Raw genomic sequence first — 57,925 nt, forward strand, 5'->3', positions numbered from 1 at the left:
ATTGGTTTTCTGTTTCATGTCAGTGAATTTGATTTTATTTACTCTTTTATGAAACATATTTGACTATGAGCTTGACATGCGCGAGCACAAAGGCTTGGAGAAAGAAGTCATTGCATGCATGTACACGGCTGACTACATGAGTTACCAGAGCTGTGGTGGTTTGGGAGTAGCTGAAAGCTAAACGTTCTTAGGTCAACATATGTAGAGTGTTTATGTGGCTACAGGCTATTATTTAAAGGGAGGCAGACCAGCACACTGAATGTTCTATATCCAGCACTCTGTTAAAGCATGTTATTTTGGTCATTCAAATACACACACACACACACATCCACACATTCAAGCGGTGTCTGAAAAAGCAGCATATGAATGTAAAGATGGTGTGTGTTATTGTATGGAGTTTTTTTGTTGTTTTTTTTAAACCAACAACAACAAATCACATTTTGGGTGATGCATAAGATGCACATCAGTAACTGGCAACAATCAAGAGCCTGAGTGATAAATTTGAACTGCACGTCATTCTTGTTGATTGCTGCCAAACCAAAGCAAACCAACTTTCTGCAAGAGATTACTGTGGTTAGAGGCACGAAGACTATTATATATAATTGCGACAAAAAGAAAACAGTGACAAACATATTAGAGCTTAACTGGCAACACATTATAGATTGTTCATTTTGAGTTTCATGATAGTCAAGTCTTAATAAAGGGTGAAAAGATTAAAAAAATCATCACTGCACCTGTGAAATATCCCATGACAATGATAAACTAGTATTCTATAATTATATGTGGGAACTAAAACTGAGATAAATGTTTCTGTTTGGTTAGCCTGTAACCCAATAAGCACTTGTTCCAGGAAAAACATACACCCTGGAACAAGACAGAATGTTTTGCAACACTCATGAGGCCTGAAAACAATTCTCTGCTGCAACAACCACTCCGAGCAGTTTTTCTAATATCGCAACATGTTATATTTAGCAATATGTCAACTCTTTGGATTGATGTTAAAACACAATATGCTAGACCTTTACACCCCGGAAGCAGTTTGTAGCCTACACTCTTGAAATTAAAATCTTGTAAAACTCAAAAAAGTGTTTCCCTTCAAGCCCGCCTCAAGGTGGATTGAAGTAGAGCCATAGATACTGTACTTGACATGTTGCCAGCTGTAACGCTAACATCTGTGTTCTTCTGTGTTGGTACTAAAACATACACTTCTCCTGAAGTCAGCATGTGGTGCTGCTCTGTCATGTACTATGGCAAGTTTCCATGAAGGTCTCTTTCTAAAAAAAAGGTCCTGGGGTGGTTTCCATGGAACTTTCCATTTAAAGAGGCCTTTGAGAAAACTGCTGAGAGTGGAGAGATGCCTCTTGTCCATAAACATGCAACGATAATCATGTAGCACATATACAGCTACAGAAAAGCCATGGTTGATATTATGACCGATTGAACGAAAAATTGTTTCATTTGAGTTGTCTTCTCTCAGCTCAAGTCTATGGAAAGGTTTCTGAATTCATCTGCAGTATATGTTCAGGCTTTCAAGGCTTTCGTTTAAATACAAGGCAAGCAGTGTTTTGGAAAGTGCCATTGAAATAAACTAAAGACATCAAGTCACTGGTGTAACAGAAATTAAGTGATATAACGGAGTATGTACTGTTTATACAGTATTTAGGGGATGATGGCCTTTTAGGTTCCCCTGCTTGAAGTCAGACAGCTGCAGAGGCATCTAACAATATCACTCAAAAAGAATGGTGAGCAAAAGCACAGAGATCATGTTTTATGGTCAGGCAATGTTCAATTTTCTTTGGACAACACTGACACAATAAACAGGCACTGTGTGCAGCTTTGATTTCTGTTCTTTTACAGAGTGCTAAGATATTTCCACCAAGGTTAGAAATCTATGGACACAAGGGGTAGGGGGTTGAGGTTGACCCCATCCAGAGTGCAGGGAAGACGGAACATGGAGAAGAGAAGGTCATCACGGCCCACATACAGTAGGAAGGGATATCCTCGGGGTATCAGTGAATCAGGATCTCTGCTATCTCTGGAGTAACAGCTGGATTATTGTAACAATAGACTGGAGCTGGCAGGGAAGATGGATACTGTACTTTCTTTATGTTTTGAATGCCTGTCTGGGCATAAGCAGACTCAGCTCAATGATGACCTTGGATTCCTGACCTCGAGAGCTGAAACAGGAAAATAGGACTCACCCTGACCTGTTCAAGACACAAGGTCAGTTCTGGTCTTAGTCATAACTCCAGATTTCCAGACTCAGTATTCAAAACAACAGAAACTTTTCTTTAGTGCTGCTTTTCCATAACAAATGGGGCTTCCTTGTTTCATTATTGGTCTAAATCCAAAATACATTCAGTTTAGTGATTTAAAACAGAGAAAAAAAATGAGATATATTTACAAAGGTATATCCAACCATTTTAACCTGAAAAAAGGTGGCACATATTTTGTTAAATAGTGTCCTTAAGAGAAGTGAACCTGATAGTCCTTTAATACAGGCATAGTAGTGCAGGTTATAAACAAATATGAGATTGATCTGAATGGAAAAGAGTGCTCTTAGCTCTTTGACCCACTTCATTAAGTATATCTCCCAAAGGAGAGGGGAAACAGAGCATTTGACTTCCATCAAGTACAAAGTTAATAAAGTAAAAGTAAAATAAACTAAAGGAAATATTTTTCTACAAACTTGGAGAAACTTCACGGCTCTGCTCAGCAGTTCTACATCTGGGACGAATATACTGAAAGAATTTATAACAAGATTTATGGCAACAAAGAGTTTCCATCCTCCGTTCTCTCTTCTTTTTAGGCGGAGGCTTGAGCTGGGTTTCATAACGTTTCTTAAGCTTCTTTAGGTTAATAACCTCAGTGAGACACCTTGTTGTGGATGACAAAACTGATAACTTAAAGCGTTGCTATTTAGACGCTGGGTGTTTTTCTAACTATGCATTAGCCCTGTGACAACATCTGTGAGGGAGGGAGAGTCAATCTGTGCGACTCTACCATCTGGAGAACTGAGAGAAAAGGCAAGTTCAAAGTACAACTCTGTGGAAACTGTGGGGGAATTAAAGAGCCAGTCGTCCAGCATAAGATGAAACAACTCAAATGCCTCAATAATCAACAGCCTGCCACCTCCTGTGTGTGTGTTGTTTGTCTATAGGGCAGGTCTGGTGTTTAAGGATTTGAAAAGCACACTGTCCATTTCTGCTTCCACTGCTAGCTAAAAATAACCGGGTCAAAAGTGCTGAATGTCTGTTTACGTTCAGCACAAGTGATAACAGACAAGTGTTATCGGTAAAGGACGTGACAGCAGGACAGAGGGAGTGTGTGAGTGTTGCAGCACTTACGCAGAACAGCGATGAAGCTCTGATTATCCAAGAGAACCCACAGGCCAAAGCCCATGATCAAGGCTCCAGAGATCTGTGGAGAAGAAATGTACACAGTCAGGCAGGAATCAGGCAACAAATCTCATGTGAAAGTAAAACAAAGAATCTGTGCTGGTATGCCTTAAACGGTGAGCTATATTTTTGCTTCTTTGGTCTATCACATCTGGGATTAATCAGATAATAACTCTTCTCTCTGTCCCGTTGTCTCCCATTCTCTCTCTCTCTCTCACAGCAGATACAGAGAGAAAGTACCTTTATCAAAATGAATATCCACTCATGTTAATTAAGCATTAAATCACTGAAGACTGTCCAAAATCAGAGGAATAGTCATCTCTACACTGGAACATTTTGTCCGAAGCATCCGAGAGCTTCTAAAATTGATCAACTTAATCTTTTGTACCTTAATGGTAAATGGTCCGTATTTATATAGTGAATTTCTAGACTTGATGACCACTTTAAGCTGCCTTACACTACAATGTTACTATTACCCATTCACTCACGCATTCATACACCCATTCACACATTGCCAGGAGCAATATGGGGTTAAGTGTCTTGCTCAGGGACACATGAGCATCAATTGAACCAAATCAAACCCTTGACCTGCCAGTTGACCACAGTCACTCCAGTCAGTTTTGAGAGTGTGGGCCTTTAATGAGGTTATGAGGCTCAGGACTTATAGTGGTGGACCAATATTTATAGATGAGAGGCTTTGTTGATTCATCAACTTCCGTCTTGTTACGTGGCCTCTACACCAGCCCAACAACAGCAATTAGAACCTTGGCTGAATGCTGTTCATTTAGAGAGCCTGTTGAACTCCCGGCAGCCATCATTAGCCCACCACTTCCTGGCTTCCCCTGGCCTCCCCTGGTGCAATGTGTCCACATGGACAAACACTGACACAGACACACATGCTTCCTCTTAGACACCAGTTGAGCATTTAAATCAAAAGGTCTGTCAGGTTTACAGCCACACACTCAGTGGAAAGGTCTGGACATCCTCTCGGTCAGTTTTAGGTGTCTGGGGTTTTATCAACCGGTGGACTTTATGCTGTGGCCAATGTGAAAAAGGAGTAAACAAACCATCTGCTGCTGTAGACCTGAATGTGATGAGTAAAGGCTCTCACCTCATGTAAATTCACAGCAACATTTTCCCATGTATCTCATATAATCTCTGGTACTGTTTAAATAAGGTCTTATTCAAATAAAAACCTGAAAGCCAAGAGTGTCCTGCAGGAGTATATATAGTGGCATTAATATTATTTGCTTGGTGTAAATTAGAATATAGAATAGAATATATGCGTTCACTGCAACAGAGTGTCCTGACTGCATCTCTGCACTGTAGCACATGTACTGCAGACTGGTGTGTTTATATTACATTGTACAATACAATTCTTATACGCATACACTGAATGTTGGTATGTATACATACAGTGGGAAGTACGATTTACACTGGATGTACGCAAAAGAATGGATTTTTTAAAAAAAATGTTCAGTATTAATCAGACTCTACATGTCATACCTACTGTACAGTATGTTGGGCAAAGCAAAACTACTACTGACAAAGTAAATTGATGATGCATGAAATGTATGTTGAAAATGACAAGAATCTGGACAACTTACAAAGAAGAGGAGGTTGAAGAGGAACAGAAAATACTTGATGACCGTAATGCATCCTTTCCCCATGGTTGTGCTTTTGGAGACTGTAAACAACAAATAGAGATATTACAGGCAAGTGAGAGCATTCACAAAACAGAGATACTTGCATGTACATGAGCCACAAAGAGAGAAGATTTAAGTTGTTTAAACACAACTTTAATCTTCAAAGATCACAACAGTCCTCAAAAGACTTACCTAAACTGACTTGTTCTTTACTACCATTATGTTTATAATCTATGCTATTGAAAACAAGTTTGTTTAATTTAGACAAAGAGGAACCACCCAAGTAAGAGTGAAAATGAAGATTTATGTATATAAACACCTGCAGGCCAGACTCATACCACAATACAGTACAATAGGTACATTATATCAATCTCTTCCAATATGTTTCAGACTGGTGTTCACAAGGGCAGAGAAAATATTTACCACATGCAGACTATTTCCTTCAGAGGAGAACTGAAATATAACCAGCCATTGTGGTTATTTGAGAAGACCGAAAACATCTCACAAAGACAACTCCCTGTGCACCAGATGACAAGCTGTTTCTCTCCTCCCCATTTCTTTGAACATCTCGGCTGTAGGCTCATCTTATTCTCTATATTGTTATCAAAGAATGAACATCCTCTGAAATACAAAGAACATAATGACAAAAAAAGGCTGTTGTGTGTGTTGCCGTTGATCAGGAACTGGCTGGTTAGGTGATGACATGTTTTTGGAAAAAAAATGTTTGCGTCAACTTGGAGACGCAATCACATAACCAACGAGTAAAGCATGTGGACTTATCTCAGTCATACTTGAACTGCAAGATATTGATCTTCCTCTTAGTAAGTGTCTGTGAGCATGCATGCACAACTAAAAAAAAAAGTGAAGCAGCAGTATCGCAGGTGCCATCTCCTTTCTACATGTGCATCATCATGACAGGAAATTTCAAACATAGTGTTTAAAAAGAACCACAGCCATGATAAAAATAATGCCATGGTGTTTTTTCCACAACTATATTGCATTTATGATCATGTATTGTTAGAGTTTATTAATAAAAACTCCTCATTCTCTTTGTCTAAACTATAGAGTAGTAAGTAGCAGAGAAAATGCAAAAGCCGATTAAAAAAAGATGTATTTCTCTGCGATCTCTACAGAAAGATAATTAAAGCACAGCTGAGGTTACGACCTATATTTGACTATTATATGAACTAAGCAACCTAAATACTAATAAAATTCATGTTTACACAGCACAAATTCGTGCCACACAGCACAGCACAGATTGATGGTCTGGATGGTGAACAGCAGTGCAGATTAGAAAGGCTTAGTTATGACTACCATTGTTTGTTGACCAAGCCCTGTCCATGTGAAAACAATTCCTAACAATGCTTCACAGGATCTTTTCTGAGCAGCAAATGAAACGGGCTAGCAGGTCCAGGCTTATTTGTTTAAGGCAGTCGGCTGGTTGAGGATAGGGAGGATAGAAGAGAAGTTGAACCAAACCATAAATAGCCTACAGTCAAATCATGAGTCAAATCATTTTTGCAGGATGCACATACAAGCTCATACATGGAGCAGAGAGATGTGTGTCGCTATTTGAAAGTTCTGCTACCTCTGCCTAACTGTAGTGGAGTCCCTGAAGGTGAATGACATCTCTCTTCCAACATGAAAATAAAGACTGAAAAGTGCAATGGAAATTGAAAGCAAAGCCAAACAGCAGCTCCAAGACACAGCACCATTGTTAACTGTGTATATAACTGAGCTACAGTGGTATTCAGACTGCAGCTGAAATCAAGAGACAATGTAGTTTATTTGAATTGGGACAGGAGAAGAAAAAACCAGGGGAGGCTTGAGGTCATGGTAAAAAGAAAAAAAGAAAAAGCAGAAAACCCCCAGCTTGCCCTGAGAAAAGGGGAAATGATGAGTCATCTGAACTTTCCAAACTCTATGACCTCACGCAGCCATTTTTCCCTTCTTACAGCCCACTTCCCTCACCGTGATTAGACAAAGGTGTGATCACTATTACACAATTGAATGTTTGATTACTGTAAAATGAAGGCAGCACTGCGATGATTATGAAGACAGGATTAGTGGCAGATGCCGCCTGTAATGGACTGAGCCGTGCTGTACTGTGGACATCCATGTATAACCTGGCTATTATCACATACAACTGATTTATGTCTTCATGTCTGTGAGGTCATCATGCTGCCATCAACCTGTCTACATCATCCTGATACTAAAGCTCTTGATGTCATGCCAGGATCCTCCTGACATCTGTATTGATGTCATTTATTCGTTTGTGTAACTCATTATCCACACTAAGAAATTGTGAATTTAAGAATGAGGAAATAGTTTCATCACATATATACTCCGACACAGCAACTTACAAAAATTAAACTTGTGAGTAACACGGCAGCTTTCACTTGAGAGAATTTCTGCTGGTATAATTGATCATTTTTATTATCAGATTATTGTTAATTTCAATATTTTCACTTATCTGGGTCACATAAAAACCGTAGTCTAGTCAATGCTTGGAGAGCTGATAAGCTCCAACGAATTCTGGGGGATGAAAGAGATTTTCCCCATCTATGAGACACTTAATACCGTATAACATAAAGTGGTGAAATCCCCCACTGGTTTTAGAGGAAATGATGAAGCATCTGCACATTCTGCAGGAACATGACTAAACATAGCTCAATCAGACCATCTGTGTAATAATTAGTCTTGATGTGAAAAAAAGAATGACACCTCTTTCAAGTTACACACAGATACAAACAGATGTTCCTCTCATAAACCAACAAAGAGCACCAAAGCATTTTTCAAATAATATAAAACATACTGCAGTTTACAAGTTAAGAAAACTCTCTCTGAAACTCTGTTACTGACTAAATGATGAGTCTACTGACATTTTGTTCAAACCTCTGTCTGAAAAACTATAATATTGTTTATGGAAGAAGATAACACATTCACTATGGCAACTGAATGTTGTCTCAAGTAAGTTCTTCAAATCCTAACACTGAAGTCACAGAAATACATCAGTACAGGACACCGCAGTAATATGATGATAATAACAATATATTTAAAAAAAATAATAATAATAATATTTCTGTAATTCATTTAGATGGTATATACATGAATTTCCCATATAGACACCAATTGTTGTAATCGTTCCACCTGTTCATTCTGGCCTATAAAATATTGGGAATGTAATTAATGATTATTTAGATTTTTGATTACTCAATTGTTTTCTTGATGAAAATAAAATAGTTGTTTGATCCAATATTCAAAAATATTGATAGATGTCAGTTTTTCCCATTACATATATTTGTCTTAGAAATAATAAATAAATCATATAATTATGGTGAAATATCACACAAATAATTTTCGTTTTAAAAACATACATCAAAGTTAATATGAGGCGAATATGTAAAGTAAAAGTCTATTCAGTGGAAAACGACATTTTGTTTCCTCTGTGAAAAGACAAAAAGTGTTTTCCACTATTAAAATGCTGCATTTAATAATGTCCAAGTCCAGTGAAAGGAAAAGCAGCAAACGGAGTCACTGTAAAGTGAAGGCAGACATCTCTGAAGTTATTTTACAACTACTGTAACGAAAGTGAGACTAAAAGACTTCGTTCTTTTCGGTATTTAAAGATGTGTAAACAAAGGCTCTTCGGTTAGTGGACCTTTATTTATCCACCGCTAAAAATGTGAGCCCAGTTTACGTCAGCCGCAAACGAAAAAGCTCAGTGAACAGCGAACTTCGCTGTTCACTGAGCTTTTTCGTTGCTTTAAGTTTACACTTTGTGGCGTCGCATTGTTTTCCTCAAAGTTAGTTAGACACATGTGAACATGACATATGGAACATACCTGTACTTGTTAAAGAGGGGGTGACTCACTTCGCCGGGAGTTGGACCGTCGTATCTTCTGTCTGCTCACTGACTGACTACACTGTGTTGTTACGTGAGGACTTGTGTGTTTGTGTGTGTGTGGGAGGGAAAGTGTTGACAGCTCCACCGCGCGGAAGCCATGGTGAACTGCTTAATTAACCCTCTCCTGTCCGGTTAAGATCATAAAATCCATACAAGTCTCATCAGAGTGGTGCTCTTAGATTCACTGTACTCTACTGTCATTTCTTTTAATGTCACTTTACAACCCTAGCTCATATTTCACTTGTCTTTGATCTGTATTTGTTTAGACAATCCCGTTAAGATCAATATCTCCTTTTTAAGTACAAAAACTAAAGAAAACAGAAACAAGCAGACAAAGACAAAAAACAATGTCACAATAATACAGTGATTCACAAAGTCAGAAAAGTAATTAAGGCTTTACATATATAGGACTTTTTAAAACTATCCTATAGTGATGGTTCTCTCCCTTTGGTTTTTGATTGGTGCAGGGAATTGTGAGAAGGCCTAAGGTGGATGACCTGACTGGTCTGGTGGTGCGTTTGGAAGAATTATGAAATATAGGATAGTGCAAAAGATTGTAAGGGCAGTGTATATAATGAATCATAATTATCATTATTAAAAATGAATATTTAATTTAAACGAGACAGAGGAGGGATGTGAGGATGGGAATGATATGGGATCCATGGCATTTATGAGAGGTCTTAGCTGATTCAACAGTTTAGAGGTGGAAGAGGCCAGATTGGCCGGCATTAAAGGTGTAAGGATTAATAGCAATATAAACAGTAGTTAGATTTTGGCCAGGTTTCTTAACATGTGGGGCGCCCAAGTACTTCAGAAGTCATAAAAAATGAATGAAATGATATTATTCTTGTATTTTTAGAATTTAAAATGGGCCACGGCAAGCTGCAAAACAAGAGTCATGAGACACATCAGACAGAATGGTTGTGTCCAATAGGCATGTGACACTTGAGTCTGAGTTCATTTCATTTAAGTACCGAGACCAGTTATACCAAAACTAATTCATACACAAGAGACATCTAATGTCAGGTGGAAAACGCAAATAATACCGCAATACTTACACACTTTTACTTAAGTGAGATTGCAATATAGTATTATGACTTGTACTCGAAGGGCTTAAATACTTCCTCTTCCTCTAAACAGAGGAGTATGTGACAACATAATGACTTCCTCCTCCGTTTCCTTCTCAGGAGACTGTCCATTTTGGCCTTATTGTTGAACCTTTATTTTGATCCAGAAAACACTTGGAGCTCATTTCCTCATTTACGAAGCAGCCAATCTCAAGGATACATGAAACAGAAGATTGAAAGTTAAAAACACACTCAGATTAATGAAACCACAATGAATAAATAAAGGAAATTAAATGGGATATGTGGATACTTTTGAATAATAATAAAAAAAACTTACTCAAACATAGAAACCCCAACATAAAATATTAACAGTCAGGTCTGTTTACCACCATGTCCAAGAAGTGATCCAGGACTCAATATAATAAGAGGAAAGTATGAGGAGAACGCATGCACAGAGACACAGTGGAGCTTTTTGCCTATAAACAACCTCCAGCATACATTCCTGTGCTACACAGTCCTCCTTTTCACTATTTATCCAGTGTGTGTGTGTATATGTGTGTGTGTGTGTGTGTGTGGCGGTGAGCAGGGAAAACAGATGATGAGAAAAGTCGAGCTAGAATTATGTGGGGGGGTACGATAAACCAGTAAGACCTGATGATGATCATGTTATAACAGGTCCATCACATTCACAACAGAAAACACTAAACAAAGGGCGACATTACACAACAGGTAAGGTTAAGTGTTTTTGTTAACATGTTGGAGCATGTCCTGTTGTGAATTGTATTTAATGTAACAGGACATTTAAGGCTAGTGCAGTACACCTTCGATGTGGGCCAGTGTTTTTTTTTAAACCAATATCTCTTGCGATTTTCATGTGCAGTGCTCAACCAAAGCGCTTTGGCTTTGGTTGAGCACTGCACACACCGGTGTCCTTAGGAGGTCACCTGCCAAGTTTGAACCCAGTCAAAGTGAACCGTTGATGGGTGTGCAATTAACATTGCACACGGACGATTCTTGCATTTATAGATAAGTGAATACATTGGAGATACAGTGGATGTTTTGATTGAGTAGAAAGTAATGTACTAAGTAATGAAAATAATGACTTTTATGTAAGAATTGGCAACATCTAACAGTAAGACTCGGATTGTTACAAACTGAGGACTCTTCCCCTTCACCCACTTTCCATCCCCTGTGCTTTAGGGAACAGTGTTGGCTTACATGGTGGAAGAATGTTGCTCTGGCTGGTTTGTTACTTTCGGCTTCTGTAGAAACATGGTAGCACAATAACGATCATCATAAACTGACCATACACTTATATAGGTATTGCTTTTGGGGTAGTACATTCAAATTCTGCCAATAAATGACTACATCCCTACACCACCATTACATGATTTGAATAATGCTGCATGACTTGAAGTTAACTAATAAATCATTTGCAACAGAGTTATCAAAATCACCCGCAGCTCAATATATTTCAGATAAAAAAAACACAAAACGAGGAACAAAGTTGATTTGCACCACAACTGAAGTCTTCAAAAAAAACCAATAACATTCTTTATTCAAACTAAATAGTGGAAATCCATGACAATTCATTTTGAGGTACAAGTATAGTTTATATACATATATAGGCTACATAAAAACACAATGCTACAACTTGAACTGGTATGCTAGTCATAAGGGTACATAGTGGATCTACATCAGAAGGAATGAAAAGCTTAAATTACTATTCCATAAAAATATCTCTAGGACACAATTTACAAATGTAACATCTTCGCTAATTTACGTCAGAGAAGCAGGAGGATGAAAGTCATTTCTTTGCTTCCCTGCTGCTGCCCAGCCCCCTGAAACTGCCTGTCTCTCCTAAAATAACCTTAGAGACTTAAAGACTTTTGAACATTTCACAAGGCTGATGATTTGAGGCCTGCAGTATCGACGGAAAGGGAATGCATTTACTTGAACTCCATAATTACCATGCTAGTCAGGACAGAGCAAAAGGTTGGGGCACACAGTGTCACTCAGGAGAGTTGCATTTAATTAAACACTGGAAAAAGGATAATTACTACATTCAGATGTATACAGTAGTAGACCTCACCCAAGTTTCACGTTCCCCATCTGAGTTGAAAGCTCACCCAAGTAACAGGCACATCTGCAGTCGGCGCTGGACGCACAACTGCAAACCCACAATTACTGCAACCTCAGGATCACTCCCTTCTAGAGCAGAACTCAACATGGTCATTTGCAGTGATATGGACCACCTTTGGAGGAGCCAGGCAGTACTGTACGTTCCCTCTTTAACTCCAAAAAGATGTTTCAAGGTAATTTACCAAACCAGTCTACTATCTTTAGACTGTCGTGATGACTGACCTTAGGTCCCGAAGATAAATGGTTACAGAAATCAGAGTTAGCATTGCTGACACAGCTGGTCACATACTGTACCTGAGGGACAGACAAATATTAGAAAATATTTTTTAGGTGATGGGTTGTGTCCATTTTAAAACCATGGCATGAAAATTATATACATAAACAAATGTCCATTAGATTCAAACTATCGTCGAATGAAGTCACACAAGGCTGATGAAGCCTTTCAGCTTTGCTCAGATCTTATGTCGCCCGGTGACATTGCTGCGCTGCACACAGGAAGTGACTTATTTCACGACAAGAAAGATAGAGGCAACGGCAACATTGCACTGAAAACACAAAGAAGCGCCCACCAAAAGTTTCAGAAGTGAATTCTACTGCTCAAAAAAGAAACCAGTCCAGTTTGATCAAAACTTCTTACGCCCACCTGCCACTGTGCTGCCAGTGTATACACACAAACGCTACCTCAAGTCGGGTCTGTTAGTATTGCTTGACAGAGCTTGCTGTCAGACGCAGCATACAAATTATGTTACCTCATTTCTAAGACTAAACAGAGGCAGTATAATAACATCAACAAATGTTACACACACTGCAGCTTCAAAGCATGGCGTCTCTCTATAAGTTAACATTTCCTTTTTAAGCATTAGATAATTTTTGGCTGATGCATCCATTGAACTCCCTTCACATTTTGCATTCTAGTTGGTGGCAGCTTGCTACAAAGGTTTGACCTATTTCTTTTGGTGGATTACGCTGCATGCACGTCAAAACACAAATGTCACTTTAGAAAAATCAACTAATGAAAACATCAAGTTCCCTGTTCAGTTCACAACACCACCATACTATAGTAAATATTTTTACATATTTACATATAATATATACACAAGAAGTAGGACGCAGTGACGACTGTTATATTAAGTAGATTTAAGGCAAGACTAAAAAAAATGGTACATGTAAAAACTGTGCTACATCACTAAAGAGGAACCAGGTTTGTTTAGCCTGCACATGCTCAGTTTGTGACGCTAGCCTTACAGTTTAGGTCACAAAGTTAAATACTGTCTTGTAAGATCACTTGGGCTTGAGTCCTGTCTAACAGAGCACACATAACAAGGAGAGAACAACCCTTATATGAGTCGGTTCACATAAAGTTCACAACTTTACATATATTCATCTCAGAGGAGTAAATATTCTGTACAAAACAATCCTGCTCACTTTAGAAGAACCTCTTAACAGATGCCGTTCAAGGGTAGACTAAATCTGAATGATTGATGGGTATGATTCAGAAAATAAACCGACTTTAAAGAGCTTCCTCAGTGTGCCGACCAAGAAATCAGCAGTGTAAGAAAACGATTATTGTCACTCATCCGTTGTTATACTTCAATGACTGTGTCTGAATCTTACGCTAATCTCAGCTGATTTCCATTTAGTGTGTTCAGTGGGCAGCTGTCAGAGAAGCAAACAAGAGCGCACATATCTAAGCCTCACTGCAGCCTACATACAGTCTGTGTTCACATAAACAGCATCAACCAGGTAACACAGTAAAGCACAAATCCTTGGTCCTTGAATGTGATTAAGAAGCAGTGTCCAACTACAACTTTTTATCAAATAACGCTAAATAATGAAGTTGGAAGTCATGTAGCTGTACATTAATAACAGACATTTGAACTTACTTTGTACTGTAAATGTTAAATAACAGAACTTGGTAATACCGGAAGGAATTGCACTATATAACGCTAGCTCTTTCTGTACATACGTAATCAGCACACAGCACAAAGGATGAATGTGTGTCAAGAGGGTCTTGACCTCACAGTCCAGTGAAAGAGTGATTCACTTTCACGATGAGGTTTCTCATGAGGGTTGTAGAGTCTGGAATGCAAGACTGTGCTCATCTGTTGAATATTGGAGGCCAAAATAGGTTAGGTGCCATGAAAAGGGGCAGGGGGCATCCACTAGCAAAGCAATGCACCAAGCCCCAGTCAAATTTAAATCCAAACCTCCTGACCCCACGTTAGTAATCTTTGCTCAGCTGACCCTGCCTTGAAGTACCACACAAGTGGCTCAGATTTTCTTCGGCTTACGGCCCAGGTGGTAGTAGTAAGCCATGGTGACCACAAGGAAGAGCACTCGACTGAGGAGCAGCAGTATGGCAGCATTGGGCAGGATTCCAATCTCCATTAAAGTGATGGATGTCACTGAAATCATAAAGCAACAAAGCAGTAGGAAGTCAATTTTAAAGCATGAATAAATGGCAAAATGTAATACAATAATGCAAGAAAAGTCACAAGTATTTTACATTAAAAAACAACAAACGCAATAATGTTTACAAAAGAACTTAGATTAATAATTGTGTAAAAAACAACAACACAGCAATTGTGAAAAAAATGACAACATAAACAAAGTAAATACAACTTTCAGAACACCAAGTGTCAATACAAATAAAGGCAAGGGAGAAATATATCAACAGTAAGTGATCATCAACACCTTAAAACTAATTCTTAGAAGCTCAGGGAGGACAGTCCACAATCAGGGTGATGTGATGTCATCTGTTTACAGAACTATTAAAAGTTCTGTCCAGAGCCAGTGCATACATCAGGACTGGTAGAGTGTTTCAGTGTATGTTCATGAGAATGTGTGCATTGTCCTTGGAGATGAACTCCACTTATTCAACACAGGGGGGCAGTATCAACACATACATGCTTGGGCAAAATCATCTTTACTTTCAACCCCACTCAGGTCACTAGAATAGTGAATCTCTGACGGTGATATTGGAAGAGTCAGGGGGATGAAAGGTACAAACATTACAGTGAGATGATGTGTTGGACATGTGTAATTACCTAGAAACTGGACAGCAAAGTAGCACGCTTCACTAAGCAGAGTCCACTGGATGACAATCTTCTCTGCAGTATACAGCCCATTCCACATAATGAGGGCCAGGCCTGGTAAAAGGATGTGATAAAAGGGAATTAAGACACAGGGACATGGGAATGAAAAGAAATGGCATTTCAGTAAAGAGGACTCCTGCATGTTCAGCTGTGATTGCACCATAAAACTACCAAGACCACCATTTACCTTCAGCTCTTCTCAAACTACAAACTATGAAACACAGGGTAATTGGTCTACTGATTGTGCTAAACGTCATGACTCATTAATTTTGATAAAAGCCTGTGCTAAATCATTTCATTCCATGCCATTCTTTCAGATCAGTGTATTTCACACCACCCACCCACCAACCCAACACACACCAGTGAGGCTACAGGGACATGCAGGAGGGTGAGCAGAAAGGTGGGAGTGCTGATGGACTGTATCCTCTCCCTGCCAGGTTCCATCTGTGTGGCAGATGAGACTGCATCCTTCCCACGTCTACCACCATTTGTCTCATAAGACATTGACCCTTTTTTTTCTCCTAATCTCCACAGCCCTGCTGGCTTTTGTTGGCTTTATGAGATTGAAGACTGGTTCATTCATAATTACCCCAACAGTGCTCTTTCTTTTTATCTAGGTTTATCTCCCTTCCGGTAATGTAGTAATCCAAGAGAGGGCTACTTTTGATTTGTTTAGATTCTATCTTGTTCAGATAAAAACAAAACAAACAAACAATTTCCCCAGCATACTTAGCATACAGATCCCCAAAAACGATTACATTTTTGGGGATCTGTATGCTAAGCCTGTGGATTCAACCCTGGTTCTTTTTTTGCTCCCCCTGCTTTTTAGCCGATCAAGGAATGACTAGTGAGCTACCTGCCCCTCTGTCACAGGAAGTTGTTCTTCTTCACAGCCATTACAAAGCCTGTAATCACCAACTGGGTGACTGACTCACGACTTGCCTGACAGTCTTCTCTCAAGCTAAGGCAATTAAAGCAGTCAGTCACATCTACAATGCAATTGCTCCAAAACAGGGGGGCAGAAAGCACAAATGCCATAATTATCTGGCACTTTCATGACCAGTCTCCTGTTGGCTTGGCATGGACGAGCCAACAACTCAGTTTAATTCGTGACTGAATGATTTAGGTGCACAATATGAATGTAGGCGAAGATGATGCCTCCTCTCAGATGAATCCCTCCATAAGCATACACGTACATAGAGTGCAAACACTGTCATCTCCCACTGAGTTCCCTGTAAATGCGGTCTCAGATGAAGCAGAGGCGACCGGAGCTGCTGCCGTTTTGAGTATTTTCAAGAATTGGTCACTGTTTCCCATCATACCCTCACAGATATCTTTTGATGCCCAGAGTTGAATCAAGTTATTCAGGGTTATGAGGTTTTGGTAGCATGATGTGAGTTTTTCCCAAATTATCTGCATGTGTTTGAGTATAAACTCTTATAAATGCATTACTGTAAATTATCACGCGAGATCAGCAGTACACCAGATTATGTTTAGCCAGTATGTAAATAAAGATGAAAGTGCTGTGTGTCAGCATCATTGCACTGTAGTGAAGCTATGCACGAGGAAGCACAAATAGCTTCAATAATGTATGTATCTTTCCTGCTTTGTAGGAGTGAAGACTTACTGAGCAACGCTCCTCCATAAAGACGAACAGAGATGCTAGTTGTGGAGAGCTCCTCCTCAAAAACAACCTCATATAGTTGGTTGGGAAATACCAAGGCCTGTGAAGGTAAACAAGCTCTGTCATATTATTACAGCAACATTCTGTCATCCTCACACATACCCATAATAGCCCCACAACGTCACAGCATTGACAAAGTCTTCCTGTTTGTGAGTTTATGCCACTGGGCTGTACGTGTCCTGAACACTGAGGATAATGAGCTGACAAAGATGAAACTGTTCATTTAAATGTTGTTCATTACATCGCGTTAAAGGTCCAATGTGTAAAATGTAGGTCACATTATTTTCATTTGGCAGAAATGGAAGATAAAATAATTCTACTTAATTATTTACAAGTATACCATCACCTGATTGTATGAATTCATTTTTCATTTTGCAATTCACTTCATTTCATTTTCAGGCAACGTTTTTTTTTATAGTAGCCCACAATGGACAATCTAAGGCCCCCTTAAGATCTGGCATTAGAAAGAGTTCCCTGTGATCAGATAGTAATCTTGCTTCACCACATGCACGCACCACCTGCTATTAACATGTGTCTCTGGTGTACACATAAAAATCAGATTGCTATCCAATCACAATCACCAGACCCCCCCATGTCACACCCTCCTCTTCTGCAAAGTTTTCCTGTAGCAGACTATAGGATCACATCCTGTGCACTGCCATATCAACAACAGCAGCAACAATGTTAGCCACACGTGAAGTTGTGCTATTGTATCGACTGCTCTTTGCTTTGCAAAGCAGGGAAAGAAGTCAAATGGAAAACCGACAAAAGCTGATGAGACTACACAATTTTGTCGTTAGTTGTGATCTGAGATGCATCTGAGACTTGATGCATTTACACTTCTGTTCAATTTGGTCACAATGTGTCACCGACCCCCTCCCGAGGTGGTTTTCCAGATAACAATCCATTCCCAATGCGTCTCTGGTGTATTTACACCTGTACTTACAAGTGGTCAGGTGCTATCTGATTTCAATCCAATCACAGAAAATGCACTTTAATGCCAGGTGTAAAGGGGCGTCTTTGAGTTTTGATGCTAAGTGAAGGCTACATAGGTTCTCCAGCACACTTGAAAGGGAAGGGTAAGGTGAGGGACAATCAGCTGCAACTTCATCAATAAATGTTACACACTGTACCTTCAAACACACACGTTTTTTTTCAAGAATAAATAAAGACTTTAAAGTTGTGCAGTGAAATAACATCTTTTCTCTGTTGATGATTGAAGCAACACTTACCATCAGGGCCATGACTGTGAAACCCACTGCTGAGAGGAGTATCCACACCCTAATAAGAAAGACATTACATGACCTGCTGTAGTTTTCCTGCTACTGGTATTGATTGCACTCTTACCCAGTTTTCCCAGAATTTACAAGATGTTGAACTGTACCACGCACACAGTCTGCTGTGCTAACTGTGAGATGATCTCAGCAGCTGAAATCTTACCTCAGGCCGATAGGTTCTCGCACTGCAAACTTCATCTCATTTCCAAGCATCTGGCTGATCTGTAAGGTCACAAAGAACCAAAAAAAGAAAAAGGAAATGACTTAGGAGAAGGGAATGGTAATATGAATCATGTCATCTTAACAGAAATCTGCTTTTACACAGACTTTTCTACATATTAGAGAAGGAGTACATGTCTGAACCTAAATGGCAAATTAGCTGAATGGGGAAATGAGGAAAGAGCACAATGTCTGGTTAAGTCGATCTGTGAATAGAGTAGGCAATTGACTTATTGAATTGATTTGAATTGAATTGGCTTATTGAAAACCAGGAAGTGATGATGCCCAATTGCTTATTGTCAGATGTGTATAGAATTCACAGAAAATGAGCATTTACCTCTTGCCATCTGCATGCATGTAACCCTCACCTAAACTAAAATACTATTTACAGTAGGTGTGAATACAGTACATTTCACACATTCCATCTCCATGTGTGTGCTGGATATATAGAGGTGTGTTAATGATGCCAAATCCTATTTAACCAGCTACTGGAAAGCAGCACTTTAAACCACGAGGAGGGGGGAACAAAAGATGAGTGTCAAAGAAGGACCCACGAAGATGGTAATTAGAGACTCTAATAGTCAGCTCTTTAATGAATCCCTGGAGATTAAGAGGATATGCCACATGAACATTTTGCAATTAATTCCGTAAGAATAACCAACTGACTGAACGTAGTGTCAGAACAGAGTTATTTACTACAAATTAACTTAACCTTTTCAACACAAATACAACAAAACATTTTGCAACAGGATTTGCTGCTTGTTCCTGTTTTCTATCATTGTCTGTTGCCTGTTACTCTGACCTGGAGGTCACGTCTGAAGACTTTACCTAAAGCTATTGCAATAATCGAAATATGAATTTGTCCACAGCTCAAAAATCCAAAAGCCAGAAATCACTATATTAGGTAATTTATATGCTGGATTCCAAATGTACTGCTGCAGAAGTTTCAGACTTTGACACAAAGACAGGGAGTTAAACAAACGGTCACAGTCAAACCACACAAAGGACAAATAAAAAAAAAAATAAACCAGTTTTTGTGCATGAATAGACAGCGACCCACAGTGAAATTATAACTGTTGACTGGCTTTGAATAGGGCTGCAGCTGAGACTTTCATGGTATGATAAGAGAAAAGATTATGCTTTTGACACATTATATATCATGTTAACATGGTCTCTCATAATTAGTATTATCAGTAACAATAACCCTGTAGGAAGGAAACCTCAATTTTATCCCGCTGAATATGCTAGTTAACGTGTCACAGTGAAAGACAAGGTATTCATATATTTTAATTAGAGTAATAATACCAAAACACAAAGGCACTCTATTCCAAGTAAAACTCTGCAATGAAAATGCTATAGTATGGTTGTATACAGTATGTATAAAAATGTACTTCAATCAAAGTAATCAAAGTAGATACATGTCTCCTGTGATTGTTCTACTATCATACACTACATCCAAAGATGTACATTTTAATTCTGCTTTTTTTACCATTAAGTTAGTTTGTCAGTACTGGTCATAAATCAAAAACCTTTGGGTGAATTTACAAATGGCATCACTTATGTGTTCATCAGTCTCTTCATTCAAAAACCTTTCCTGTGGCACAGTCAGGCCACCACTTACATAGGATAAAACAAAACAAAACACCTGAAAACCATTAAGGCAGAAAAGATTAATATTTTTGTGGTTGGCAGTGTTTACAGGGAGCTTACTATTATTTAACTGTGAAGTTTTCACCTTGTTAAGCCCAAGAGATGTCAAAAATGATTTTAACAAAACACTAGAAGGAAAGATTTTCAGGAGGTATTGACTTGAGTGTAAGAGTGAGGATGTAAAATGGAAAGATTCCACCAATTACTGTTGACATCAGGTGGTAGCTTTCAAGCTAATTCACCAAGGTGAGCCCTGGGGCCTGCATGGACACAAGAAGCATTTTTAAAAAGAAGAATGATGAAGGCAATGAGGCACAGGTGAGGCTAGGGGAGGTGGATGAGGAGTTATTGCTTGCCACTGTAGCAGCAGATGAGCCACAACATAAGTGTGCCACTGCCTCATCAACAAACTCAGATTACTGTGAAGACGTCTGGCTTAGTGGTTCTCAAACCTCTCTCTCACAACACGTGTTTACATGAAAACCAAAGACGTGTGTGGCATAAGAGATAGACCAATGTTCGTGGATGCACTTGAGAGAAGGACAGAAAGCCAGAGAGAGCAACAAGAGCACAAGAGAGGAAGCCTCGTCCCTTCCTCTGTTAGAGGATGTAAATGAGCATACATGTTATCAGAGCATGACTTCACTGATTGCTCTGCAACAATTTAATAACATATTCAATACTAATTGGTGGACATCTGTGCATGATTGCTGTGGAGCTAAACTGGCAGCCCATATGGAATATTGAACATCGATGAATCTTCAGCCTCTGTGTGATAGAGCAGTGCTTTTGAATAGTTTGATACCAGTTGTGTGTTTAAACTAAGATTGTGCAAATTAAATATATACATAGATAAAAACTAAATAAAATAAAAAGTAGATACACACTCTTGATCTTGTCATCAACAAACTGCAAACCTTTTACACAGAATTCAATCTCGCATATGGCAGCTTGACTATTGTTTTTCTCCTCACAGCTCTACTCCAGCTGCTAAAAATAGATATAATATAACGAAAAATAGATATAATATAACGAAAAGAATGAGAACAAAGATGGCACTAATTTGGTTTATTTTAATTCCATGTTGTAAAAGCCAGCCAATACACCCGAGGGAAAGATTGTGGCGGAAGAGAGAGAATAATTTGTCTTGTGTTTAATATTCATTTTATTTTTAAATATGTGCTAAAAAGCCCAAGATTTCTGGGCTGATTTGAGCTCCCAGTTATTCAATATCTGATCATCACCTCTGCACCAAGCTGTAATCATGTGACAATGTGAATCAGCTGGCCTATGCAACAGTTTTGGTGTTTTATTTTTGACAGGAACACATTCATATGTATGACTGGCATAAGAAATTCTCAACGGCAACTGAGCATCAACTGTTGGCACAGGACTGGCTTAGAGCAGAATAGAGAGGAAGGCAAATGGGGAGAGAATGAGAAACAGGAAAAGGAAGAAATACACAATGCTGTTTGCAGAGAGAGAGATGCCTGATCACAGCTGCTAAGCCAAGGCCAGGATTTGTCACCAATTACTCATTCAGCCACATTCAGTAAACAAAGTAATTTTTTTCAGATAGAGGGAAAATACTCAGGCGAAGTCAAATCTCATTTGTCATTCAATGTCATCCGAGTATGTTGTCACAGAAAGTCACAACAAGAATAAATAATTGTCTGGGAGACAATATAATCACAAGACATTGATGCATGTATATGAATGCTTGAGCTTAAGCTGTCAGAGCCTGAATGTTGCTACATGACCTTCCCACTGAAGTAGTGCTCCAGTGTGTTAAAGAACCAGAATTAGAAATACTTTATTAACTTTATTAACATTTGCTTTCTTTACAGCTACTCCAACAAAGAGATTCACACTGGGGTGTTAAACGTATGGCCTGCGGGCCATCATAATTCAGGTTGATCATAATATGTTAAATTACATTAAATGTAAAACAAAGGGAAGATCTTGTTGTTTATAGGTTATTATGCTACTGGCCCACTCGAGTTCAAATTATGTGTATGTAACCCCTGACTCAAATGAGATCGACACCCCAGGTTATACTAGGACATATATGAGTATCATATGATATTCATATATGTCTTAGTATAAGCCAGTATACATAGATACACATATTAAAGGTACAATATACTAAGAAAATAAAAAAGAACAAAGATTATATACAATAAAATATTTACTAATATATCTACTGTGTCAATATAAGGACTGAATAAATAAGTAGTACCAATATACAGTACATAAATAGTATTAGAAAAGTAATTGAATCTAAATAAGTAGACTCTGTTACTTAATATATACATTTAGATGTTGAAATGTGTGACTAGAGTGGACATCTATATTGCACAGGGATATTATTGCACGGTAGTTATGGCACAGTAGTAGTTGCAGTCATTGTCAGAATAAGGCACAGCTGCACTAACACAGTCATAGCACTGATACAAATCCTCTCTCGCACAAAAGTAGAAAGAACAGCTTTCTTATCTCTAAGCAGTAAAGAAGCAGGAAGAGACCAGTCAGTGGACCACAGCAGCACTTCCCTCGTTTGTTTACAGGCACCACAAGGATAATGTCAAGTGTTTCCCCTGCAATTCAACTCCATGCAGCTTACTTCACTTCTAGATGCCAGCAGTCGCTTCACTAAAAATACTTGCATGTTCGCAATGCTTGAGAACAGGTACAGCTCCATTGTTCAACAGTTTAATTTCTAAAAAAAAAAGGTCCATGTTAAACAGAGGAGCCAAGTTTTCAAAACAACACAAACAATGAGTCCACATAGTGAAATCTCTTTCTCTGTCAGTCTGAGTTTGTATCCGTCTTCCACTGAATGCTCTGAGAGAGATCAAAGTGGCAGATGTCTGGGTGAAGCTCCTTGTTAAAACATTACCCGAGAAAACAAACACTCAGGAGGGCTGAGAGAGGGGGCTGACATCACACCACAGGCTATCAGCCACCACCGTATGCCTGCTCCCTTCTGTTCTGTTCAGTTATCTGCTCCCACTTGCCTGATTAATATTTCAGTGAGGAGTAGTTCAGTGCTTCTATGCTCATTCTCACCCGACCAGATTTAAAAATAAATCTGGAAAATGTTGATATGCGAGCCTTTTTGAAAGAGAACAAAAAAAACAAAAAAAACATCAGTGGCTGTCTACAGCTGTGCTGCTTGGAATGCATGACTATGAAATTAGCATTTGCATACATAAAGCAATTGTGCTTTGGTAAACACATCAATGTATACAGTCTCTGTGAATGTGCAGATGTATTTATACAAGAGATGCAAGAGGCACGGAGCCTTCCCAGAGGAGCCAGGCTGATTTCACTGGAGCTATGATACTATGTGATCTATATTCACTGAAGCATACAGGGCAAATTCACACAATGGGACACAAAGAGTGACGAACCAATTAGCAGCCCATTGTGGCTTTTGAAAGTAACCCATAGCTCTTCTCGGGGTAGAGGACTGCATCTGTGGGCGAGTTCTGATTTGCTTTCACAATGCTGCAATTTTTGTTCCCATCTGAATTGCAATACTTCAACAGGTGCTCACCTTTAAAACTAACACACAATTGCTTTGTTGTCTGTATTTGTTTCGCAAACTGAAATTGAATGGAATACATTCAAGTGCATTAATCTGACCTTTGAGCGGTGCACTTCGCCATCATCGTCCTCACCGCCAACTCCAAGGATCTTCCGACTCTTCAGGCGACTTATCAAGTCTGTCTGACTGTGCTTCTTCATCAGAGGAGGGTGAGGTTTCGACACCATGGTGCACACACCTAAAAAAAGAAGTGGAAAGAGAGTTTAGAGAATCTACACTGGCAAGCACTGTGGCCAAAATGAGATCAGGAAATGGGGAAAGAGGTGGGAAAGAAAATGGGGATATTATTAAAATTCAATGTATTTTAAGTTTTTCATTACTGTTGTGCATAACATGTGTGTTTTTCTTATGTTTTACCCCTCTCACCAAGGTAGACACTACACAGTGTTTGAAAACCTATTGTTTATCCCTTTTGAGGACTTGACTTACGCAACTTAATAACATAAAATGGATCAAATAACTAAAAAAAAACAACCAATGAAACACCAGGTTGGACAAGAAGCTGGAGCCATATGTCCTGCAGGTCAACTGAGAAGCCAACTAGGGCTGGGCAATAAATCAATTTAATGAATGAACTTGAACTAGTGCAGTACCCATTCTGTATGTGCCTGCTATTTTCTTTTCACCGATACCATTTATGATTCTTATCCAAACCACATCAGTCTGCACTGCACAACCTGGAAGTCTTTGTGAGTCACCTGCCAAGTTTGAAGCCTGTCAAGTGAACCGTTGGAACATTGAAATGTCCTTGCATTTATAGATGGATTAATGGTTTATACCGCATGGGCTTCTGCGGTTCATAATGGAGCAGAACTGTAGCATCAGCATTACCTCAGTGAGAGAGACCAACAAGGTGGCAGCAAGCAGTGAAAAGGTTGTTCCTAAAAAAGCCTCAAGCAAACCACCACGCAGTGCTAATGCTTAGGATGCATCTCCCAAGTGTCCATTTGTTGTCCAGATGTTGCCAAAATGCGTCACAGCACCACAACGTGGGCTGTTCTAATTGTCACGAATCATCGGCTTATGGTTGATATTTGCCAGTCCGCAAATTATTCATCTGATGTACACTTCAAATAATTCAACAGTGAATATATAATACACATTCATATCAATTAAGAAAAGACGGCCACCTTAAAGTTTACACAGACAAAAGTGCCAATGTCTCCACAGTGTGGAAGCAAACCTAATCGAGCTTAAGCGAACAGGACTCCTTTCTGAAGGTGTCATCCTACACATGAAACTATAATTTTCCATCATGGCGTAAGAGGTTGGCACATCAACACTTACACACACTGGATTGCGCTACACCATCTTGGCAGCTTAAGAAGCCATCTGATGCCATCATTTTAAGCCATATTAAGTCCCTGGATGTTTGGTTTTCTATAAGAACACCACAAATGTGCAGTTAAAGGAGGGGAACAGACAGAAAACAGTTAGTCTTCCAGTACACACAATTTGATTTATAATTAACAAATTCTTATTTTAGATTTCATTTAAAATTGTAATTATCAGTTCATATGAGTAATTCATTTAGAATATAATATTTATAGTTTGTGCCTTGGTCAGTGGCAAGCAAGAGAAAACCAATGAAAATCCAAATGCAGTAACTTTAATGAGGTTATATGGTTGTATTTATTATATATTGATTGATTTTTTTTTTTTATTATTATTTTTTTTTAATAATTAGTCGATCCACAGTTTACTTGCTCTACCGTGCAATTTCTCCAACAGATAAATGAATGAATGAATTACTGAGTAAACTTGCTGGTTTCCACACTGATTTTATAGTCCTACACCTCTTTCGGGACTTTTAGAGGGACAGCATACATCTTGAAAAATAAAATTGCATAATTTAACCCGATTAAGCATATAGGTTTTATAGTATATCAATACTATCAATAAATGGGCCACAAAAGGATAACAAGTTCTTTCAATTCAACATTCATTTTTACAAACCAAACAACGTTTTGTGCCTACAATTATATGAACAATGTCTTCCGTTTTCTTTAAAAGGCTCAGAGAGGGAACTAATCTCTTTACCTGTCCTGCATTTTCCTTTCCTAAACGGCTCCACCTCAATAACCCTTTCTGTGACAATCACCAACATCCATTACTGAATGCACTGGTAAACTGCACATTTCTGTCATTCCAGAATACTTGCATGTTTCTGCCTTTCCCTACCTTCCCTATCAGTAATTCCGATGCAGTTGCCTAGCAACTGACAATGGACTGCTCGCATCTTCATTATTGAAAGCAAAATACCTTTCATGATTGAAACCACCTTTGATAATGAGGTCTCTGTTGTGAGCTGCTGCTACTTTGTCGATCTTCTAAATGCTCCAATAAGTGGCATTTTAGGATACATTAAGAGACTTTGATCGGTTTCAGTCAACTGGATTAGAGACACATTTCGCAAATGAGTATCATCTTGTTAGAATGTGACTTTAAGACTGGGGTATACTCATCCTCAGGCTGAATTCAGATTCTCTAGGATCAGTCAATTTTGAGCATATCAGAGTAAAACGCGGAAGGTTTTACTGAACATAGACACAAACGTTAGTGCATTTCTTCTCAAAAGTATTAATCACCTGGTTCTTTGTTTAAAGGCATAGCAAAAGTAATGTTTTCATGTGCCAAATACAAGGATTTCATATAAACACACCAACATATTCACATATTATAGCAGGCATTTGTTGAGGTTGAGTAAGTCATGTAGTGAGAGCGGCTTGCAAAGTCATGACATGTCTGACTAGTTATATTTGTGGTTTCATCTTTGGCTCTTTTTCAGACAAACCAACTCTTCAGAATATTACTTTGTCAAATTCAAGCAGCTCAACTGCACTCTAAACAATTGCCTTCTAAATGAGGTTTCTGCATCTAAATTCACTGAAGATTGAGTTTCTTCATTGTGAACGTATCCTCACAAAAAAAAAATTGTATTTACAAAATGTTTTTGTTTCTCTTGGAAAGTGATATTTTGCATCAAAGTCCATCTCTGTGATGACACAAAACACTTCACTCGATGAACAACACAGACATATACAGCTGGAAATGATCAACATTTTTTCAAGTTGTGATGTTGTCATGGGAATCTGTTTGCTGTTCTATATGTATGAACGGCCTTGTGGGTCAGATCAAACTGTCTCATGGGCTACATTGAGCCCAGAGGCAAAATGCCTGCACTCCTGCCATACGAGGTCTTGATATTTAGATTTCAAATGTGAATACAGAGTAAGGATAATGTGTTGTCTACTGCTAATGTTACATTTGTGCAACATACATACAGGAGACCAAGATCAGACTGCAAATGTAGTATGTAAACTTGTGAAAACAGGGGATAATAAATGGAGAGCTGTTATAAGGAGCAGGTAAATTGAAACACAAGAACAATTTTTGGCAGGTGAGATTAAAATTCCAACACAGATAGAGCAGATGAAAACGTCGTCTAACAAGGGTGGCTAAGAAAGGTTATAGCAAATGTCAGGTCACCCTTTCATGTGCAGATGATGAAGATAATTTGAATATTGCACTCAACTATATGGCGATCTCAATTTTATTTCAATAAAATCAGTTGGCCCTACTCCATAGGGTAGTACCCTAGTGTAGTTAAACAAGAGCAATTATTGAACCACTGCTCTATGTACGAGGAAAGTATTCCACAGAGAGAGAAAAAAACATCAATGCAACCATGCAACAACACAAAATGCTCAATATTCTAAGCTATAACACAGCTTTAAAAGCCTCAAAAGCAGAAAACAAAATCTTTACATCTCTACATATACTGGCCTCTAAGATAAACGATTTTCCTTAAGACATACAGTAGATACCAGTTGTGCCTAAAGAGTCTGAACGGATGAGGCAACAGAGCCCGTAAACACAACAACATTCCTGACACTTTCCACACAACACATAGGTCAGTGTACATGGATTATGGAATGATAGTTGGGCATCAGTGATAATACAAGTAACAAACAATACTTTACTTTCCACAGGTTTTGTAAAAGAACATGTGCTGTGGAAATGAAGTTGCTAAACATAGGAAAAAAGATACATCTGTTTGGTGACAAATTTTTATATGTATATATAAATATATGTATATATATATATATATATATATATATACACATATACATATATACATATATACACACATACATATATATATATATATATATATATATATATATATATATATATATATATATATATATACACACACACACACACACACACGTACGTATGTAGATAAATTCATCAAATTTAAGAACAAAGCAGTGCGTGGGTGTAGAGAATCAACTGTGAACAAAATGCGTTACTCAAAATAAGAAGGCGGCTTTACAGCACGCTCATCTCCTCTGCTTTTTCCATAAATAGCATAAGACCAATAGTCTCCAAGTCTCTCTGCCACCATGTTTGACGCTCTGGTTGATGTGGATTATGAAGACAACACATCCTTTACCCCACGACCTCTAGAAAGAAGTACGGCCAGTTAATCCTGAATGAAATGTCAGGCTCTTGTAAAGTCATGTTCAACGGTCATGTTGGCTTTTGAATGCGCTGAGTGTTATCATCCACCTGCACCGACAGAACAGCCAACCATCAGCGGAGGAATGTGGTCACAGATGTGTGCATTTTCAGAGGACAGTCGCATTAAAAGCATGATGCGATACGCTCGTGTGAATGTGATCTGTATAATCAGAATTTGATTACAACTGATTTTCACTGTCGCTTGTAAATTTAGGAGGAGATTTTGAATTTACTACATAACAGGACAAAAGGAGCACACAAAACCAAGGTAGTCAGAGCATTGCTGTGGCCATCAACAGCAGACATCGAAAACAACTCACACTGCTGACAAACTAACAGTGTCCACAACACAAGAATATTCTGCAGGTGCGAGACATGCGAGGAAAGACGAATGGCTATTTTTTTCTGTCCGTTTCTGTTGCTCGACACATTGAAAGGCACTTTGTGAGGGAGTCTTTTAACAGCAATTCTTGGGAAAGATGAAGCTATAAAGCAGTTTATTTCTACACTGCACACAGGCAAATCCAATCTGCCATGTTCTATTAGAACAAGATCAGGAGTTGTTGACACTTGTTGGAGTCAATATTTCCTTACAATGCTAAGGAGGTGCTTCTTTGTGTCAGAGATGCTACAGATTAAAGCCACCCCCTTTTCCTCTGAGGATGACGCTTTAAACCAGGGAAAAGATGTGTTGATGTGATGTTTCTTCTTTTTTTTTCCACTTCATAGTGGTGGTTCAGTGAAAAAATGTGAAAAACCTTTGCAGGACTGCAGATGCACAGCTTCATACTTAAAGTCCTGGCATTTAGCTTGAGTACAGAGGCATTTTAAAAATTCATGCCAATTTTTAAATGCAAACTATGTCACACAGCAGCTGCTCTGCAGCGAGCACACAGCAGACAAGCTCCTTGTGTAAACAACTGAGGTGTATGAGACACAGCAGATCAGTGATACAGCTGTCAAGCACTGCACACACATCGAGAGTGGAAGACTTGAGTGTTATTTAAAGGGAAACTAATTGACAGAAATACTTTGGGTGACGAAATGCATATGTGTGGTACTGCAAATCTTTGACAACATTATTTGCGGGACAGTATATACAGTATACACACAGGACACAAATATCAGCAAAGACAACATCTTCTAGACATGACATACATTTGATCCAGTGTCAATTCATTTTGGATTTAATGCATCTTCATCTGCTGTTTCCAAACTCCAAATATCTACTTTCTAAGACCTGTCCATATTCCCTCACCTGCACATCACACATGCACACTCACCCAGGAGAGAGGTCTGGATGAAAGGGCAAGTATGTATGATATACGAGTTCTTTCTTTTTGTGTCTGGAAGATAGAGGGATGGAGGGAGGCAGAGAGCCATGGAAGAGAATGAGAGAGGAGAATGAAGTGTCATTTACTCTTTGTTCACAAATATAGTCATCCATCCCACAAAAACAAGTTGCAATACATCAAGTAAATGTCAGACACCAACCGTGTCTTCCATTTACTGTAGAGTTTTGTAATGTTTTGTTATATACTGTAAATCAACTTTGCGATTTTTCTGCAGCTTTTACTGAACCCCATATTAAAATATGAAGACTTCATTGCCAGAACAACAAAACCTGTAAAGAAATGCTTGTGGGAAGCTTTTAGCGTAGAAGAATTAGGAAAATTCGATGAAGACTGCAAGGTATATGACCTTATTATAGCTTCAGAGTCATTACATGTCCAACCAAGCATTGCTATGAGCAGCTGAATGACTCAGTGCGGTATGCACAAGGTGGGCTGATCCTGCCACCACTTGAGTTTGTGCATCATGGTATGTTAAGATTTCCTGTGACAGGTCTTCCTTTTTATTATTCCACCCACAAGAGCAGACAAGATAAAATAAATTAAACCCATAAACTTAAAGGGAAATTGGAAACTCTCCAGTTTGAAAAGTGGAGCCCAGTAAGACAGAGATATCTGTCACGTGGTTGCAAAAAAAGAACTCTGTTTGAATGTCTAAAGACCAAGGAAAAATGTGCCTCCTCCTCAGTTGATTTATAATGTCAGTAAACATTTCCCTGAGAAGTTATTGGTCTTCTTAATCACTAGTTGATCACATTATGTCCACATTAACAGGAAAATAGACAAAGTATGACACTAGAGTGGACACCAGTGAGATTGACATCTGGTATCATACAACAGATGTCTGCTTTGGGTAAAGTCTGTAAATTTCCTCTTTTAAAAACACACCAATCAAAACAGTGAATCTTGAGGGTTCACAACAGGAGTTTGTTTTCACCAAAAGACTACGTCCATTTTTATACACAGTACGGATGTATGATTACTATACATCACAAGGAAATGTAGCCTCAAATGTAGAATCAATGTACTTCTGACACAACCAGAACAAGAAATGTGGGAATTAGTTAAAGTCAGGGTTAGGCTTAGTCCACTTAAATTGGCAGTATAGTGTTATTACAGTCAAACACTGTAATGGATGATGAAATCATCTAGTTGTAATTGATGTCAGATATCCTGTGGCTAAAATTTCTATAATCAACGGATCAAAACTAATATAATAAATAATATCCTAACACTATATATTCCCATCCTGACTGCTGCTGCTGGCCCTAATGCTATGATAATAACAAATGAGGTTCAGTTGTGGTAAAAGGTCACAGAAAACGGATGAATACAGAAGGCAGCGATGGTCACAGCTGGCAGTAAACAACAGGCAATGGAGACAGCAGTGAATTCCTGTCTTGAGTCAGAACAGGCCACTAATACATGCTCTGGAAATTGTATTCTATACAACACAGAGACGATCTGTACATGTGGACCATCTGTGGAGAACTGCTCCTCAGTTACCATCAATGGATTACTGTATCGAGACAAACAGATTAAATCATCTGGGGACCGTTCACATGGAATGAACTCATATTAATGATTCCTATGATGTGGAGTCTCCCTGTCTAATATTCGGTTATTGCATAACACTGAAGCGAGGGAAATTTACACTTATGTTGGCTGAATTACTTCACAGTGATTATGTGAACATGTGAGAGTGGTGACCACTGGGGAGTCACAATTAAAGCCAAGAACACCAGTAATCATAAATACAGAGATGTTACGACTATATCCATTAAGGCAAGGATTTCAATAATGGAAATATGTTTTAAAACAATCAAAACCAAATGGTATGGTATATGAAGTCAAAATGCATTTGTCTGAACAATTTTTGCATGCTTCATCCACTGCACTCAACTGTAAGAATAGTGGTTAATGATAGGGTTGACAAGACAGCAGTCCAGCTGCGTCTCTGATGACTCCCTGTGGGTTCTTCATTATAATGAAGGCAGGCCATCAATTCTCCCCTTGCATTAACACTACTTCTCCTCTATATATCAAGTACAAGGAGGAAAACAGCATAATGGAATACATCATTTTGTATTTTTCACACATACGCAAGTAAATACTGTACATTCTGGACTTGAAAATACTATACATTTAATAATGCACAACACTTTCTGATCTTTCTGACTGAGCTAGAATGTATTTCCGCCTGCATGGCTGCAAAATGCAAACTGTAAACTTTTCGAAACACAGATATACAATAAGAAGTTAGCATCATAAAATAGCCATACTGGATCACTCTCAGGGGCAGTACAATTAAAATGAAAGACGGGTGTTGTGAATAAAGAATTAAAATGTATGCTGTCAATATGCAATATGACTTGGCACTGCTTAGCAGTTTTTATGGAAAATACACAAGCACAATGTATACTTGAATGGTGTGTCAGACACACAGGTGGATAATTATAACTGTTATAAAACTGCTATATGCTCATATGGGGCAAAGAACCTCAGTGGGGGTGGGGCGCTGTAGTGGTAAAAAGTAATTGCCAAGGAGCATCAGTGTGGTTTTTTTTAATGTCTGGAGTCATCTTGACATCGCAGGCTCACTGTGAAGCCAACTCAGAAATAGCAAAGTAGTGTTGAGGTAGAGCAGAGCTGACAGTTAATGCACAGACACGGTGAGGAGATGAAGGAACTCCTCCAAGGAGCTAAACTATCGATGTTCAGCAGGGATCCAGCACACATCGAGATTGAGAGATGTGACCGAGGACCTGCCTTCAAAACATGCACTCCAACGAAGCCAGATCCGCTACACAGCCAACTAGTAATTATTACTACTTACATAATTATTAGGGCTATTGTGCATTTGCTCATCTCTGCAATGACATGTAATTATGGTGTCACTATGACTCAAAGAAATGAGATAAGAACAATCACTCAGGAGGGCAGGTCACAAGCAGATTCTCAGTTTCATTATTATTAATGGAACAAAATATCTGCCAAATCTAAAAAAAGCTATGAACATCTATTATTATGAAACTGCAAAGCAATACTACACACTATGTGTAGTATTTTATGGTTATTTGTCACATAACACATATATATACACAATACACTGCTTGCAATACCTAAATATATTTGAGTGATATTAGTATTAGTTGCAGAGTTAATAATGAAACTTAATTAGTAATTAGCTGCAGAAATTATTAGACCAGCGAAGTGTGGGTCATGGCGGTACTGCAGGCGGGCCGTGAAAGGTCAGTCAGTCATCATCTACCGCTTTTATCCTCAACCAGAGGGTCGCGGGGGGTGCCGTGCCAATCTCAGCTACATCGGGCGATAGGCGGGGTACACCCTGGACAGTTCGCCAGTCCATCGCAGGGCCACACAGATAGAGACAAACAACCATTCACTCTCACACTCACTCCAATTTAGAGTGTCCAATTTACCTATCCCCACATTGCATGTTTTTGGACTGTGGGAGGAAGCCGGAGAACCCGGAGAGAACCCACGCACACACAGGGAGAACATGCAAACTCCATGCAGAAAGGCCCTTGTTCCAACCGGGGCTCGAACCCGGGTCTTCTCGCTGCAAGGCGAGAGTGCTAACCACTACACCACCGTGTGGCCCGCCGTGAAAGGTCATTAAATATAAATGTTTTTAATTTCCACTTTTGTAATTAAGTTTCATATTGCGGGAAAATATGTACAATATATTTTAAGTGTAAGTATCCAGTGTCAGTCACACTTGGAGAGTGAGCACTTTGTTGTGAAGCTAAACCCTTAAAATAATAGATGGTAATCCGGCTATAATAACCACGAGAATGTGTTGAAAGATATGCAAGTTCAGAAATGAAGTGGACTGATTATTTATCTGCACTGAACCTTTGTATTCCAATGTTCACAAAAAACAATAATATATATGGGAATTACTGATCCTAGTCTTGTGTTGATCAGAGTCATAATTTACGGTTTGAGAGGGCCTCAGAGGATTTTCAGATTACAAAGTGGGCACTGGCACACTTAAGTTTGGGAATGGCTGCATTAGTGAAGTGTATCAAATCACAACATTAGTGAAGTGTATCAAATCACAACATACCAAATCACAACATACTTTATCTCAAGGAATTTAGACTGACCTAACAATATTAACATGCAGAATGTTTCACGATAAGTCAAAAGAAACTAAGACATTGATATTTTGGAGTCAACGTTTGAAATACCAGATGTCAAATCCTGTTTGCCGGTGGTAACTGTTAGCAAAGACCAATTATATGATGCAATGAGGCAGGCTTTCATGACGCACAACAAACAGTAGTTAGTAGATAATAGTCTGCACACACACTATTTTCACCCAGTTCAGTGGAGAAGAAACACAATTATAATAGAAGGGTTCTGTTGCTGCACTTTGTGGATTAAGGTGACTTGCACTGCTGGAGTTGTGGTTTTTCACTTGTGGGAAATAATTAGATGCATCTCTTACGGATTTTAAAAATACATACATACATACATACATACATACATACATGCATACAGACAGACACCAAATATTGATAAATATGAACTTGAACTGTAAGAGATATGTGTATCGCTGCATAAAAGGAGGCTTGCAACTGGTAATGATCAGTATTAGTGACAGTTCTGTTTTTTCCCTCCTGAAGAGAAATATTTTTTTTAACTGGAGTTACAGCTCAGCAGTACATCTCTGTTGAGAACAAAGCAGTTTCTCCCAGACTAATTTAACATGTTGACTTAAGGAATATAACAGTCAAGAGGCCAAATATCTGTTTTGTAAGCCCACTGTGACCTCGAACTTTGACCAACGAAACAGTTATTAGTCTGTGAGTGAGTGAGAACTTTTGTTCCAAATAAGAGGGAATCTCTGGAGGCGTTATCATGGAGTTTGATGATCATAAATGAAAAAGAACACAAATCAATAAATCTAGGAATCCATTTTTTTCCCTTTAAACAGCCATCAAATGCAGACTATGGCTTGGTGGTATGCCATATAATTTTAAACTATAGACTGTAATGGTATATGTTATCTAGTATATTCTTAAAATGTTAATATAATTGATTCCCAAATAGGTAAATGTGCCTGCCTTGCTGCGACTATATGACTGTAACAGCATAGAATATGCCAACAATTAGATGTTACCTGCTGTGTTACTTTTTATGTCTGTAATAATAAGACAGACAATAAGAAAGAAGGATTTTGATATTGTGTTATATTTCCACACATTGCATGTCATAGTATATCAGAGGTCTGTTAAGTAGGAAACACAATCTTTAGACTGAAGTTCCCAACTTTTCACATTTCAAGTTCTGATTAGCTTAAGAAAAAACAAAAAACAAAAAACATTGCAGCAAATAATCAAATATTCTAACATTTTGTAGGCAAAACTGATCTTCTGCGATAGATTTGTGGAGTCGCAGAACACTGTCATCATTATCGTATGTTGTACAGCCACAAATGTAGGTGACATCATGGTGTTCCTGTTTTCTAACCAACCATGAAGTCTATGCCATCTTTCCAATTTTCCTATCGACAGTCTTCTGCTTCTCAGATCTCAAAAGGGAGCATGATGATCTGCAATTACTTAAAGTAGAGCAGACATGCTTTCATGTAACTAGGGAAAACCACAAGGCTGGGAACATTTTCTTTCGTCCCATCTCAGTGAGTAAGTGTTACAGCAACTGAAACTGCTTTCCGTCTCCTCACCTCCTGCAGCCCCGAGCACTTATGGAGCAGAAATGCAATCTCTCTGATATTTTGAAGTCATACCATACTGAAGTACTTCTGTATGTCATTAGCAGTAACATAAATACCAGCTCACAACAAATACAACTGTATAAATGAATAATAAGATACCATAACATCATTATTTAAAGCCTTCAACTTCGATACTCCTTCCCGAGGAGTGCTAAGGAGCTACCAGGTTTGCGAGGCAGCCCCCGCTGAGTGATGAATGAGGACCACTAATTTGAAAGGATCAATCTGCACCATCTGAATGTGAAAATAATTGCTCAGTGAAGGTCAAAAACAGATCCATAAAATATCCATCATGTTGCCAATTACATATTTTGACATTAAATATTTGATTTTTATCCATTGCAGTGTCACCCCGTCTCATCAACACGGACAGGAGAGATCGTCATATAATCCTATGCTAATCATTACAGGAATTACTTTAGTAATGGATGCACACACACACACTCTGGGTTTGGTTCACAGAGCAATAAACACACTTCTGTTGCCTACAAAGTTCAAAGGAGCCAACAAGAGGATTTCACAGTACCATACCCTGACATCAACATTACCGTGTGCAGGTGCACATCAGCTTTTGAATATTGGCCCAGATGCACACAAGTACACCATCTTCCATTTTGCTGACAGTTCTTTTGCCAGATGGCCAATGTGAAAAAAGAATTGCTCCGTTTACGCCTTACACTGCAAAATATCAGGACAAACAGAACAGCAAATACCACAGCTGTGCCATCTCTTTTTAATACTACGAGCTACACAAGATAGTCATGACTTAAAGCTGGGTCAAGTAACCATCTCAGATAGTGTCATAGAGTGTGTGTCCTCTGCTTTAGAGTCAATGAGGTCAAAAATATAAGGCAGTAACCTCAACAACAAAAAAATGACTGCATATATGATTGCATATTCGTCTGCTTGAGAGCCCTTCTTATCATCCGACCAGTCTGATTTCGAGTGATGAGACTCCACTCCTGTGTGATGTGACTGCTCTGCTGTTACATGGGGCTAACTAATGAGATCATTTTCAGTGCTATTGCTATGTGAAAAAGAACCAAAGGGTTTTATGGTTGTAAAAAAGAAAAACAGTATGTGCCCCAACAATGTAAATCACCTTCAATACCAACTACCCTGCAACCCTAATAATTACTTCATGGGTTGATTACACATCCTGAAATTATATGTAATGTCTTAGGTTTATGTTTTTGTTTTAAATTTAGGTATAACCATGTTCCTTAACTTTATCTGCCATAATGTTTTTGATCCTGAGACTAATTAAACCTTTTTCTTGCAAGACATTTAGACTTTAGTAAAGTATCACTAAAGTATCAAGAATAGATCTTGATAGTGTCTTTTCCACCTACCCTTCTGTCTAAAACAAGAGACATCATCACAGCAGACTGACAATACTTCTGTTATCCTGCTCTGATCCAATGACAGAAACACTTGAATCAATGCCCTTTATCAGTAAGCAGAGCACCTTCCACAAACAGTGCAATACACACAGGTGCATACTTATTATTCAAAATTGGATTCTGCATCCATCAGTCCCCCACACTGCAGACAGACTGCAAATGGTAAAGGTACTGAAACACTGAATATTACAACCACACTATAAACAAAACCTTCTTCTAGACTCCACGGAGAATATTTAAAAACATTCATTGTCATTCATAAAAAAATTGTTTTAATTACAGCAGCTATGCAGCTATGTAGTCTACTGTGTATGCTGATAGTAATGGACTAAGCGAAGTAATCAGGTGACAGACAGAATTTCCATTATACTTCTAATTTAGCAGGAAATGCAAATGAAGCCTGAAACCCAAGACAACCTCACAAATGGTTAGATTGTATAATGTTAAGAGTAGGGATGTCCCAGTCGCAATTATCGGATTGGAGCTGATCTGGGCATTTACTTTCACCTGATCTGAGATCAGTTATCACACCATACAATGATATTAGCTGCAAGTTAACACTTTCAACAAACACTGGCTATTGGCTACTTTTTCACCCATGTAGCTCAGCTGTAGACTGTAGCAGAGCTTTATGTATGTCAGATAAGTTTGATATAATTGGTCATAATGTAGTAAGATACCTTTTTTTGATTCACACACACACACAGACACACACACACACGCATTCCGACTCTGACTGTGCTGACTTGTTGAGCAGTTAAACATCACAGAAACACTAAATCTACATCAGAAATAGTTATTTGTGTTTGTTGAACAGTTTTTTTTATATACCAGAATGTCTACATTATGTACAAACATGAAGAGAAGTAACATTTTCACAGTCACAGTTTAACTTTAAGTTGCACACAAATACAGCTCTGGTTCAGTTGGAAAGCAGGTTACGCCCCTGCTCCCTCTCTTCCTAGCTCTGTCTCTACCAGCAGTGCAGCCTCACAGCAGCAGTATACAGGAGAGATGATGTATACTTCAGTCAGGAATATTTATTTTACTGATTTATTTCAGTGACCTCCTTGATTGGGACTCGGCACAAACTCAATAGTAAAAAGATCGGATCTGGATCAGACAGTTGATTTTAATTCAAATTAACTTATCAGTAATGTCTGTTGAGGCGTATTGCACGAGTGTACAAAAACAATTATCCCTTTTCCATTAAAAACATAGCTCAATGCATCCAGAAACTGATACTGAATGGTGTATTTGTATTAAGAAACAACTCTAATATTTCCAACTTACTATCAGGCAGAAGGTTTTCTTAATCAGTGTCAGTGATGCCAGTTTTGTCATGGTCTATATTGTTAACACATCCTAAGATATGCCAAAGCTGCCTCTTTGTAAATGTGAATACACCCACGCAGCTTGCTAATCAGGTTTTAACTGAGCACCACAAATGCCATGAGGGCTCAGCTGAGTTTACACAGAAACAAATTAGGGAACCTGAGCCAGCAGCAAATCATTGCCTCCACAAGATGGTCAATGTTCCAAGCATTATGAGATTGATATCTAATCAGGAAAAATGTTGCATTTGTCTCCTTGGTCATTTACCCACGGTATGTGCCATTGGCTAGAGTCCAGTTAAAACTGCATGATTACAATACCATGCAGATCAAGTGGCTCACTCCCATGACTCTGTTATTGCAGAAATCCAGCAACCAAACCCCCAAAAAAAAAAAAAACAAACCTCATAACACTAAGACACACTGGCTCACTGATAGATTTACTCCAATATGACAAATGTGGGCAAAATCACAATAAACGTATACTAATTGACCTCTGTAAACCAAAATATGTCAACATTTATATTGTAAATGTCATGTACTGCCACTGTACACTTTAAAGTAATGGATCCAGTTTAAAAAAAAGTATAAAAATTATTGACATAAATCATCCAAGTCCATGAAAAATTAGTAAGCAGCATGCTTTGAGGCAACTGTGTGGTGTCATAACATTTAATTATTTGAATTGTATTTTAATTAATGGGGCAAATGAACCACAGAGCTCATTCTTAACAAAGCCTTTCTTGTAGAGCCTCTCTAGCACAGCTGCTGAAGATATTTTTTCCTCAGTTTTTTTTCCCCTCAGGATTTTATGGAGTGGAATCAAAGATGGAATCAAAAACAAATGCAATGTTTTTTGAAATAGGTATCCAAAACCACATATTTTGCTAATTGAGTATTTCAAAAAAGTTGTTGTAATGTAAAAACTGTTAGCCATGGTGTCCTTGGACAAGGAGGAAGCATTTTTATTTTGGTTGATACCAGATGTGTGCATCTGTAGAGAATGGGCAGTGAGCCCGATCCTGGTACATGTACACGTCACTCTACATGCAGTGGGCATGTTAGAATCTGCATGCTCCTCACAGTGAAATCGGAAACTCACAGCGTACCAGCTGAGCTCTGCCTGTCTGCCGAGGCGGCAAATCAATGCTCCGCACACTGCTCTACAATAACGGCGGCACAAGATCCACATTATGATTCTTTTTCCTTTATTGTGACAACAATCCACTTTTATTACCTCTGCCAAAGAGATTAGGTTTTTGGCCAAGTTTGTCTGTTGAGCATCATAACTTAAATAGTAAGACAAAGATTTTGATTAAATGTTGGGGTTCTGGGTTATGGCTCAAGGGAGAAACTGTTGATTTTGTGGCAATCCTGCCACAGTTCCAGATTTCTCTAGTTTATTACGAAACTGTGTGTGCCCTCGGCCACAGTCTATGGGGGACACCAGGACAAATGTGCTTCCAACTTTTAGACAGTTTGATTTATTACAGTTACATTTATGATGAGAGTATGTTTACTGATCTAAATTATTTAATTTATTTCACATTGTCAAGTATGTATGGGCTGATGAAAAGAAGGCATGAACATGATATTGCAAAAACTGCTACAGCCCTAATCAATCAATAGTCGTGATTTGACTAAGAAAAAGACAAAATTAGTGTAGGATGAGGACTGAGCAAATTGAACAGCAATGGCTCTGAAGTGATAATCCAAGGTTACCAATGGGGTCAGCTAACCAGAATAACCAGCTAACCAGGAAATATGAACCCATATAAAAGGTCTCTTGCATGCATTCACAGACGAACCCATAGTGTTTCACGGTGAGAATAATACAGACTCTAAACAGCGGCATTTCATTCAGGTATTTTACCAGTTCCTACACAAATCAACAATACAACAGTGATGTAAAAGGTAAAATAAGCTTTCACTTACTAAACTCAGGTATGTGGAATTCACACTGTGTTCCTAACCTCAAATGAGGATGATGATGGTCTCTGCTGGCACGGCTCGTTTTGTGTCCTATGAAGTCCCCTCAAGTTTACCTGTCAAATAAAAAAAACACATTTTATAGGCTGAAATAAAAAAAAATAAAAAAAAAACATTTACAGACTGATTTAACCAGACCAGAGAGGTCCCATTACAGCCCAATAAATGTATTTTATCTTTAAAAAAAAAAGCAACATAAAAGCTTGATTAAATGTTACAGTAGGAAGTGACAATTTGACAATGTTTAAAAGAAAATGAGACATTGTCAAATGTATACTGATAGCCCAAGCAGCCTGAGCAGAAATAACACAATAAACACTCAACAACGAAATGGATTTTCACAAACTTTTCACTGATCCTGACTTACCCTGACAGAATCAATAAGCAGAGCAGCTTTTCATTGCCATTAAACTACAACGTCTGAACGGCAACATATGGTCTTTGTTGCTCTAATCCTGTCCACTGAAAATAAACACAAGCGCATGTGTTGTCGGGTCATTATTAAAGCCTATGGCTAACCCAGTGTCTGTCAGACCAGGCAGCAGGCAGGAGGAAATTAAAAGCGAAGATGCCAGGAAGAAAGTCGTACTCAGTGGCAAGAACAATATTGCTGGTCCCTAGAGAGAGAACAGAGGGCAGGGCAGAAAGATTAAACTAAATAAAGCTCGCTTGGATAAATAATTTTTGTTGCTATTTTAAAGAATAAATGTAAACCAACAACCACCAAAAGAACAGGGAGGATACCCTCGTGTGTGTGTATACCGTATGTATATATGTATACACATAAATACACAAGTGTATATATGTGTGTATATATATATATATATATATATATATATATATATATATATATATATATATATATACATATATATATATATATATATATATATATATATATATATATATATATATATATATATATATATATATATATATAGACATATATATACACACATACATATATATATAGACATATATGTATGTGTGTATATATATACACACACACGTATATATCATTTTGATGTTGGAGTCTGATGAACTGATCAAACTTTAACATTTTCTGACATTTGTTTTGGACCAAATGTGTTCTTGATAAATTGGAAGAACAATCAACATATTAATCAACTATTAAAATGACTGTTAGTTGCAGCACTAATCAGATATAAATAAACAAGAAACAATACATAAAAAGAGACAAAGAGAAAGGAGGCAGTAACTCAACATTACAGATGCGAACTCTCATGAAACACCAAAGAAGAATAAACACAGAACTAAGTCTTGAGGCAGAGATCCTCAACAGTCACTCTTTGTGCTACTGTATTTGATCTAGTCAGAGCAAAACTGTGCAGCCAAGTTATAAATAATGCATACAGTTTATTACTTTGAGAGGCAGTGGCACACAATTGATACATTGGTTATTGCTTGTTTTCCTGAAATAAAAACGTATATTGGTTAAAATCCAGCCCTATGGAATAGGACACACCTTAACATGTTTTTGCCAAAGACTCATCATGCTGTCCTCAAGAAAAAAACAAAACAAAGCTGTTATATCACTACTGTAGACTGTGGATATTATTAAGCACTTGACAGTAGTAAACAGACATGTCAGAAAACATCATGTCAGGGAATACTCGAAGACCAGTTCATGGTAAGTACAAGAAACTGTAAACAAGTTTTGTTTTTGTTGGCATAGCTTCACAACATGCTAGAGAGGCAGGGGCAAGAGGTAGAAGAAATTGTTATCATTCCCTAAAGGGATTTTATTTAAAGGAAAAAAGGGCATCACCTTTGGCTACCTAGCATGTACTAAGCCAGGAGTGTGTGAACAAACTGTGGGATGGCCTAGAGCTGTACTCCATGCTACTTCTTGCTTCAGTGTCTTTTAAAACCACACACACTCAACCATCTATACATGCTGCTGCATGGCTCTCCAAAGACCAAATCAGCCTCACAGTGGAGCTGCACTGAGAACAACTTGAGTCTCTTATCTGGTCTATGTGGAGTGCATGGGACCGATCCAAAAGGTTAAACTCATTTCTCACTTGATTTGGAAGTACATTGAGTACGGCTTCCATCAACAATAACTGGTAGTGAATTTCATTGCTTTGAAAAGACAGGCCATAAAATACTTTAGTGTGATAGTTGTACGGTAGTCACAGAGCAGTGTTTTTGTTCTGTATGACAGCAATTACTGAGAGGAGTCTGCAACAAAAGCCCAGAGTCTTTAAGTGTTGGCTCGGGTGACAATATTGTGCAGCCACAAGCGTTTACAAAAAAGGTCATCAGGACAGATCTGACCCATTTACTGGAGCTGCTTTTGCATTCACACAGCAGAGTGCTACTCTGTTACCAGTGAAAGTATCTAATGTTTTGATGATGAAGCTTGAGATAAAAATGACAGCGATGCCACTGAACATCCACCTCACCGAAGCCCAAAAAAATGCCGATGCCTACATTAGTGCAGCTTCAGTCACTGCTGCTCACTCCACATAAACCGTATTATTTTTTTCCGCCATGCTGAAAAATGTATCACCATGGGCACTATGGGAACAGAAGAAACCCTGTTTAGTTTGTTCCTAGATCCTGAGCCAATTAGAATCCCCCTGCACTCCCACACTGTCTGGATGACGTATTGACTGATGATCACACAGTGTCACATTTGTCTCCTCACTGGGCGTCACTTCTTTTTGTGAGATATTAAGAATGGTTTAGCCACCATGTTGCTTCCCTCATGTTGTTGGCTCCTGTTTGACCCAGGTCAGTCAGTACCTTGGGTTAGGTCATGTTGTGTGTTGCAATGTTGTGCCACTGGAAATGTGGGCGTGTTCATGCATGAAGCAAAGGTGTTATTTTGAGGAGGGGAAAAAAACAGCTGGTCATTGCCTTTGACTTTTCTCTGCAGACTGCAAGAAGTAAGCTGCAGGTCAGCACAGAACACAGCATGTTCAGCCTGGGAGCAGTACAGTATAACTGAACTACTTAGGACAGGTTGTGACATGTCCAACACAAACCAGATCTGTCAGGTTTGTCTCTCATGCCACGTGATGCTAAGAATGACCAAAAGCTACTTCCAATTTCCTGGGAGAATTGAAACACACGTCTTTCATTTTATTAATGAAAAGATTTCAGCACACTTGGGGAGGGGTGCAGTTCAAGTAGTTAGTTATAGTCCAGGGCATAAACAGGGTGTATTGTTTGAAATAGGTTGAGGCATGTGTAGGAAAAAAATCTTCAAAAAAGGAGGGTGTGGGAAAGTCTTGCAGCAATAACCAGGTACAACATTTCAGTAATTGTGCATGGATGACATTTTCAGTGGTCAATTAGCCTTGGATATTTTAATTTTTTTATTTAGCCAGGAAGGTCCCATTGAGATACAATATGTCTTCTTCCAGGGAGTCCTGGTCAAGATATTTTAGGAGTTTATTAAAAGAGAGTAAAAAAATAGAGATACAATAAAGTTAAGTGCAGAAGTATACAGGCCATACGGAGAAGATCCTTAATCCGAGGTTATGTAAAATATGTGTATTTCATGACGGTCCATACAATGCCTTTGAATGTATTTAAAGAAGGCAGTGTCTGGAGTGAAATTGTGTTTTGTGGCTCATTCCATGTCCATGGTGGGCAGAAAGAGCAAGCCATTTTACAGCAGAGAAAGCAGAGTTCAATCTGGGAACATTTAAAAGAAGTTGAGCGGTAGAACCGGTGCTGTAGTTGCTGATGAGGTGCGACAAGAGGCTAGAAACATATACATAGGAAGTTTACCTAACAACGCCTTGATAGTAAAAAGCAGCATATGCATTTTACTACAGATTCAGATAAAATACAGTGAAGAGTGTGTGAACCCGCATTTGTTATAAAGCGTATTGCAGTGTGATATACAGATATACAGAGTTTCTGAAGATGAGATGAAGCTGCATGCATGTAAATGACATCACCGTAATCTAACACAGATAAGAAAACACTGTACAATTCTCTTTCTTGCCTCTAGGGGAAAAACATTCTTCAAAACGATAGAAGAAACCCAAGAAGACCAAGTACACCTAGTCAACCAGCTGTTATATGAAAGCACTGTGATTATTGAGTGTTATAACTTGACACGTGAAGACATCACCCAACTGTATATGTCTGCCTGTGTATATTGAAAGATGTACAGCTGTATGTGTTTGGCACTGTCAACCAGCAAAGAGGTTATATTTTATCAGTGTGTGCAGGACTACACAAACAGACCTCCACTAAACCATGTGTGAGGATAAGGCATGAGTCAAGGAAGAATCTATTAAATTTGGTGCAATCGGGTAATGTTCTGAACAAACTCACATGGAAATTAGGGAAAGCACCAAGGCCAAGGCCTCTATGTTTCCCACAGTATCCATCCATCCAACCATTGTGTACCACTTTTAGCTCCATGAGGGTCACAGAGCTGCTGGTGCCAATCCCAACTGACATAGGGCAAAAGGCAGGGGTACACCCGAGACAGATCGTCTGAGTGTCAGTGTTCTTCTTTATATAAAGACGAACAACCAGTCACTCACACACTCAATTAACCTCTGCATGTTTTTGGACATGTAGGAGGAAACCGGAAACCAGAGAACCCTGAGAAAACCCATGCACACACACACACAGAGAGAACATGCAAACTCCACGAAGAAAGCCTTTAAAAAACTTCTTCTGAGTGACATACTGTAAAGAAAATTTAATCCAAGTCAGTCTTAATTACTTTTTTATTTATGTTGCTCACAAACAGCCAAACAAATGCTGCCAAACACATAACGTCCTTGATGGTGGCAGCAATGGTTTGAGGAATTAAATAAAACTCTTACTTTCTATTGGGTCTGAGCAATTTATGGTTTCAAATTAAAAAGGCAATATAAGGCTGCAATTACTCATTCAATGTTTTGATTGTTCTCCATTCTTTGCCAAATTAAAAACACTGCAATATCAGGTGTGGTGCTCCATCTTGATTTAAATCTAAAAAGCGAGTGAATATTGTTATGAAGCTCGACTTAAAAATGATATTGCAACTCAAATCTAATGTCAATACGTCAGAAAACTCACACTTATTTACTGTATATATAAATATTCTGCCCTTTTTATTCCTTTGACTATTGTGCTACAAAAGCAGGACACACTTGTGGAATTGCGGTTTGTTGTTGCTGGTCTTGATGCAGGTATGTGTTCTACGACGTGTCATTCGTGTTCCTCATGTTTGGTGGAAGACTTTTTCTCATGTGAACACCAAACACGTCGAGATCATGTTTTTCGAGTAACTGAGTCATTCTGCTATATCCTTTTGAAAAGTAACTTATAAGAGACATGTTATTTTATAACCACAATGTCAAGTCCGTGGAAAAGTCATGTTGAATAATTATTTAACAAATAAATTAATTAAATAAATAGTTCCTCGCAAACGCTTCCTATTGGCTGCTAAATAACTTTACAGTTAATGTGACAGGGTGGGGTGTAGCAGCTCCAGAGATAAGCCGGTTATCCTAACGGTGGAAAATAAAAGAAATTAAACGACAGGGAGTTTGAACTTTTAGTGATTTTTTTCTGACACACGCAAACACAACTGCTTCTTTTTTTTCCCCTTTCTTTTCTGTTTTTGACAGAGCCGTTCGCCACATGCTCCCAACTTCTCCAGCGTTTGCAGCGTTACTCATATAAAACCAGACCACTGTTACAAACAAAACATTTAAAAGTAAAAATAAATAAATAAATAAATAAATAAATAAAATATCTCCCGCACAAAGTGGACACAAGCTTTTACGACGAAGCGGCGAGAAAACAGCTTAAATCGCAGCTAGCTCTGAACTCTGCGACACAGAACAAATTGCAGCGCCAAAGCATTTCAAAGTGGCAGAGTGCTTGTTGAGAAAGACGGGAGTAAATATAAATCAGGGGTTTAACTCACAGTGAGCAGCAGCAGTGGAGTCCAGAGTTTGCTTCACAGTGGAACGTTTTGTCGTTGTTTAGATGAGTGAGTAGAGAGGCGGAGGACGGTGTGTCATCGTACTGCTCCGTGCTTTTACTATCCACAAACCCCGGAGCTTCGTTCACTTCTCAAAGAGAGGGAGAGAGAGTGAGAGCGCTGGCGATTACCGTAATGACCTGCGCCCACACCGAAGCGCACGTCAGATTTTTTTTTTTATTTATTTATTTATTTTTTCTACCGTAATACGTAGAGTAGATCTGCACCGTCAACAGAAAGGCAAACTATTGAGAAAGAAGGTGTTAAAACAATGAAATCACACCAATGACTATTATTATTCTTGATGTTTAATATTACAGAGAGGGGCAGGTCTATGTACCACAGAGGGTACATTTTATTAAAGGTCCTGTATGAATGAGTGACACCCAATGATTGTAGACGGTAACCAAGAAGCAAGTGAAGTCACTCTTCAGAATCTAAACTTCCGTTTCACAAACACCTGCAACCAGGCACATATAGGATGATGCAGCTGTCAATCACACTGATGTCCACTCATGTGTGTTGTGGTTTAATGTCTATTTTCCTTTGAATGGTAGTGGCTTTGCAAACTGAAATGAAACACTGCTGTATGAAAGTGTGAGTGAATAGGTGAATGGCAAAATTGTAGTGTAAAGCAGCTTTGAGTGGTCATCCAGACTAGAAAAGTGCTACCATTACTGAAAGAGACCTGAAACTAGCAGCTGAAATTATTCACTCAGTGTACATTTTTTCTCATGTACAATCTATGGCTGTAACAGACAGAGGACTTTTATGCTCACCCCTCTCTTTAAGCACATCAGGGAACTACAGTGGCCCTCACATACCAGCAAGTTTGTCATTCTGCCTCATTATCACAGTAAGCTTCGAATGTGAAACACACTCTCTGTTCTCTCATGTGGAGGATAAAGTGGTTGACAATGAATGAATGAATGAACACTGTTGGTTTGTCCATTTAGGTTGCTGTAGAAATATGCTGCAAAATGGCAGCGTCCAAAAAGCAAGGCCCGTCCCTGAATTACATTAAAATAGTGTTTTCTAAAGAAAAAAATGAATGATGTTTTTTTGGTTAGGGATATACAATATACGATATGCTGATATAGGGAGCGCTTGGTTAGATAACCAATGCAGAAATAGATATACATCTTTCTTCATTGTGCAAAACAAATAAACATAAATATCCGGGGATGTTGCCATGTTTGCCAATATCCAGGAATATAATACTATAACGTTTATTTATTTTAAGAATCATGGGAGTTCTTGTGATGGTGCTAAAATGCATTTGTGAAACTTGTTACTCCCTCTTCCTTAATCTGCGTGGTGTTACAACATAAATTATGACATGGGAGTTAGTTACAGTTACACTCTAACAGCCCTCTTTTTCCACATTTGGTCTTTAGCGTAAAATGAATAGCAGGGTTGGTTCTCTTTAATTGCTTTTGTAACAGCATTGAGGATATTCATGGAGGTGATAATAAAACAAGCTCCTCACCTTTTCACAGAGGTGCTGAATTAGTAATTAGTGTTGCAGGAAGGACCTCTGAGGTAATGCTGGCAGAAGCGGAACGAAAGCTGTGGGAGGAGAATAGACGTTGGCAACCGCAGAGAGAACCACACAAAATAGCCCAGCTTCATGACAACATGTGCACATGTCTCTGAAAGAAACATTACAGCAACAATTATTTATGTATATTACTTTGATAACTGATGAATCAGTTTGAGTGACGCTAGACGTTAGATAACATCATCATTTCAAGGTTTTGTGGACCATTGAACATCCCTGCTCACCCTAAAAATGCAATCTTTGCTTATCAAACGTCATGAACATGAATAGTTTAAAACTATACACACTTCCATAGTCCGATTACTCCTGCATGTATACGCTTAGTCGGACTGGAGTCAGACTTGGCGTTCTGCGCTTGCAGTAAAATTCCCGTCTTTGAGCCCGAAATAGAAGGAAAAGACATATAAACTGCAGTAGTACTGTGGTGCAGTAGTGAGTGAAAGCTATGGAGAAGACCCACTTTTGGACTGACAAAGAGACATGTACAGCAGGTACAAAACATACAGGATCACAGCAAGATCCATTTCACCATTCACTGTTTGTTTTTCTGTGACGTAAAGGTCAACAGGAAACTGATTCAATATGCGCTAGCTTATAGAGAGATACAGCACTGAGTGTTTTAAGATTTCAGATGTACACAGCAAAGTTGTCTGATTGACTGTCCCGCTTAAAGTGTGCATGTAAACATAGTGTGTGAGTGATCTCGGTCAGTGTGTTTTAAGAGTTCAGACATTTTCTCACCGATCCTCCCACCAGTCAGAAGGGGCCCCATTCAGGGGGTTTGATGTAACAGTGGTGAGCTGCATACTGTATTAGTGGGGTTTTATGGGCTTCATGGATGTCATTGCAAAATATACCATTAGGACTGACTCTCAGAGGCCCATTTGTTATTTATGTTTTTTGGGGCCCCAGAAGTGCCCTACATTTGGGGCTTTATGGTTGGCAATGAAAATGTACCTTGCGAGTCCTGTTTTCTTCAGGGCCCCAAGCATTTGCCTGGTATGTATGCAACCAGCAGCCACATGAGGAATAAGAAAACGTGGTTCCCTAGGAAAGACATAAGGGGTTGACACAGAAATCATGCCACATACTTTGTGTTAATTAAAAAAGTTTTTCGGAGCTGGAATGTGGGAGGCATGAGCTCTTGGTCTTCACCCACACTTAAACCTGTCATACAAGTAATGCTCGCCTGCCCCCACCCTGCAGTGGCCAGTCATCACCAACGACAGAGGCTGAGCACAGGCTGCAATCAATTATTGTCGTCTTACACAGTTTAACACAGCACACAGTAAGGATGAAGAGTCATATTAGGTCATCAGCTCCATAGACTCAACACCTCAGTGGACCTTGAAGACACCAAGGACATGTTATCAGCTCGCTTACAGACATCCTGCCGCATCAGCTCATCACGTCTGAAAGCCATCCAGGCATTAATCTTAAATTCACCCTGCTGTGCTACCTTAATTCACAACACAGGATTCCAGGTTGTTCTTAAACCATGACTTATTTTCCACATATTTAAAACATTCTGTGGCTTTTAACGTGTATTAAGATTCCAAAAAAAAAAAAAAATTCCTTATCCTCTTAATCCTACATTGCCTCCGGAGAACAGGATGTGCTGCTTAAGAGCAGGATTGTGATATTTTGTTTCATTTGAAGGAATGATTGAGGTTTGTTGCCAGGAGACCCGAGGAAATCACAACGGGGACACTGGGGGGAACTGGTGAGGGACACAACTTCTTGGAAAAGAGCAAGACTCATTAGGAACACTGTCCACAGCCAGTACCACCATGTGAAAGGACATGATGAAGCAGACACTGTAGAACTGGAAGGTGCGATTTTCTTCTACCTTCCCTTCTTCTCTCACTTTGTGGAGGGAATAATGGAAGTGAGAGAAGATGGATGATACTCAAAAGAGTGGATAAAAGAAGCATCTACATTTACACGGACAATAACAATCGGACTGTTTACCTCTCAAATACATTTTCTTTTTTAATTAAAACATTAATATAATGTTGTTAATTATGATGTTTACATAATTTGCTTTCACAATATCCCATCTGCAGTCCTGTTTATAGAGCAAAGTTCAGTTGACATTAGGTCCCTCGACACACATCTGACATTCCCATCCAATAAACTTTGCAATATCCACTTCCTTTAACACACCAGAACAAAAGTGAGTTTCTCCCTCGTGACAAAAATTAAGTTTCTGGGCAAAAGAAAATCTAGGGCATGTGTCGTCAAGCAGTTGACATGATGTGGAAGTTGTGTTGTGATTAAGACACACGTGTCTATAATCCAGCTCCAAAAACAACAATGTCATGATTTTGACAGCTTATACTGAGTAGGAACTTATTCGGTTTAGAGAAATCTGAAAATGCAGGCTAACATGGCAGTGCATAATTCAGACTGGTGAATGAAAGGTCATGTTAACATATGGTGAGTGCCAAATATAGCTGTCAAGCTCACCAAGTGTACAGCTGTCCTGGAGGCCTTCTCTCTCAGTTGGACAGTGGCTTCATGACAAGAAGCAATCAGCTGCTTCCCTGTTTTAGCTGTTTATTTATCAGAATCTCTCCTGAGGCTCAGCGTCTGATCAACAGTTGCTCAAAAGGAAGCAGACAAAGGTCAAGTATTAGTCGACTCGAGCCACAGTTGCTTTCACTGCCCTCCATGCTCTCTGTGTTCAGGCTCACTGGCTCGGCTTCCACATAGACTCAACAAGAGCGCAGCCAGTTAATCATTTCCTTGGCTCATCCTACACTTTGAGATGAATCATTATTAGAATTTGAGGACCCACTAATCCAGTAACAATCGCGACTACAAGTGAATTACCTCCCCCCCCTGGATAACGTCAACAAAAATAAGTCATGAAAGATGAAACAGGAGGAGAGTGATGTCTCTCTCTGAGGTGTCAGCCGTTAGAATTGCACTTGAAATGTAAAAATCTACATCAGAAACATTGCGTACAGAATGCATAATCAGGAATATTTAAAAATAAATAAATAAATAAAAAGATTAAGCAGATGGAAATAGCCTTTTGATATGAAAGAGCACTTGCTGTGCTGCTACGTGGGATCCAGCTAAATATTTAGCACCTAAGCTTATGGAAACAATAGTGTTCTTTCTTCCCAGTCTAAATTAATTTCCTCTTTGCTTTAGCTAAGAGCTATTTCGAGAACCTGGCTCTTATTTGTTTCAGGCAGGAGAACATTATAAACCCAAATGTAGGCTTAATTGAGATTGGAGTACATTTTTACCCCCAAGCTTTGACAACAGACAGTGAGTAGAGTTGATTCAACAGGAGCCAAATTAGATTCTATTTGATGTGTGAAAGGATCATTGATGTTTTACAAGCTGGATGACGTTCCACAGATATATATAAAAGACATATATACAAGAAAAAAACATGTAGAGCCCTAACATGGAGTGGGTCTCGGCTAGAAGAAATGCTAATGTCATTATAAAACATGTTAATTCTATTCCATTTTTGTTCAACATGGAAAGAGGTGTTAAAACTGTAGTGTGTAACAAATGTCACATGCTGCTGATGAAGCCCGTCCACCTCACATGACTCTCTGTGCTCCCTCAGTCAGGTCTGATAGTATTGCTTGACATGGCCAATTTTTAAAGATACAAATTGCTTCTGTTCACAAAGGTTATGCACTAAAGCTTTAAAGGACAATAAGTGAAAAGACATGATGAGAAATATGGAATGCCCAGAGAAGGAAGGAAGTATTGTAACTTCTCTTTAGTTATGCAACAGTACGTACTGCAATCCTTTTTTGATTCACAATGTGGCCCACTCTTACACATCTAGGAAATAAATACACAAACAATATCATCCATTGAGGAACAGCTTGAACTGCAGCCCACAGAGAGTTGCATGTATACGTGCAGTAGAATGTGAATAACAGTAAAGAGGCCAAGGCAATGATGATGATGATAAAGGAGGAGGATAGCTGATATGTGAGCTGAGAATAGTTTACACAACCTCAGCTCACATATTGATTTGTCTCATACCCTGCTGTAAAGCCGGTCGTTACATTGATGAGGAGAGAGAGAGAGAGAGAGAGAGAACTGGGAGTCCTGTGTCCGTCTGACAGGAGATGTAATACGAAGCCTTATGTCTCAGCTCTGACTGGTCAGAAAATGACAGGGGGATACAGAAGGAGAGCTGACTTCTTTTACACTCTGCCTCCATTATGACTCCCTTTGGTGCACACTAGAGTCTAAGTACAAAGGCTCTGTGATCAGCTCCTTCATGTTGCAGTCATGTCAGGTGAACGGTGGGACTCAGGTGAAAGTCTTGTAGGCAATTATTCCCCACTTTTCTGGGTAAGCTAAAAATGATGCTTAACTCATTTTTGAATATGTCCTGTCATTGAGTCTTTGATCCTCTGTATTGAGATGCCCTGGAAAGTCATGAAACATAATCCTTTTCATGGACTGAACTTTACTTGTAAGACAATATGGTTACTCTTAATGGATTAAGTATTTGGTCAGCTACTGTCCACGGAATTTTACTGCGTGCATCATATTTACACCTATAGAAAAATACTTATTTTTATCACAGCCCCCTAAAGCCTTTAAGGCTATTAAAAATGAGTGTTTTGTCCTGTGTTAAGTGCTATGTGAAGTATATTCTTTTTTTCCATAAAATGTTCTACCTAGTGCATTCAAATGCTGTGAGGAGCGCCCACACACTTACCATATCATCAAGAGGAAAGAAAAACTTTGGGATGTTTTTGCATGACTTAAACGGCTGAGAAATGGAACACCACTAATATAAAGCTTAATGTAGTGACGTGAGTCATGGTTTTAACAAACCTCCGAATTTCTAATCTTGCTCAAGGGAAATGAGGATATAAATGACAAGTGGGCCGACAGTGTATTCATGTGGGAGCAACCAGCTGCCTCAGGGGGACACTGACTTTATTCACATTACACCATGAGACCCCATTTGAGATGTGAAAGAAATCACTCAAGTCAGCAAAAGCTCGGAGGAGACAAATAACAGTGTGAGAGGAAGACAAGGAGGGGGCTAGTGAAATATTGAGAGCAGACTCAATTTTTCATGAGAATCCTTCATTTGTGGGATTTGGGGACTCAAAACCTATTTCAAGGTTTTTCTCACATAAGAATATCACCGGCTTACAACACAAAAACCGCATTCAGTAATGATTTACAGCACAGCGACGCCCCTGACTGACGATATGTGCATTGAGATACTGAAGGTCCTCGTCAAAACAACAATGACATTAGGCTTCATATCAGATTTTTTGCTCACCACGGGCTCAAGCGGGAACATACCAATTACCTTGAAAACCGTCGAGCCCCTTCCTACATCACTGTTGGAAAACATTCCAGACAGCTGAGAGAAAAGCCCAGGGGGGGAGGCAGGAGGAAATGAAAGTATGGCCCTGATTGTCTGGGCAGAGCTGATGAGCTCAGATCTGGTAACTTCATCTCAAAGCTGCTGCTGCCGCTGCGTATGTTGAAATGCCAAAACTTTTCATGACTCGCTGTCAGAGCGTCTGGGGTCAGGAGCTCTCCCGACTGACATTCTGGTGCTGTGGGTGGAAGATAATCATAATGATACATCTCCCATAGTCGCCATTAAAGCTCTCGCTGTAGATGAAACTGAATGGACTTGTTTAATTTATAGCATTTAATTTATCACCACAATAAAATAATCTACATGATAAGGCAGGCTGTTGCCCTGCTACTGCTAAATGGACCATATCTTTGTTAGGTTTTTGTCCCTGCAGCACAGTGAAACATTATTAAACCAAATGCTAAATAACGTCTGACTGAGTGCATATAACCAAACTGTGCATATCAGAGCCTGAAATGTTACTTTTGGTGTATTGAATTTCACAGGAGATGAGATTTACGCTCACATTAGCACTGCTGTCGATGATCTGTCTCTGTCCTGCAGTTATGACTTTGAAATTAGAGTGGGGAATTTTGTTTGTTTGTTTGTTTGTTTGTTTAATTGCTTCGAGTTTGGTAAGATGATCAGAAGTAACTCCATATGCACGTTAAACCTAAAGCTACAGTCAGTTAACTTAGTTTAGTATTAGGACTGAAAAATGATGTGTGATTATTAATTAAAGGTAGGGTGGGAGATCATTTTACTGTATTGCTTATAATCTTCTTCACAACCAGATTGTATTGTTGTATTATTGTATTGCATTGTCACAAAAATTCAAAATGTCAGTCAGCCGTAGAACCAGCCTGGAAAAACACCATCCAATCATACTGAACGGCCCCAATTAAATCATTTTTATCATGATGCATCAATCAAACTGCCATCTGCCTAATGCTTTTTATGCTGAGTATTTGTTGTTTTTCCATCATCAAGTTGTCTATTGAAGTATCCAAAAACTTGGCATCAACGAAAAGTAACGAAAGTTACCAACGCTGTGAAGCACTCGTGAATCTGTATTCTTTGCCTGTTCCTGTGATCTGGAGGCGGAGCTTCGGAGGGAAGTATGAAGAAAGGGGCTCGGACTTTTGAATTCAAAATGTAGCCTGCTGCTATAACTGTTTTGCAAGATGGTCGAATAGTGTTGCTGTTTCATATTTAGCATTGAGATTTTATATATATACTATATATATGTATATACTGCTTTTATGAGTTATACAAGCCTATAAATTGCAGGAGTCCAAAGCATTGACAGAATTCACCTGATTTGTTGCCAGAACCAAACTTGTGAGACACCGAAGACATGTTTGTTTGTCTGTCCACGAGTATGTTTGGCAGATTGCTGAACTGCATATGAGCAAGATGGAAAAAAGATAGAAAAAGCTCAGTTTCTTGACAACGTGCGTGTGTGTGTGTGTGTGTGTGTGTGTGTAGTGAGAAACCCACAGCTTTGGGCAAAACAAGACATTGTAAGAAAATGAAACAGCAGAATGATTAGAGACCAAAACAAGTACAGTTCATCTCTGCAGATACCATTTAATTACATCCTACCACATCCATAAGGGAGTCCCAAAAGGAAACTGGGAGGAACTAGAACGTTTGGAAATGATTTTGATGACTGTGTAAAAGAAAACTTTGTTGTCTCTTGGCTGACTGAAAATTCATGATTTACTCCCCAAGAACTTAATGAATAATTATCTTTGGCGTTGTATAGAAATGGTTTAGGAAAACAAAACATCCTTAAAAACAGTCCTTCTAATTGTAGACCCCATCATATCATACAGTACTGAGTCTTGGCAGAAGTCTGTGACCGCTCTCCTCTTCTTTTCTTAATTCTAAAGGAATCGACATGTCTTCCATAGAACAAATGAACTGTATTTTATAAAATTAAAGATGAGATTGAACGCTAATAGACTATGTTTTCATCATTTTTAGTCACAGAGAGTTGTACAGTGTGTGCTGACTTGATTTGCAGCTCACGCTAATCTGCAATTCACTGTGTGTAGTCTTTTTATTCCTTAAACTTGTGTTCGTTTTTGACAAATACATCATCTATTGTATACATTTGAAACACGAAACCTCACAGTGTGCACTCCAAAAAGGTGAACCTACAGGCAGAGGGCTGTAGACTGTGAAAACAGCTGGTCAGTACAATATGAGAGACTCAGCCTCTCATGAGAGCCTGGATACTTTCTAGTAACACGACCTTGAACGAGACACTAAATCCCAGTCACCTCCTGAGGTTTACTAAGAACATTGACCCTGCACTCTGACCTTCCTGTGGAGACAGATCAAGTGGGAAGAGCAAGCACACAAACATATAAATAAATAGATAATGGTGCTGAAGACACTGCAGTTATTCTGGGAGATGACATAGGGAGGGAGGGGAGAACGTGTTTTGGTTAGAGAGGGAGGAGGAGTAGGAGGAGACAGTGGTTGAAGAGCTGCTGAATAAATATAAAATAATGCTGTGCATGAAGCCATGGTGACGCTTTATTCTCTGCAGACCACATGCTGGATTTGAGCTTTTAGGAATTGTACATTTTCACAATAAAGTTAGTGTAATCACATGAGAGCAGCGCGCAGACATGGGACAAGAGATTAGGTTTTCATCAAATTGGATTTTCTCAGTTCAGCGAGGGCTGATGGACAGACACTGAGTTATGCTTGCCCGTCTTCTGCGACAGTGACAGTGGAGGATAAACTGATTTGTCTGTAGGGAAAGGTGAAGGAGAAGAAGGAGTGCAGCACACAACAATTGGGCCCATTATTCCTTCTTCTCTACTATCTCAGATTTCCATAGACGACACCAGCCAAGCATGGTGACTAAGTGACACATGTTCTCACTCACCTGAGCCCACCAACAGTTACCATGCCAACAGTATGACCACAGGATGTGTCTGTAGCAACAAGGTAGGAGTCTGTAGACTGTGGCAAGCCTGGGTCATAATAGCACAGATACTCAGTGCAGTGTCCATGTGTCGATCGTGTCACACAGCACATACATCTCATCTATCATCACTTTCTTTGTTATATGGTGGAAAATGTCACCTCTTTTTTTTACATGTTTACGCTATGTAGACACGAGGTCACCCAGCTTTGGTAACTCAGACAACACTTGGTGGAGAGATAAAATCTTAGTTAGCTTGCCGGGTGAACAGACCAAAAAAAAGCACCACAGAGCCTAAAGTGCTTCGCTCCTGGATGCGAGTCTCATTTAACAGCGGCTTGCGGAAAGTGTTTATAAAACAGGTAGCAGGTTGTAAAGTGCTGAGAGGATAGTGGCAGGAAACACGTTTGTTATGCATGTGCAGTCACATCCCTGGTGGGGCCCATTGTTGAGCTGTTAAAGTTTAAGTGGACTGTGAGCCTATTTTCACCCTCATACATGCATGCTGATGAGCACCCAGTATATCACATGTATGTTGAAGGAAGCACAAATGATCTTTAATCAACCCAGAGGATCATTTATTTATGTATTTATGTTAACTACTGTACACATTTTTGGTCAACTATTGTTGTTTTTAAATGTGCTCTGTAAATAAATTGGATTAGATTGGGTTTAACTGCTGTTCTGAATGTATTTTAGACTCTTCTAATCACCTGGAAGTCAAAAATAAACCAATAACTACACAATAATAAAAAAAGCAGTTTCATCTGGAAAACATTGCTGAACCAATCTGTGAGTTCACAGAGAGTGCTGGGTGATTATTTGCCTGATGCTCTGTGACGCAAATGTAATAGTAACACAAGAGGCACAAACTGGAGCTATTTGAATCAGGTTAAACTAAATCCAGAAGATAAAAGCTGATGAGAGACACATTTTCCCATGGTTTAGGGTCAGACCAGGGCGGCAGCAAAGGCGGTACGACAGGCATTGCTGCTTTGACAAATTTCAGAGGGAACATTAAATGAGAACTAACCCACGCCAAATGGCACTATACATCTACCTCGAACGGGGAAAAAGAAATTATTGAACCGCCGAGCCAACTACCGCGAGGTCGCCAACAAATCCCAAGAGCGAGAGACGAGTAAGAGTGACATTTAGTGGCATTAAGAAGACGGTTTAAGTGGAAGACTTGCTGCCCACCATCTGTTTGAAAGCCCCTGACCTCTAATGCCATGCCAGTGCACTTTCCTTTCTGACAACAATGATGAGAGGTAAAAGCATGCAATCTAAGAGAGAGAGTGAGAGAGAGAGAGTGGCAGTGACTGGCAAAGCTTTGCAAATGAGGCACTCTTAGGTGCACTTATTGCACCGCTTCAGTTTGAATCCACTGGAAAAAGGACGGAGCACAGAAGACACTAATGTAAGCAAATTTTTGATAGCTGGAACCGTTTAATTCCTTTTAATGAAGTATTGATTTTTAAAAGCAAATTGCATTGCGTGCTACTCTCAATTTCTGTTTAGAAACAAAAAAAGAAAGAGCATTAACCCAAATCTACAGCCTGCTGTTGTCACAAGTGAGTGTTTTGTTCAGTCCACATCCACTGTGTCATTTATCACTGTCCATGATAACACCACTGTTATGGTGACTTGGTTCTGTGCATATTCTTTTGAGACACAAATACCCGGGGGAAATTTCACCAGAGCAGCAACAAGGACGAAAGAGTGTCTTCTTATTATACGACGACATTTTGACAAGCAGACTCTCTCACTGTTACCATCAGGATATAGGAAGGCTGTAGGCTGGGATCTCTAATAATCACTTTATACCTTGACTTAGATGATAATCACAATAATCATGATGAAGCCGTCTAGAGCCTTCAATAGACCCCACATATATTTTATTCCATAATAACTATCCAACACATTGATCCCTGCCAAAATACTCAATAAGCTCATCTCATTTAAAGGTAACCAGTCAGAAAAACATCTGCAGCGAAGAGAATTT

At 39.0% G+C, this 57,925-nt stretch overlaps 2 protein-coding genes across 4 annotated transcripts in view; both read right to left on the reverse strand.

Annotated features, from left to right (window-relative positions):
- cd82b (CD82 molecule b) overlaps nucleotides 1-8,997 on the reverse strand; it is an 18,328-nt gene extending 9,331 nt beyond the window's left edge. Inside the window, exons 1-3 of one of the 2 annotated variants that reach the window (XM_044036675.1) lie at nucleotides 8,890-8,997; nucleotides 5,006-5,085; nucleotides 3,348-3,420 (exon numbers count right to left, since the gene is read on the reverse strand). In XM_044036675.1, coding sequence (XP_043892610.1) covers nucleotides 3,348-3,420; nucleotides 5,006-5,068 — 136 coding nt within the window. In that variant the 5' untranslated portion in view covers nucleotides 5,069-5,085; nucleotides 8,890-8,997. The remainder of the gene's footprint in view (nucleotides 1-3,347; nucleotides 3,421-5,005; nucleotides 5,086-8,889) is intronic. The other variant, XM_044036676.1, reaches the window with a different exon arrangement.
- A 2,550-nt stretch (nucleotides 8,998-11,547) lies between these two features.
- LOC122776171 (tumor protein p53-inducible protein 11-like) lies at nucleotides 11,548-46,164 on the reverse strand. 2 transcript variants are annotated; one of them, XM_044036568.1, is made up of 8 exons: nucleotides 45,982-46,164; nucleotides 40,052-40,123; nucleotides 23,734-23,873; nucleotides 18,380-18,438; nucleotides 18,172-18,220; nucleotides 16,883-16,979; nucleotides 15,208-15,309; nucleotides 11,548-14,565 (listed from the first exon to the last, which is right to left on the reverse strand). In XM_044036568.1, the coding sequence occupies exons 3-8, from the start codon at nucleotides 23,860-23,862 to the stop codon at nucleotides 14,432-14,434; spliced, it is 570 nt and encodes a 189-aa protein (XP_043892503.1). In that variant the 5' UTR covers nucleotides 23,863-23,873; nucleotides 40,052-40,123; nucleotides 45,982-46,164; the 3' UTR covers nucleotides 11,548-14,431. The 2 variants fall into 2 exon arrangements, with proteins under 2 accessions (XP_043892503.1, XP_043892502.1); XM_044036567.1 differs by having other exon boundaries at nucleotides 40,014-40,123; nucleotides 45,982-46,162.
- Nucleotides 46,165-57,925: the final 11,761 nt, after the last annotated feature.

This window comes from Solea senegalensis, linkage group LG10, assembly GCF_019176455.1.
Source record: "Solea senegalensis isolate Sse05_10M linkage group LG10, IFAPA_SoseM_1, whole genome shotgun sequence".
NCBI classification, from domain to species: Eukaryota; Metazoa; Chordata; class Actinopteri; order Pleuronectiformes; family Soleidae; genus Solea; species Solea senegalensis.

What these genes read in the sequence shown, in the direction of transcription:
- LOC122776171 (XM_044036568.1), bottom strand. Translation starts at nt 23,862, where the DNA reads ATGGTGTCGAAACCTCACCCTCCTCTGATGAAGAAGCACAGTCAGACA. An exon ending in CGAGAACCTATCGGCCTGAG is followed by an intron (nt 18,221 to 18,379) that starts GTAAGATTTCAG and finishes CTTTCTTATTAG; the next exon opens with GGTGTGGATACTCCTCTCAG. An exon ending in TTATGGAGGAGCGTTGCTCA is followed by an intron (nt 15,310 to 16,882) that starts GTAAGTCTTCAC and finishes TCCTTTTACCAG; the next exon opens with GCCTGGCCCTCATTATGTGG.